Below are 55,313 nucleotides of genomic sequence, written 5' to 3' on the forward strand. Positions count from 1 at the left end.
CTTATGTGTTACCCAGTGTATTAACACAATTCTATTACTCCCATCTTATCCGCATCGAAATATTTATTAATTACGATAATAATTGCCAAAGCATAAACATTAGCAAGGGGCAAATGAATGTAGGAAACTAAAATATTGGCTGGCTGGCTGCCTGGCGGGCTGAAAGGCATGGCATTTAATTTCCTGTAGCTGACAATCAATAAAAAGTCAACTAAAATGGACTTATTTGGTGCCAATGTCTATGGAACATAAAACCCAAAGGGTCTGCGAAATGAACAAGCGCCAAAATAAAATCTTACCAAAAACCTTTAGCCAAGGATTTGCGGCAATGGCGATGAACTGATTAAATTGTTGACGGAAACGGAGTTGGGCTATGTCGCTGGGGGTTTATTTTTCTTTCTTTTTTTTTTTTTTTGACTGTGCGGCACATTGAAACTAATTCCGGCAGCGAAGTGCTGCCAATGGGTAGCAGCCGCACCCTACTCTCCTCTCCCAGTCGAACTTTATCGATAAGCGTTGAAGCGCGCTGCACAGCAGGAATGTCTATTTTCGGCACGTCGAAAATTTAATACACTTGTGGACAAGTGGCTTAGAAGTGGTCAAAACTTATTTCTACAGAGCTATATAATGTGCTAACCCGATGATGATATGATATGATTTTATGGCCCATATGTAAGGTGTATAGTAAACATTTTAAGTGCAAAAAGGACTCAAGAAATCTTGCAAAACAGAAATGTTTTCCATACCCCCAGTTTTCTGCCGATTTTTACTATACAGCTTTATGATTGCCTGCAACAGAAAAGGGGATCTATGCATAGTTTCATGACAATAGATTCATAACTGCGAGTCGCAATGCACAGAGAGGCAGGTCTATATCAACTGGGATATTGATACTTATTTGAATATATATAATTCAAAAATTCGGAGTGGCCCCTCCGGTGCGTTACACAATTCGTGACAAAATTATAATACCCTGTACAAGAGTGTCAAAAAGAAAAAAATAAACATGTTTGGGGAAATCTTTGCTGGCTAAAGGGAAATACATTTTTATGGACAATTTGGTTTTTATGTCAATTTTCTGTTGTTGCCCAGTGTAAATATGTACAAGACAATTCAAGCAGTTGCACAGCAAATTCCAATACCAATACCCAGACCCAAAATCCAAAACCAACGGCCAGACCCAGAGCCCGAGCTCCAGAGTTCCAGTCAAGTTGGCGCACATTAAAAATGGGCGTTGTGGGGCGCATCGCTCACTGTTTGCCTGATTGGTTGCCGCATTTTGTTGTACGCTTTTCGTTTGGGTATTATTGTTAGTGTGGCAGGATGGCAAGGACGATGACTGCGACACGATGTTGTGATAATTGCCAGCAGCACTGTCAAGCAAAGAATGGAATGTGCCTGCTCTCTTCGCCCCACACAGCCCAACCCCTGGCTGTGGCAACTGTGGCACGCTGAGACTTTAAAGATTTTCCCCGTGGCTTGCCGAAAGATTTCAGTTTTGTGGCAGCTGTAAACACACAGTCGGGGATTTGCTGCTAAGCCGCGCATAAAGCGTTGACTATGCTTCATACAATGCGCAACGTGCTGTAAAGTGGCAAGTCCTTTATGGTTCATAACTTACGAGTCTGCACAAAGCAGCAGCATATTATGAACCCAGTCAGAGATAAGCATTAAAGCAAAGCAATTCAATTGAATATTATGCTGTTCAGGAATATCAAATATTTTTTTCTGGAACAAAACTTTAAAGTCAGCGGTTTTACTTAGCAGGTGGCTGGAGCTATAAGCTAAGGGCGATGTAGTCTTAATTGTACAATTGTTTATTATTACACACTTATATATTCACAGCAATGCGTTTCCATTTTTAAGCGCACTTTGGCGACTATCTAAAAAAAAAAATTAATAGTCCAACAGAAATATGATCCTAAATAAAATATGCCCTTAAGAGTATGCTATATGATCTTCGATTCCAGCTATCCACTATTTGTTCTGGGCTGGAACTCCAACCCTCAACTCATGATCCAAATATTCTATAAAAACTTTGTTTCAATATTTATTCTCATAAAAAAAAAACTTTAAACGAAACTGCTGACAATTCGCAATCTTTTTTCGTAACAATCGACTTTTACTGTCGAGCTTGCGAATCTTCATTTTTTATACCCTGCTCACATGAAGTGTATGGTTTAGGCAGAAGAAATGCCTACTCTATAAAGTATAGTTCAACTTAGTCCATCCAACTTTGCCTGTCTGTCTGCACGAATGCTTCTCTCTTAGAGACTTCGAGTACTAAAATATAGGCTCTAGATCTCTGCTTATGCTTTCTATATTAATATATATATATAGACTTTCAATTCCGATTGATGGGCAGTAGCTATCTACCACCTGCCTAATTGAATAATTTAATTTAATACCTTGAGTCTTGACATATGCCTAATATTTTAATAACTTATGTTATGGAAAGTATGAGCTATAGGGTATTTAGTAATCGAGCTTCTTACTATCTTCTTTGTTTTCTTTTTTTATTGAGGTCGCATTTATAATTCATTTTGCGCTAATTTCGACTATATTGTTGCTGACCAACTCTGTTGGGCGGCCTGTGATTTTGCTGCAACTGCAGACGCACACGCACACACACACTGAAACCCACAGCCACGCACACACACGCGTACGCACACGTTCACACAGAGAGAGAAGCATGTGTGGCAGCAATTTCTCATTTTTATGCCTCGACATGTTGTAAAACCACATTAATGCGATGTAGTCCTTCAACAGAAACAATTACAATAACAACAACAAGAAACAACAGCTGCCGACAGGGGCGTGTTGCATGTGGCACTCATATGCCTCCCGTTCCCCGTACCCCGTCCCGCCATCATGCCGTCTACTATCTCTCGTTTGTCTAAGCTGAATTATGACTTCCTGGCAACACGTTTTTACATTTCCGTTTCCGTTGTCTGAAATTATTACCATAAAAGTAAGCAAAACTGCCGCAATAGCACCACAACACCACCCACCCCACATATAAACCACCCACTAAAGTGCACAATTACGCGCAGCAACTCATGGCGTGTTGGTTGGTTGCCCATTGGAATTTCAAAATAAATCTTTAACGATGCACTGGGGGCTCACGTGCTAGCCAACAGCTCGTCCTCTTCCTTGAGCTATATATGTTGTCATCGGTCGCTTGGATGGTCCGTTTGTCTGTCTGCCAGTATACTGAAGTGTTTGTATCTTTTTGCCCACACAATTCGCTCGCTAAGGCTGAAAGCACAACACAGCGACTGTAATAAAATGGGCCAAAGCACGTTCTCAAAAAAAAAAAAAAACGTGGCTTCAAGAAGAAGGACTCAAGGATGTGATATTTTGTTTTTTTGCTGGCAGCCATTTCTCATAATTTCATAAATAATTACATAATGCGTTGACAGCAGCGACAACAGCAACAACAACAAAATAAAAATATATAAATTAAAAACGTTTTTTGGCGCAAGCAGCAGAAAGAGTCACTTGATATATACATATATATGCGTATTACTTATGTATTTGAATACTTGTGCGTAATATTTAAGCATACTGTGTTGGCAGCCGAATGATCCATTGGGCACAGGGTCAGCTTTTATCAGATTTTCTTATCAATCAGCAAGAATTTGGATTTGGAGAGTAGGTTCTTGCTAAAAAAATGTGATAAGATTACATTTTTTTAAATAAGAATTTCAATATCCAATATAAATAAATTCGGAAAAAATCATTTTTCTTTAAAAAATTTAGTTTTTTATTTATATACTTATTAATCAAATCCCTATATGAACGAAATAAATAGAGAGTGGTTAAAGAGAAATTAAGTAAGAAAAAGAGGGAGGGGGAGATAAAGAGGGAGAGAGAAAAAGATACAGATAAAGAGATTGTCAAAACAAGTTGTCAATATATCACGTTTAATCAAAGCATGCAATCATTTTATGTCTTATTTAAGTTCATGAGAGTCGCATAGTAATTTAAAATACGTTATCTCACTGCATAAGATAACTTACATGCATATGATGAATATAATTAATGTTCTTATCCATATTTTTAGTTAAATTTGATGTTAAGCAAACTCAATTTTAATTAATTTCAAAATCAATATTAAAATGTAAATAAATACTTTTTATACGTGTTCTATTTTGATAATTGCCTATGCATATCTTTGCTTATCATGCCGTTTCTATCGCAAAAACTTTGTAGTTGCATTGTGGCAGCTGCTGCTGCTGATTGTCACATATTTTAATAAAGCACAATTTTCTGCACAATTTATGCAGTGCGATGCCTCCCCCGTTTTCAATCAGCAAAAAAAAAAAAATAATAAAAATGAATACAGAAAGGGAAACACTGCGAATCAAAATGCAGCCGCGCAAATGAAAATCCATTTCCCCCGAGCGAGCTCGAACTGTGCTGGGCAAATGGGAAGAAGAAAAATACTATAAAATACAGTAGATTCGTTTGCATGTTGCTGAAATCCTTTAATGTTAAGCGCACGCCTGAAATTGAAAAGCCAGACAAAAGGCATTGCTCGAATAACGGAAAATAACTGGAAAACATGAAAAACTACTCAACAGCTAAATTATATGGAGGCATAATATAATAATGGCCCGCCCCCAACCCGCCAGCTGCTCGCCAGCGATTATCCACTTACATTGTGTAGAATTGGCTGCAATGTATAATGTACATAGATTATGCACTTAATTATGCTTTTGATGTACTTGACGTCTGGCTAATGTTTTATAATTGCCTTTATTTTTCCCATGTACCCTGTAAATAAGGCTTGCATATTTTATAACGTATAAGTTCTGGATCAGTCAGATTTTAGACATTTTTGTTTTCATGAAAGATTTGAAATATTATATATATTTGGATCAACCAGTAAATATTATAATTTTTCTAAAATACATGGACAATATTTCAATTACATCGGTGTTACTAAGTTTCTGATAGTAGTTTGTTTTATCTGCTCGACGCCTTATTCATATGCCAAATAAAATTTCAAAATTAACAATTATTGTTTCGTCATTTTTAAAATATCTAGTCCAAGGCGAGGAAATCCAAGACTAAAGTTGTAAGAACAAAGGCTCAATATAAGTTCGATAGGATTAAAAAAAATTGTTTAAAAAATGCGTCGGAGATTTGTTAACAATCCATTCCCTTGATGGGAGAATTGAAGTTACAGATGGTATTAGGTATTATAAGTGTTGAGAGGTTAAAATCATATTCAAAACTTATTAACCCAATTGGCGATAGCTTTAAAGTGAAAGATACATGGTATATATATACTATTCAAGAAGCTACATTTCAAGTTTTAAAACTTAAAAACAGGATTTTCATATTGATTATTGGAGTTACCAGCACTAGTAGGATATACGTTGTAAACTTCAAATCTCTAGCTCTTATAGCTGTTATAGGGTCTCAGATCCTTACGGAACGGACAAACGTACAGACGGACAGACAGACGGATCTAGATCTGCTGGGCTATTAATGCTGATCAAGATTAGATATACTTTGAGAGGTCGGAGTTGCTTTCTTCTGCCTGTTACATACATTTGCACAAATGTATTATGCCCTTTTTACACATTTTCAATGAGTCCAGGGTATAAAAAATACTGGATAACCAGTCAACCACAATAAAATTGCTAGATGTATTTAATATTGTTTTTCGCTAGACATCTCAGCTTTCAGTCTACAAATCGGGGCATAGAAAACTGTGTTGGTTGTTTTTTTTTTTTGTTACTCGTTCATTTAAACAGCTGTCATCTAAGGAGGTCAGCACATTATAATTGAAATTGTGCGAAACTTTTTATTTTAATTCAGTTTAATGCACTTTTTAGCTGTCAAATAGCAAATAATTAAATTAGTTAACAGTAAAAGGCTGTTAATTTGTTGTCAGCGACACCCACACATACACACATGCACAAGCACACACACACACACACGCACAAAGCAAATAACTTTTACTTTGAGCAAAGCTCATTTCCCAGCTAAAATCTATTCTGAGGAACTCATTTCCGGTGCTCAAGGATTTACAAAAAATATGCCACGTCTCTCACCCAGTTGTTGATTCTTTGGGCGCGAAGTATATTGTATACCGTATACTCACCAAAATCGTGTGTAGCATATTCAAATTGTGACGAAAATTAATGATCAGTAAAATCAGCTGAATTATCTTCAATTATCATCAATCGTGTAATCATTAAACTGATTCAAAATAAGGCATATAAAAAACATATTTGATCAGTTTCGACAGATACGAATACATTTTAAGAAGTTCATATTGAAAGTCTAGATTTTACAAATACTTTGACAAAATACCTTTCATTGACTTCTCGATCAGTAATTTATACACGTTATGCGTTTGCAGACACATGCGTTAAACGTTTCAGAAAAAATTTGTAAGGCCCTCCACGAGAGTTTAAGAAAATGAAGTATTTAGATATATTTACCAATCTTAGCATTTATTATAATTTTCATAATAATACCAAATATTTTTACCATAGAACCACTATATTACATGGCTATCATAGGAACGATAAGTCGAAAGGTAGGTTCTCTTATGTTAACTTTTTTTTTAATTAAGATATTTTGACCAAACTTAGAATTTATTAGTTCTGTATATATGCAAAATCTTATCTTATCAACATATATTTATTAAACTCAGCTATTACGAGTTTTACTATTTTCACATATCTGCAAAAGGGAAATGTCTACACGGGCATTAAATCTTCGGTGTGCCAAAGATAGCCTACACGAAGCCCAAAACTCGCACTCTGTTTCGAGTTCCGAGCCTCAGTAGTGTCTGTTCTACTGCATACGCCATTTTCTGCAGCCCAATCTATAAGTCAGTTATCTTCCAGTGAAAACCACTCAACTGTCATTTTTCTGCTCATTTATTATGTAAATTGTCGAGCGAGAATAGTTATTTGTGTAGGCCAAGCTGCACGGCTGCAACTGCAGCCTCAGTGCCTGCATGAGTTATGAGTCGAGTTCAGCTGCGAGCTTCAGTTGCGCCACAGCTTGTTGCATTTAATTATGAAGGGACAAGTTTTGCAGTGGCCCTGCTGGCTGGGATGTGAGAATTTTGGGGTCAGCTAGAATCGCCGGCTGGCAGCTAATGAAATCAACAATGGTAACAAGTTTTCCAAACTGTCATCGAGTTGTTGCAAGTTCAGCGCAATCGTTATTTAACGCCCAACGCTATGCAAAGCCAATTTGCGGGATGGTGCGGCGAATGGCTAGCAACAGAGCTGGGAACGTCAGCAGATGTCCTGCTGCTAACCCATGCTCCTGTTGCTTGTGCGTTGCTGCTAGCTGTGGCACGTAGCTGCGCTACCATAAATCTGTTGCATAAACTTGGTTGCTGTGTGGCAAGCAGCAACAGCAGCAGCTGCCAGGCACATTAACGACATCGTTGTGGCACCCATGAAAGATGCATGAGACACAGGCGCGTGCAGCAACAATGCCGCACAAGCTGTTTAACTAACCTACCCCACAACCCTGGCCGCAATCAACGCTGGCCAGAAAACTTACCTCCCAGCACGGCAAATACTTTATGCGATTATAATAAAGTCAACTCTATAAAGTTGTCATATATTCAATTCCCCAACGCATGAAGCGGCATAAATTAGGCTTAGGCCGCAAGCAGCAAGCAGGTGGGGCACCTGGGCAAAGTTGGTTGGGGTGGGGGTGCGTTGATTGTATGTCATGAAAGTTGTCATGTTTCTCGCTGTTACTGCAGCTGCCTCATTGATCGATCGATTCGACATGAAAATGTCAGCACAATTAAGGCGCATTGGAATCATTTGGCCAGGACTTAGCTCAACCCTATAACGGATGCAGCACGCAATATTTGCCGAGCTGAGCGCACCAAGCCAAAAGCCTGGTGTTCACAGTCTAAGCCTTTAAGGCCTGCTAATTGAGTGCTTATCGATTAATGTGCGGCAGTCCAAAGTCCCTCCATTAATTATGTGAGCACGCAACGGTCTGTGGCAGATGGTGGGGGACCGGGCAGTGAAGTGTGTTTGGGGGGCGTGTAGCGTTTCCACACGGTCTGCCTTTTAATTTGTGTACTCAAAAATTCCGCTTGCAAACGCATAAAATATGGCGTATCATAAGATATATAGCACAAGCGTTCACGTTCCACACAGGATGCTGCGCAGCAGGATAACAGGATAAAATAAGCAAGAGTGCTTTAGTCGGGAGCGCCTGACTATGATATACCCTGTAAGCAGCTGTGAGTCTCCCCACAATGCTTTCACTTTTACAGATACAGCGAGAACTTTCCTAGCGGACCCTCCTGTTAGACGCAGACCTCTCTTGGGCGGACATTTTCTCTCAAGCCATTTTAAAACAAGCCACACCCTTTCCCCCTCCATTCCCTAAAAGTCTAAAAACAAAAAACTTCACCTAGAAATCGATATTTATCGACTTGGCCGAGACAAGCTTGATCTTTCCTGGGCAAACAGACAAATAGACAGATCAATTCGATCAATATACCCTTCTTTGTCCATTTGCAAATGGGTGCAGGGTATCAAGAGCAGCGGCATAGTTAATGTTGTTGACAACGGCAGCTGCGGCAAAACTTGCGCAAGGACAACGCAACTGCTCTCCATGATTAATGCCATTATTAATTTCGGACACGTTAATTGCGCAACCAAAAGAAAGGAGAGTAGACGAACGAAAATGTAAACAAGTTGCCTGCACATTGCACATACGCAACGTTGGCCCAGATACGCTGCCACGCAACATTCAATTAACAAGCAGCAGGCAGGCGGCTCGAGGCATGAGTCAAGCTATTCGAGTCGGTGGCATCATCAAAAACGCATCAGTGTCATTAGGGTCCGGGGTGGCAGGCATTTGCTCTGTCATTTTATGGCCATGGCGACTCTTTCTTGCCCAACCCCTCTGCTTCCATACTGCCATCCGGTGCCGCATGCCAGCCGTTTGTTTACTTTACCTTTTTTCGTTTCTCGTATGGCAATGACTACGTCAAACAGCAGCAGAACCTGAGCTTTGCAGCAACTGCGCCAAGCAATTTTCAGCTCGAATCGCGCCAAATGAGCGCAAATCGGCTTGCACGTGGGACGGGCGGCTGGGTGCGGGGCGATGGCTGGCAATTTGCAGCAAGTGTCGCCAACGCATTTTGCAGTTGTTGCACAAAAACAGTAGGCGGTGCCAAGTTTCATAGCATTATCATTGCCATAATCATAAAAGCGTATGGCAGAAGGCAGCAAATGAGCTCGGGGCGGAGCTGAACCTGTGCAAATCGAGTTATCCGGCTCGACAAGTGTCAACATGTGGCGCATATCCTTTTATTACAATCAGGTCCTTTACAATAAAAAAAGAAAGCAATTTCAAATTGAATACAATTGCTGGAAACAAAATGTATAATTAATTTGTTATGCTTTGCCAAAGACTTTTTATTTTTAAACGCACTAACCAAAAGTTGGTTTCAGTTTCTAATAAAAATGCGGTCAAGACAAGCGTCACATTATAAATAATATACATTTTATTATGTAAAAGCTCGCCGAGCTTCTTTGATATTGTTGTAGATAATCACTTTGTATCAGGCACAACAAATAAGCCGATATCCTGTACGGATGAGCTAAGCAAACGTCGTTAATTAAAAAAGGACTCGTTCAAGTAAATACGCCGACCATTGTCCTTTATGAGTATTCTTGTGTGTGTTACACATTTAGTGACAAAATTGTAATACCCTCAAGAAGGGTATAAAAACCGCTTAAAATGAGAAACTCGCTTTGTTGTCCGCGCAATTTGCACATTTAAGTGTCGTTGTGGCGGCATTTTGCATTTATGCGCTATCTTTCTGCCGGATATAAAACTAACAGCACACAAAGTTTGAGTGTAAGAGAGAGAGAGAGAGAGAGAGAGAGAGAAAGAAGGAGTATATATGTGTGTGTGGATGTTTGATGATGTTTGCCACAAAGACAACGACACGTGGCCTATGGGCGCAATTTTGCCATTGGCGCTCGTTAAATTTGCATGCGGAAGCGCGGTGTTGCCTATGTGTGTGTGTGTGTGTGTTTGTGTGTGTGTGGCAACAATGCTAAATGAGCGCAACAGTTACACACTCTGCCACTGCCACAACGGCAACGACAGCTTGTGGCTTCGGCACACGCGTCTTGGTGTGTCTTTCCGCAAGCCTAGGTTCATTTGGCATGCAAGAAACGTGCCAAGGACAAGTCAGCTGCAGCCACGCCCCCAAACGCAAGTGAACTCTATATGTATGCTGTTTGTCCAGGCGAAATTGAAATTGTCTGTGCCAGAGACAATTGGCATCATGGCAGCAGTCGAAAGGGACCGACGCGTCGTATGCGCAACATACGCTAGATGCTTGACTAAAAGCTGACTGAAACTGAGGAAAAGAACTAAAATTATTCATCACTTTGGCTGGGCGCTAATATTTATTTAAAATGTAGCTTTGATTAAAATGCAAACGCCGAAGCCAAGCCAACCAAGGCACTTCCTTGGAGAACAATCTAATGCCAGCCTTATGAATTAAACAGCAACGCACGACAACAACAGCAATAACAACAAGTTGAGCTACGAGAACAACTAAAAGAAGCCGAGTGACGCGTTTTGTAATTAAAACTTGCCAAGCGCACTTGCAAAAGTTTATTATGCGACCCACGCAACCCGCCCACAATCCAAAACCTGGCCAGATTCTAACCATATTCTGGTCGAGGCATGCGGCTGTCAAATTCATAATCTGTGGCATAGCTGGCGCTCGGCTGGCTTTGACCCAAAAGAATGGCCGCTGCTGTTGACAGTTTGACGCCCGCACTAAGCACAGGCTCCGGTGCAGCCAGTTGGTCTAAAAGAATGCGAAAAATGCTTTTGTTAGCCAGCTCTGATATACATATACCTGACGTGGCTGGCCGACTCTGTCAAAGCTGGCGTGGTTATTAGCGCATGATTGAAAACCGCAGGCTTGAGAGCTCTACAAACTGCACGGCCTGAAAATTAGGCGGGTGCTCAGAAAAGCCAAAAAAAAAAAACAAGTAAGAATGCTCCAGTCGAAAGTAATCGACTAGAAGATACCTTACATACAACAACGAGCTCCCGTTACAAACATTCTGCATGCCTTTAATACATAAACACATAGCACTGGTTCTTCTTCCACCATTATTCATTGTGTAAATCGTTCTTCATTACCTTTGGTCTGTAGAGTTCGATCTTTATGAAATTTCTAGGCCTTGAATATGCCATAGAAAAGGTTGTGTATATCAAAGTGTAAATATCGATACTTAACAGTCTCTCATTTATCTGTGTGCATATAGTTATGTCAAGCTTCAAGACTCATAAAGAAGAAAAATAATAGTTCAGAAAAAACGAACGTTGCACAGAACCAATATACTCTTCTGCAATTTGTGAACAGAGTGAAAAAAAAAAACAAACAAATCTCGCTCTGAGCCCTCATGCAGCTGGCTCAAAATCCAGCGCTTATCCGCCTCCGCCCATCAATTTGCGTTTGACAAGCGGCCGCATTGAGCTTTGACGCAGTTCCCCATTTTTTTTTTTTTTGCAGTACCAGGTGCTGCTCACCTGGCCAAACCCTTTTGTTATCGAAATTGCTTGCCTTTTGTTTGCTTGATTAAATTATTTTTCATTATTTGGCAAATAAAAGCAGCAGCAGCAGCAGCAGCAGCAGCGGGAAGACACACTCGAAGCAGCGCTACAGCGGCTGACTTACAAATTTAATAAGTTTATTATTAGCAAACAGCAAAAGGCAAAAGGCGACATAAAGCGCGCCGTTATGAATATGAAAAAAAAAAAAAAACGAAAAAAGGAAAATCTTATCTAAAGGATGGCTTAAATTGCGCAAAGGATTTGTCATTTTGAGTTGTGTCAACAGGCGCGGCACAGCTAAATTCATTTTCATGCCCAGCAAAAATGTATATAAGGGGTTGTTGAGTACATGCAGATGTCTCCTTTGTCTGGTAAAACATATAATTCTGTACATACCATATAATTTCCTTCCTTGCTATTTACCCAATGTGCTCAAAAAACAGGATTTCGATATCGATTTTTACTCATACTGCGCATGGATTAGGAGGAGCGACAGCTAAATTCAAGTCTCTAGCTCTTATAGACTCTGAGATCCTTGCGTTCATATATACGGATGGACGGACAGACGGACAGACAGACGGACACAGCCACATCGACTCGGCTGTTGATGCTGATCAAGAATATATGCACTTTATGTGGTCGGAGTTGCTTTCTTCTGCCTGTTACATATTTTTGCACAAACACTTTATACCCTTTTAGCCCATTTTCAATGGGTTCAATGTATGAAAATATATGCACACATTATTTTACACAATATATAATAAATGCAAACATAAATTATACATATATACATGCACACACACATGCATATATGCTTGCAAACATATATATTTTATTATATACATACATACATAATAAACATAAACAATTACACGCTTATGTTAAGCTTAAGGCCGGAAACACCTATTCATTATGTTCTTATGTAAGGCTTTAAGTAATTAGCCCATCGGACCAAACTTAAACTTAAAACCCAACAAAAATCTTTGAATCGAATTTTCCCCCAAGGAAGCTTCGAATGTGCGAAAAATGTGCAACACGTCTCAAACGAATTAATATAAAGATCCTTGAGGATGAATTTGAACTAAATCTGTGACCTCCATTTCCACCAAGCAGGAATGTATTTTCCGTAAAGTAACAAACGTTCATATAACCGTTTTTCAAGAATTTTTCATTTCGGGTGGAATTTCCCAGAAACCCGTCTAATTACAGTAAAAGTTTCAGACCTAGAAAGTCTTACGGTTTGGGCTGTCTTTCAGCAATCCAGTCTTATTGTTGGACTCACCCAAAGGAGCTGCACACTCGGCACCTTTTGATTTTGACATTAGCTGCATCTGCCTGCTCTGGACTGTGCTCTGTGCATGCCCACTCGTCGCTTAACATATTATATTATATTATTTAATTGGCACACTCTTAACTTAAGACTCACTCGAAAGGATTTCGTGGTGCAGCTCATGTTTGCATATAACTTAAAAAGCTGCTTTTGGGATTTTAAAGCAAATACCATGCAGGGCATTCATCAGCTTTTGTGGAGATCCGCTTGCGGTTAATTTGCGGGCAAAGCAAGCAAAACCACAAGGCCAACAAACGGTTTTGTGTCAAGGCGTTCCATGTACCTCCACAAAGGCAATTTGCTGCACATTAGTCTGTTGAATGGCAGGGATAACTCATATTACCTTAAAGTATAAGTAGGCGATAACTGTTAACGCCTTTTCACTTATTTACTAGCGGGCATAACCCGGCCTTGCCCGTGGCTCGAATAAAATAAATTTTATCAAAAAGCTTTCAAAATAGTTTTTAAACTTATCGGACGGTAAGCACATAACTTTCATACAATCGTTTTCCGCTAACAAAATATGAAAAAATAAACATTCGAAAATACATTCAATTTAACTGCAACACCTGAATGAAAGTGAATGTCAAGCCAAGATTCAAATACTATTTAGCATAAACATGCTTTAGCTCTGTCATAGCTGTGAAAGTTGAAAGCCTAAACAGAATATTTACCATAATAAATTGTAAATGTCCAATTCTTAAGTCAAAGGTGAGTTTTTCAATTCTTTTAGGCAACGGCTTTGACCCATTTCAATGTTGGGGCCAGCAATTTTGTGCAGCTGACAATCAAGGCGACTGAGCTCCACTTTTGATAGCACTCAATTACCATAGAAATTGGGTTTTGCAGCTTGATTGAGGCGCAACTGATTCAAGAAACACAAGTTTTTTAAGGATTGAAAGCCCGATTGTGTCGCCTCTCGGAATTTGGTCGGACACCAGTACGACATGCTGCATAGGATTACATAAACATGCCACAAAGGCCGAAATCAAAGGCCTAACTTTTAGAGTAAAGGCAAAATAAATGTTTTTAATTGATTTAAGTAATTGAATTTCCAGGCAACCAACAGGCCATAATAAGTCAAAGTAACACCAAAACAACAGTCATAACAAATTGACTTAGATACAAGTATGAGTGAACCAGTCGGGTATGCTCGACTGGAAGATAGCCAAAACCTAAACACTTCTCTGTGTTACTTCTTCTAAAATGAAGACAAAATATTATAAATACAACAAGATAGAGTTTAGAGAGATGGATCTATACTCGGAGAGATACAGCTCTTCACCAATAGTATATACAGTTTATGGTCTCGGAAATGCTTGCCGCTCTCTGCGACATACATTGGCACAAAAGCATTAAGCCCTTCTTGCGCCTTTTTAATGGATTCATGGTAAAAAAAAAAATATGTGTGCATGTTTGTGCATGAGTAATTTAATTTAGTTCCCGAGAAATTTGCCAAGACAAACTTATCGATTTGTTTGAAAATTATATTTGAAAACTTTGACTAACTCAATTTGATGTTGCAATTTGTAGTCCTGGGTAGTCCGGGTATCCGTGCACATTGGCAGCATCAAATGCAACAGTCTGCAGCGCAAAGTCAAGTCGCCGACAAAGTTCTGTCAGTTTCCTGAGAACACTTAGTTTTAAATAATAAATAGCATTAAATGGGAAAAGAAAAAAAACACACACAGAGAAAAATCAGTGCAGAGTAGAGCGGAGGCCACTCCAAAATCAAGTGGCATAGACGGCAAAAATCGTGCCACATCATAATGAGCACCAAGGACACCAGCAGCAGCAGCAGGATGCAAATGTCGCCGGCAAAATTGCATTCCCTGGCTGCATTTGGCTATGAGTTTGACTTCCTGCCCGTTTCCAGTTAACGGCCACAAAATTAGTTTAAACTTGGCGGAAGCAAACGCAAAGGCCAAGACAGCGGCAGCAGTAGCAAATGCCTAGGCAACTCCTTTAAATGATTTGTTGTTGTTATTGTTGTTGCCTCTGTTACAGATGCTGCGCACCTCCACCTGGCCAGAGACAAGGCCAGCCACACAGACGTCAGCCAGTACGATGGCCAACCACGAGTAGATGGACAGCGACAGCACCGAGGAGCAGAACCTGGAAATTAACATAAAGAAGTAGAACAACAACAACAACAACAACAGCAAATTGGAATAGAAGAAGAAGTTGAAAAAAGCACTCAAAATGCGTACTCTAGCCAAAACATCCGGCTTTAATGGCAGCGATGACTATCTAAATGGTCTGGATGCTGCGAATAGAACCGAATTTATATACACTATTAAGTCTAACTGGATTACGGAATGGTAAGAGCAATATAAAAATTAAAGAAATAAACCATTGTATCATTAATATTAGTAATTATTATTATTAATACTATTGTCATTACTAATTTTATTCTCTTCATTATTATAATTATTATTATGGTTATTCTTGCTATTATCATTATTATTTCAATTCTTTTCATCAATGTTTTTATTATTACTATTATCATTTATATTGTTATTCCTTTCATTATTATTATTATTACTGAATTTATTTTTATAATTATTATTATTATTATAGTTCTTTTTATTGTTATTATTTTCTTTATTATTATTGTTATTATTATAATTTATTTGATTATTATTATTATTAATATCATTATTTTTTTTTTGTTTTTATTTTTACTTTAATTATATTGAAGTAGTATATACGAGTTCGGAATCGAATTCAACCAAGTAATACTATTAAATAATTTTGTGTAACTTCTATTTCGTAGCTGAAATATGTTATACAAAATAGAACGAAGTTTTTGCATAGATCCACTCGATTTATAGCGCGTTTTCTTTTCAATATAATATGTATTTATGTTTATCTTATATTATCTTCGCTTGGTAGAGATCAGAAGGCATTGATCGATTACAGCGCAAAATAAAAATCAAGAAAAAAAAAAGATAACATCTGTTCTTTGTCCAAAATTTATGTTACGTTTAAATCTCTTTCTCCAGGCGCATACGGAAGGAGCGCGAGAATCTCTGCCGTGGCCTCTACAATAGGGTCATAGAGCACGCGGAGTGCAAACGCCTGTTGGAGGCGGCAAAGATCTATGGCGAGATTACGGACTTTAATGCTTGGTCACCTAATGAGCAGCTGCAATGGTATCGCAATTTCGGTTACAATTTGACCAACTTTGGCCGGAACAGCTCGACGGAGACAAGTGCCACGCCCGTGGAGGTTAGTGGGCCGGTGCCCGTGTTGCCGCCATTTGAGACCTGGCAGACAATTGCCATAGCATTGTGTTTGTTCTTGTGCATCATTCTGACGGTGGGTGGCAATATTCTCGTGCTGCTCGCCTTCATTGTGGATCGGAATATACGACAGCCCAGCAACTACTTTATAGCCTCACTAGCCGCAACGGATATGTTGATAGGTAGGCAAAAACTTGGACTCATCTCTACGCAAACATTTTATTTGACTGACGCTTAACTGAATGATTGACAGTATGATTCGCAGAATGATTAACTGAATGATTGAAGTTCTGCCTGATTTACCTATTGAATGATTTACTGACCGAATAACTAACTGATTGACTTTCTAACTGATTATCTGACTGATAAACTAACTGAATGATTGCCTGACTAATTGAGTGACAGACTGCCTAGTTGACTGTCTGAATGATAAAGTTACTGACTGACTGAACGACTGACTAATTGACAGATGGACCGACTGAATGACTGATTGATTGACAGACTAGCCAATTACCTGATAGATTAACTGAACGACTGATTAACTGCTGGACGGACTGACTAATTGACTAATTAACTGAATGATGGACTGACCGACTGACAGAATGACTGGGTGTTTGACCGACTGAGTGCCGGAATTATTAACTGTATGATTGATTGTTGGATAACCTGATTGACTGACATATTGATTGAATGATCGACTGACTAATAGACATATTAGTCGGTCCATCTGACTGACTGATTGACTGACTAGTCAGTTGATTGACTGAACGACTGACTGATTGAACTATTGATTGGCTTACTGCCTTATTGATGATTGACCGACTGAGTAACTAATTAACTGGTTGGTTGACTGACTGACAAGCAGATTAGCTAACTGATTGATTGATTGAACAGCTGGTTAGTTGAAGAATAGACCAACGGAGTGACTGACTGAATGTGTGATTAACAAACTGATTTACCGACTAATTAGTGTTCCCAGCCCTAACCTTATTTTTATGGGCAATACCTAAAATGTATGATCGCTTGGAATCAAACTTATTAACTCCAAAGCTTTACATTTCTATTTATTAAACAAGTTTTTTAAATGTTAAATAAAACCAAAATTGGGTACAAATTTAGTAAATATAACTTTGGATTTGATTACCGTATGATACACTAATATATACATATATTTGTGATAATCTCTTCAAGAAGGTCATATATATATGGGGAGACTTGACTAGACTAAACTCTAATTATATATTAATTGATACACACTTTTCTCTTTAGGAACTGTTTCCATGCCCTTCTATACCGTATATGTGCTAAAGGGCTATTGGGATCTGGGACCCTTACTCTGCGACTTGTGGCTATCTGTGGACTATACCGTTTGCCTGGTCTCCCAATACACCGTCTTGTTGATAACCATTGATCGCTATTGCTCGGTGAAAATCGCGGCAAAGTATCGCAGCTGGCGCACTCGGACACGGGTCATTTATATGGTCTCCATCACCTGGATCATACCGACGCTGCTGTTCTTCATCTCGATCTTTGGCTGGGAGCATTTTACGGGCAAACGCGACCTGTTGCCGGGCCAGTGCGCTGTGCAGTTTCTCAAGGACCCGGTCTTCAATACGGCATTGATCATTGGCTACTACTGGACCACGTTGATTGTGCTGTTCGTGCTGTATGCGGGCATCTATAAGACCGCCTACGACATGCAGAAGCGGAGCGAGGCCAAACAGCGCAAGATGCAGTCGATGGTGGCGCTGAGCGCTGGCGCCATGTCCGGCATGGCTGGTCATGCTGCGGGCATTGGTGTCATTGAGGAGAAGATACTAAAAACTAAGGTGCAGCTATCGGAGGTAGATAGCAGCGGCTGCAACACGGCTGTAAAGCGTCTGAGCGGCTCGGGCCAAGCCAATCCGCTGGCGCAGGCCACCGAAGCAGTTGCCATTGTGCAGATGACACCCGAAGAGCGACGCGCCTCCGAGGCCAAAATTGAGGAATCCAAGCGTGCAGCGGCCGAGGCAGAGAAGAGCGAACGCTCCAGTAGTCCAGCCTTTGATTCCGATGAGGAGTCCTCTGTCAACCAAACACAGCAGCTGCTCAATCAACAGAAGCTGACCAATCTGCGCAAGCGTTCGTCCATTGGCCTGGTGTTTGGTGCACAGGCGGCGCTGTTGGCGACACGCAGCAAAGGTAACTTGCAACAAAGCACCAGCAACTCCAAGTCAATTGAGGCCATGCACTCCATGGGCGCACGATCGCCACACCATCACCCAATTAACCAATCGAGCTTGCAGCGCGCCCAGAGCAAGGAGGAGGTGGGCATGGGTCTTTATCAGGCGCATACACCAATTGAGCGACCCAAGCGCACCTCCTGCTCCACTTTGTCCCAGATAGCCGAGCATGACCGTCTCATTGATATCCATCAACCCTCGATACCAGCCAAGCATGGCCCGCTCTCACCCGTGGATCTGGTGCCCATTGAGGTGCCGCGCGAGCAGGTGCAACAGTGTCTGGTGCAGGCCATATTGCCGCCGCCCGAAGCCTTTCAGTGCCCCACACCCCTGTCCGATTACTCGGATCGACCCTTTGGCAACAGCTCCGGCAATAGCGAACTGGCCATGAGCTACGATCTGATGACGAACAACTCGGAGATGCGCTACATGGATGAGAGCTCCGCCATGATGACCACCACCAATGATAATAGCATTAGCTGCTCTCAAAGCAGCGCACCACGCACCGCTCCACGTTCCGTGCCCGTTTCCACAGCACAGCGAAGTGCCATTCCACCACCGCCACCCGCACGCAAACAGCTCCAAAGATCCAGCTCCCCCATTGTTCCAGCGACTAAGCCCAGCCAGAGCCGGAGCGAGTGTCATGAGGAGAGCCAATCCCAGTCCCAGGAACAGGTAGCCATTGAAAAACGTCTTCTCGTATCATACACAGGCATCGAGGACTTTGCCAAGGGTCGGCGAGAGAGCTGCATTGAGGCCATTTGCCTGCTGGATGTGCCCGGGCATGGCAATGATCGTTTGCAGGCGGATTGTCCGCCGCGTCGCGCCTCCAGCCCCATGGAGACGAGCAGCAAGGATGCGGTGCTCTACTCTCCCATGCCACCGCCGCCGCTTAAACCGATGCCGGTCACAGGCAATGCTGCAGCAGGCGCAGCTGCTGGAACCGCTGCTACAGTGGCACCACCAGCACCGGCTGCTATTCAGCTGGAGCGCATTGATGAGCGCGAAGCGTCGGACTCAAACACCAACAAGATGCCCTCCACATCGGGCACCACCAGCAGCTCGGCTGGTCCGGCCGGCGGCATGAGAAAGGATGCCAAGGATCTCGATGAAGATGGCGGTGTCTCGCGTCGTGGCTCCAGCAAACGGCATTTCATGCACTCCATTGGCAAGCATTTCAAGAGCAAGAAGGCCCTGCCCCTGGTCATGGGCATGGGTGGCAGCCGGCAAAAGTCCAAGTCGGAGAATCGTGCACGCAAAGCGTTTCGCACTATCTCCTTCATTTTGGGCTGCTTTGTGGCCTGCTGGACGCCGTATCATGTGTTGGCCCTGGTCGAGGGCTTCTGCCGGAATCCGCCGTGCACCAATGAGCATCTATATATGTTCTCCTATTTCCTGTGCTATGCCAACAGTCCAATGAATCCATTCTGCTACGCATTGGCCAATCAGCAGTTCAAGAAGACATTTATGCGAATTCTCAAGGGTGATCTGCACATGACCTAAGCGAGCCTCCGAGCTAATGATGATGACGATGATGATGATGACGACGAGTTTTGGGATGAGATGAGATTGATCGCCGGATCCGGCTTTGGCATTGCATTTGTCAAGCGGTACACAGCATTTCCGAGAGCCCCGCGGAATGTTGAGACCCAATTTTATTCGAACTGTAGATTTTGGTTAAATGCTCCGCCAAATTGTGGATCCCGCTCCTCCCCCATCTGTGGAACACCAATTGAATTCAAAATTTGAACGGTGTTTTTGTAATTTAAGGTCAGCCAAAGGTGTGTGTTAGTTAGTGAAAGGAACTATTTGTTTAGCGACTAGTAGAAGCTATTAGAACGGAGTTGTAGTAAAAGTTGAGGCAAATGTTTTAGACAATAAATAAATTAATGTTTATATATATTATTAAGCTATGAGCCCAAAAAGTGGTAAATAGTATAATTAGTAAATAGTCTATGCAGCTACATAAATGTATACATAATAATGATAACAATAATAATGATAATGACTATATTCTCCCGATACATACCATATGCATTACATATCCCAAACTGAAGAATTTTTTCATTTATCATAGCAGATATATTGTATAACACGTATAATATATATTCCCAACTGTGAGATTGCAAATTATATGCAAATATTTACACAAATTGCATTCACAAAAAAATAAATAAATGAAAATAAATAAATAAATATTCTATATACAGAGGCATACGACCCATCTGACCCAACTGAACAATAAGTGTTAACCAGCAACAAAATAAGAAAATATATAAACAAAAACAAAAGATTGATGTAAAAAACAAATATCTAACAAATATACAAAGCCACAAAATAACGCTCTTATATGTAAATCTATATATGTTTAAAATAACAGTGTATAAATGTCAATTTCTATTTGAATATCGGGAACCGAGAACTACACAACTGCCCAACGGGGTAGTATCGTGCTCTATATAAATATATACACACACATACACACATATATATCTAAATATATTTGTATTATAAGTGGAAAAGAGTTATATATAGATATATATATTATATTTCGCGTCTATGCCGAGCTGCCTGAATTAGTTGACTTTGTTACACTTAACACATACGTATTAATTAATATATTATAAATTATATTATAATAAACTGTTATTTGTTTAAATATGTCTCGAAAAGTTTTCATATTGATTATTGTTACTTTAGTCCATGCCAAGCTGCCTAATTGGTTTGATTATTGTTTAAACTCTTCATTTACCTTCTCACATAATTAGTTACCTTAAGCATTTCGTTTGTCTTAGTCCCTAAGTGAAGCATGTTACAATAACTACAGCATTAAATAAATAAAGTATTTATGTCAGCAAAAAAACAATATAAAACTACATTTTCTTACAAATTTTGTATAAATGTTTACTCAAAAGTGAGGCGCTCTTCATATATCTTCTTGTACGTAAGTAAATAGTTCATCATGAAAAGTAAGTCCTAACCCCTTACACAATTTGAGGAAAAGATTTTAAATTATTTTCATATTTTATCATAAAAACTCTTTAATTTTTAAACCTTTTTTTATATTTATTTAAGACTCTACTAAAAGAAAAATATGAAAAGATTTTAAATTATTTTAAACGTTTTATCATAAAATGTGAGTTCCAAATTGTTAACCAAAGATTTAAAATTATTTACAAGTATGAAAAAAATATGATTTTCAGTCTAAAACAATTAATTACCGCTATATTAATAAAACCACACTCGAAAAATGGGTGGAAAAATGTTAACATATTTTTATCCGAGCAAATTTAATTTCTTTTTTATCGAAACCTGGTTCACAACTCAAATCCATTCTGCTGAGTACAAATGGGGCGTACGGAGTAGCAGATTTTAGCCAGAAAGTTTTTTAAGTCTTTCACGTGCGGAAAATAGGTTGAAAATGAATATTTAAAATCTCATAATAAAATCTTGACTAAGGCAAGGCCACTAATTACAGCTTTGTATGCCTGCAAAGCCTATAGCTGGGATTTTTCAAATAGCGCCTTCCTACGCGATTCTCATGAATCCATGTAAGACTTAAAGGTCCGTTGCACCTGAATTAGATGTATTATATAAACAAATTGATGTATGTATTTATATATTTGCATTGTGAATAAATGTATTTATATAAATATATATGTATTTAGGTACGCGTATATGCATTCCCCTTCATAGTTAAGACAGAAAATAATGAAATTGCGTATGCGTTATTTAATGCCTAACTAAATGTTGGTTTATTAACATAATTCCAAATTAAGATACATATAGATGAAATGGGCAAATAAAATGATTCTAGATTTTATCGCATTAAAAAGCAAAACGAAATTTGTTATCCAAATTTTGCTTTCCAGCCCTGGCTGTCATCAAAATTGTGGCAATTTGCAACACTTTTAAAACCTGACATCAAAATTCAATTGAAACTATCCGAGCTAATTAATTCGGAACTCGGGTGTCGGGGCAGCGCGTAGTCCGCTTTCAAACGCCAAAGTGTGCAGTAAACAACAAGTGGTGGCCAGTTGGATACCCATCGAGCAGCTCCAGAGCATAGCGAGCATTAGCAACAACGCGATATCCACTTCCAATTGTCGGAAGCTCAAAGTACGAAAAACAACGCATTTGAATTAGGCCCACCTGTTGACCCCGTCTGCGGTCGTTGAGCGTCACCGGAACTCACAATGGATTTATTCATACGTATCATGGGCTTGATTCTGACCTATCTGGGACTGTTAATAAATAAGCTACTCGAGTTTCTGATACTACGCAAGAAGCCCGATTATCCGCCCATCCGGAATCCCATACTCACAAAGGCGGTTGTGCAACTTGTGACGGATTTGCGACGTGGCCAGGTAATCGAAATCGTGAAATTGTGAAAAACCCAATTATGCAATCATTTCCGCATATATATAGCTCACCTCCGAGCAGCTGGTCCGGGCGTATATAGGGCGTGTGCGTGAGGTGAATCCCTCGCTGAATGCGGTCATTGAGGAGCGCTTCGACGAGGCGCTCCGTGAGGCCACGCATGCGGATACGCTCATCGCCAAGGCACCCTCGGAGTTTGATCGCGTGGCGCTTTATACACGATATCCCCTGCTGGGCATACCCTTCACCGTGAAGGAGTCCTGCGGGCTAAAAGGTAAGCTACGGGCTATTCAACTCATTTTTACCCCAAACCCATTGAAAATTAGCTAAGGGATATGCAAATGTATGCAATAGGCCGTTCCAGTCCATCCTTTGGCTTCGATCTCTGGAAAAAAAAGCTAGTGACATACGATTTGTAATATATACATATGTATTCTCATATACGAAATTCAGGATATGTTTAAAATTTCTTTTCGATATACTCTCCCATCTTCTGATTAGTCAAACATATGTTAGCTCAAAGAATACAAGAGCCAAAAAACTATACGTTTTATATGGGCTCTTGTTTAGCATAGGAATATTTCACTTTTTGGATACCTCCCCCAAGGAAATCATTTGTGAAGAAATAACCTTGCGCTTGGGTATATAGGGAAAATTGGGTAGCATATTGCGGCTCCAAAAGTTTGACAATAATCGGACTATAAACACCGAAGTTATTCAAGAACCCATTTCCTATAGAGTAGGACTAAAGTGCAAAAGAGCAGCATGCGTTCATGCGTGCGCGCGTTCGCTTATGCGTGCGTGCGTTAATGCGAGCGCGCGTTCATGCGAGCGCGCGTCATTGTGTGCATGCGTGAGTGCGTGTAATTATGTGTGCTTTTCTACAAGTATTGCAAGGTATCTGCTAGTCGAACACTCCTGACTAGACCACTGTAACTTGTTTAACAACAATTTGAACACCTTGATTTGTGGTATATTCCCTTTCAGGACTCTCCTATGCGGTGGGCAGCGTTGTGCGCAAGGGCATAAAAGCGCCCAAGGATGGAGATGTCGTGGAGCTGGTGCGCGCTGCTGGCGGCATACCGTTGCTGGTATCCGCCAATCCCGAGTTCTGCATGAGCTTCGAGACGAACACGGTGGCCAACGGACGCTGTGTGAACCCCTATGATCTGGCACGCACCTCAGCCGGCTCCTCTGGCGGCGAAGGAGCTTTGAATGGCGTCGGTGCCACCACTTTTGGTGTGGCCTCCGACATTAGCGGTTCCATACGGCTGCCGGCAATGTTTTGCGGCGTCTATGGCCATAAACCCACGGGTGGACTCACCTCTGTCAAGGGTCACTATCCCTACTCGCTGGTGGACAAGAATTTCCCAAGTTACCTACAAATAGGACCAATTACGCGATTCGCACGTGATTTGCCGCTGCTCCTGGAGATAATGGCGGGCGACAATAAGCACAAGCTGAAAATGCAGGAGCCGGTGCCGCTCAAGGAGATTAAAGTAAGATGCAGAGTCTAGAAATGTATACTCTGTTCACAAAAGGAAACAGGGCATATTAGCTATGTCCGTTTTGCTGTCAGTCAGTCAAGTTTAGGGCGAGTACTTCACGAGATTAAAGTAGGGTTCAAGCATACTCTGTTCACAAAAGGAAGCGGGGCATATTAGTTAATTGTAGTGTCCGTCTTGTTGTCATTCCTTCTGTCCGTCCGGCGGATATAGCGCGGCAGATCGTGCCAAGAGCAGGTACATCACGGGATCAAAGTAGGATATACTCTGTTCACAAAAGCAAATATGTATACCCTGTTCATAAAAGTATACAGGGCATATTAGTTATGTGCAATGTCCGTCTTGCTGTAATTCCAATCAGCCAAATAATCTTAGTATTCCTTTAAAGGAAAACTGATTCCAGCTCCTTAAAAAAAAAAAAGATATAAACTCCTGTGACACTGTGAACAGAGTATCGCTTAGTTGGCTACACCCGACTACAACGTTCTTCTGCTGAACTTGCCTTTGCAGATCTACTACGCCTACGGCTATTCGGGGCTTAACGGAATAACGCATCCGTATGTGGACACGGACATCAAATTGACAATTGTGCGTGCCATCAAATGCTTTGCCAAGGCTGGCATTCGGCCGCAACTGGTGGGTTCTAATACATGAGTAAAACCCAACATTGCGTAAGACATAATCCTTGATCAACTTATATAGCTGGATCTCAGTTTTCTGCGCAACTCCTTTGAGGTGGCGATCACGGCACTGGTCGACCTGAAGGGTCTGCCGAGCATTATAACGCAGCAATCGGATCGGCCGCCGCATATGAAGATGCTGCTCATGGAAATGCTGAACAGCACCTTTGGCCACTCGTTGTTCACCAAGGAGGCGCTTTTTCTGGAGCTCATGCAGCGCCTGAATGGCATGATGTCCGCCGAGAAGATGGAACAGTATCGCCAGGAGGTCGGCCCGCTGAAGGCGCATCTAACGGTAATGCATGGGCCGTATATATTTAAAAGACTATACTCGAGTTGTTTCTTTTGGCTTACAGGAATTACTTGGTGATCGCGGAGTGCTCTTCCTGCCCACATTCCACACGAGCGCGCTGTGTTTTCACACATCTTTGGTGAACATCACGGGCATTGATAATCTGCTGCTATTCAATGTGCTGGGCTTTCCGGCAACGCATGTGCCCATGGGCCTGAATGTGCGCGGCATGCCCGTGGGCTTTCAGGTGATAGCGGCGCCATATCAGGACAAACTCTGCCTGCAGATTGCTGCCGAGCTGGAGGTCGCCTTTCATGGCTGGGTGCCGCCCGTGCTACATCAGCTGGTCAGCCCGAGCTCGCAATAATCAATTTCCTAGACAATTAAGTATAATGGTTAGCTTAGGTAACGGGTCACAAAATAAATGAACAACTCGTCATTTAATTCGTAACGGCTGCGTGAGTGTGTATTTATTCTATCGATATGCCATATACCATATACTGTTACTTTCACAAAAATATTAGTGTTGGCTAACCCGCGAGTGAGTTAGGCTTAAATTAAACACACACTCTCTCGATTTACCTCTCTCTCTTTCTATCTCTGTCTCTCCCCCTTACAGTATCGCCAACGCACACTTACATTTCACGCTCGCTCTCGCCCACTCTCTCAGCTTTCAGCGCAGATCATTTAGTGACATACATACACAATATGAACATCCAATACGCAAGAGAGCCTTCAATAGCTGTGTGTGGGTGTGTGTGTTATCGATATCGCTTTTTAATACGAGATAGAAGAGCTTTGCTTAGTTGCTCTGTAAACACACACACACAAACACTTGGAGTGCACGCTCTCTATATCTCTCTCAATTGGCCTTGCACTATGTAAACAAGTCTTTGGAGCTTGTTCATCCATTTATTCCCACTCATATAATCAGTAAGCTGCCGGCATTGCAGGAAATAAGTTCGTTACGTGTTTTGCTCATTTTTTCATCGTTCTTTATGCGTTATGGAACTTTTACTACGTTTGCTATTAATATGCATTAAATTCGTCGCATTTATTGCGCACGCGCTGCAATATGTATTTATCTGGGCACGGGGACGTCAGATAAAGCAAAGTCTACCAGTTAACAGTAATCCTCTGCTGATGCTTAGCATTCAGGAGCTGCGCACGCGGCTGCGCAGCCGCCAGGTAAGCTACTTGAGAAGAAGAAGAGCAATAAAGAACAAGAAGAACAGTTATCCGGCAGGGCATCTGATGGACAGTTGGACATGTGTAGATTGACTTGACTCTTAAAGTCAACCAAGAATATATTCTTCATTGTTTCCACATTGTTTTTCTCCCATGAGTTACATGTTTCTCGACAAGATCATAATACCCCACTCTTGTGTTTTAGCTGACCTCCGTGGAGCTGGTGAGCGCCTATATCGAGCGCATCAAAGTGGTGAATATCCTGTTAAATGCCGTGGTGGAGCCGCGCTTCGAGGCGGCGCTACGTGAGGCAGCCGCTGCGGATGAGCTGATAGCCGCTGCCGGCGACGATGCGGATCAGCTGTTCGCTAAGCAGCCCCTGCTGGGTCTGCCTGTCACCGTGAAGGAGTCTTGTGCTCTGTCCGGCATGTCCTTTGCCGTAGGCAGCCTGGCGAGAAGTGAGCGGCGAGCGGATCAGGATGGTGTTGTGGTGGCTCGCATACGCGCCGCCGGTGCGATACCCTTGCTGGTCTCCGCCACGCCCGAGTACTGTTATTCCACGGATACGGATACGCTGCTAAATGGACGCTGCCGGAATCCGTTTGACTTCGAGCGCACGCCGGGCGGCAGCTCCGGCGGTGAGGTGGGTGGACGCAAGTACAAGATCCATTGCAATTGCTTAATCTTCGCTTAGGGTGCACTGAACGGCGCCGGCGCCTCGCTCTTTGGCATTGGTTCGGACATTGGCGGCTCCATACGCATTCCCAGCCTCTTTTGCGGCATCTTCGGGCACAAACCCACTGGGGGCGTGGTCAGCGTAGCGGGCCACTTTCCCAACTCCAGCGATGCAGATTTCCAGCAGTATTTGGTGCTGGGTCCGATGACCAGATTTGCCGTCGATCTCGCCCAGCTGCTGGAGCTGATGGCTGGGCCAGAGGCGGCGGCGCAGCTGCGTCTGCACGAGCTGCTGCCGCTGAGCCAGCTACAGGTGCACTACGCCCTGGGCTTCGAGGGTCTCAACGGAGGCATGCATCAAGCTGTCGAGGAGGATATCCAAACGGCCATACGCAAGGCTCTGGTGCATCTGCAGACACTGGGACTGCCCGTGCAGCGGGCAAAGCTGACGGGCTTTGGTGATTCCCTGGAGATTGCGTTAAGCGGCATTGCGCGTATGGGCCAAATGCCTTTTGTGCTGGACTCGGAATGCAGCCAAGTGGGGCAAACCGTGATGCAGCTCTTGCGCAGCCTGTGTGGTAAATCCCGTCATACAACCAACGCTCTGATTTTTGATCTAATGCGTCGCACCAACGCCTTTATGCCCAGCCAGCGGCTGGAAAGCTATCGCCGCGAAGCTCAGACTCTAGCTGGCCAGTTGACTGTGGGTATATCAAATTAAGAGCTGCTGCGCTTAACCCAAAGTCTCTCTCTAATCCTCCAGGAACTGCTCGGCACAACCGGCGTCCTGCTCTTTCCCACAATGCATGCGCCGGCCACAAGGCATGGCTGGACGCCCCTTCAGCTGTGGGGCGTGGATTATACGCTACTTTTCAATATACTGGGTCTGCCGGCTACGCATGTTCCCATGGGCCTCAATGGCCAGGGTTTGCCCATTGGTTTCTCTGTGATTGCGGCACCTTATCAGGATCGTTTGTGTCTGCGTGTGGCTGTAGAATTAGAGCGTGCCTTTGGTGGCTGGCAGCCACCAAATGCCACGAGATCTGGTTAGCTAATAATCTCTATCTTATTCAATGTGTACTCAAAGTGCTTAAATTGGAATTTTCAACTTTCACGTATTTTCATTTGAAACTGTTTGCTAGCGCCATCTGTCGTTATAATTAAGAACAGCAAATGCGTTTTGGTTTGAAATCTACAACAATGCACTAAAAAATCTCGAAAAAAACAACAAATATTCTATTCAATGCAAGTTATTTAATGCGATTTTATTATACTTTAATTTAGCTCTTATAACATTGAAAGCTTACCAAAATCCTTAAGCGTTAGTTTTCTGAGTTAAATAAGTATTGAATTATTCGCTGTGTTGTGCACCTACAACTGTTTAAATATTAATAGAAAGGTATGTATATAGTCTGGCAGCAGTTGGCAGCGTAATTTGTTTATTTATTCACCTTTACTAATAATTTTTATTAAATAAACTTATTTGGCGCCAGTTAGATTCATGTGCCGTTCATTTTTAGTGCATTTTTCTGTTTTTTTTTTTTGGTATTTTTTGTATTGCCGCTCACGAACAGATGTTGTCGCGCACCTCTCACTCACTCTCTCGCTTGCACACGCAACTTGCATCAGCTACTCGGTGTAGTAGTATTAGTAGTATTACTGAGCTCGCGTGTGTTTCGGTTTCGTATCAGCGTTACTTCTGTCGGGGTTCACTTCGTTTGTTGTCATAACGCGAGAGACTTTCATCGAGAACGGACGTATTTTTGTGTACGCCGAAACAAATTGACAATATTGTTGGAAAAATATTCCGCTGAAAATATATCGGAGACTATAGAGCATGGGCACTTAGCGGATAAGCATAGTAAATACGTGTCGCAATTTAGGCAGCAAAGTGATACGAAATTGCAAAAAGAAGAAGAAGAAGCATACAAAATCTGAAACGTGATCTTGTAGCGCAGTGTATCACATAACCAAGCTGCTGGTCCAGAAATTGCCTTTGCGCGTGTAATCGTCACTTAAGCAGAAATAGAAACGAGAACGTACAACATTTGTACAACAATTAAATAAATGTGCGCGTGTTCAAAATTTTGAAAACGCAACAACAAGTGGAAACACAACTACAACGGCAACAAGAACGGGAAGTGCTCGCGGCCGCTCAACAAGTGTAACAAATAAGCGCACTGGGATTATCTAATAAACCAATAACATATATATATATATATATATACAAGACTCGGGCTCGCACCTCCCCAAATAATAATAAAACAGATTATATACCAAATAGGCAGCATAAATATTAAATTTAAACCAGTCAAGTGTTTGAGAGCTCATTGCGTGTGTTTGTTTGTGTGTGTGTCGTGTGTATGAATGTATCTGCATGTGTGTGTGTGAAACGAGCAACAGCAGCTACAACTACAACAACAACAGCAACAATACGGCAACGTCAACAACACGCAATTGCTGTGAGCGCGACGGAGACAGCAACAGCGTGAGTCATAAAAGTGAAATGAAAATGCGGATAAAGAGAGAAGCGCCGTGTCTACTGCTATTTATGCCAATCCAAAATAACAACAACAACAACAATCGCATTGGTGGTAAGTCGCAGAGCAAAATACCAACCATACAAACAAAAATAAATATTTAGTTAATATTAGCTAGAATTACTCACAAGTATTTTGAGATTAAAAAACGAGGCAATTTTCCCGCTTGGAATGCCTGCTGTTTACTTTATAAACTTTGCGCGCTCAAGCGTAGACCGCTTGTGTGCAAAGGGGGCAGTGGCAGCGGCAGCGGTAGCACACACGTAAGCAGCAGCAGCAGCAGCAGCAGCAGTAGTAGTAAGCAGTGCTGCCATTTACGCTTTTTTCCGTCAAATCTGGCGTTCTTTTCTAAAGCAATGGGCAGCGGAAATTCCAGCTTGCATTTTGAATTCTGTTTTGCACAAATTTGTCAATTCATAAGCGTAAATTAATGTCTGCCAGTAAATTATCAATTCTTATCTGTGCACGGAAATCGCATAAGCTTTTCTTCCGCTTCTGTTAAATAAAATGTATTTGGGTTTTCACTAAGAACTAGCTATATTTTTCTGCTGAAATCCTGGCAGCACTGTTGTTTAGCGTAAGCGTCGTCAACGTTTGTCTGCCGTGCGGGCCAACGCCTGCCCCTGCGCCCTGTGCCCTACCGACAAAGCATTTTCAACGAGTCAGACTTGAAGTCAGAGGCAGCGGCAGCGGCAGCAACAGTGGCGTAGCGTCGGTTTCTACTTACTTCATACGTGACTCACATTCGCGTGTCTTTCAGAAATAAAAGCAAACGAAAAAAGAAGCTTTTTTTTTCGTTGAGAAAAAAAATGTAAAGCAAAGCAGGTTTGTGCGACAGACTGGCAACGCTGGCAACGAAACCCGCTTTGAAACGACCTTTCGAGTACGAATTCGTCGGCACAGCAACAACAACAACAACAATAAAAGCAACAGCCTCTGTCGGCAGCGGGCAGCAACAACTTTAAAACTTGGCGAAGTTTCAGTACACACACACACACATGCATGCATGCAAGCGTGTGTGGTTGTGTGTGTAGTAGTGTGTGTGTGTGTGTGTGTGTGTGTGTGTGCAGTGCATTGGCATGCGATTTGACTTGTTTCTGTTAGCCACAGCAACAACAACGGCCACCACAACATTTCCTGCCGCGAGTGAAAACTTTTTTGTTGGTTTTTGGCTTTTGAGGCTTTGAGGTCGCTCGACACTGATAAGCGAAGTTTCTGCTCTATACAAATTGTTGCTCGTTTCTGTTTTTTTTTTTTTCTGCTTGGACAGCATAAAAGCCACAGCCACTAGAAACTGTTTATGCGGCTGCGACTGATAAGGCTTCTACTCCATACACACAGACACTAACACACTAACACACATGCGTTTGCCTATTCCCTGCCATTCATTCCAATGATAAGCGCTTTCCAAGCTCTTGTGCCCTTTTTTTTGTCGTAAAGCTTTGCATTGGGCCTCGCTTTGGTTACGTTTTTGCCTCGCTCTGCCGCTGCGTTGTGCGCTAATCAAGCTGCGTGCCGAAATAAATGTCTTACGTCAGTTTGTCAAACAGCAGCAGCGAATATTTGCGGTTGTTTTCATTTTTTTTTTTTTTTGTGTTTATTTGATGTGAATGTATGTATTCATGTATTCATGTGAGTTGGCGCGACAAGTTTTTAGGTATTGGTTCACATCGAAAGCTGACGTCATTTGATCGCAGCAAAACCAAAATAAAATTAAACAAATCTTAATACAATGTATTTGCTCTGCATTGCAGCTAATCACAAGGACTATCCCAACAACAAACGGTCCAGGGAAAATCTGGCATGTGACGAACAGCAGCTGACGGCGACGTCGACGTCAACGGCAGCAATGAATGTTGGCAGCAATGGCGGCCGAACGCCGCCGCTCATGCGCAGCTGCTCCAGTCCGGCGGTATACGGTGAGCAAATAACTGTTTCCAAATATGATTATATAGATAGATAAATTGTAGTTAGTTTATATTCCGCTGCAAGTGTTTAGCACATTTTATATAAACCAGTTTCGGTGCCAGTTGCAGTTACAGTTTCAATTCCACTTCCACTTCCCAGTTATCTATTTAAACTGTCCATCTATCAGCTGTCAAATCTGTTATCTGCATATTTGCATGTACGCTGTTTGTGCTTTTCATTGCATTTCATTTCCTCGTCCCAGCCTAGCTTAGAGAGACCTTCTCCAACACTACACATACATATGTATGTATGTGTGTACATAGTTTTCGCTCTTGGCCGCACTCTCTCGCTCGCACGCGCTGTGTAAAGCTCTGCTTAACATCATAAACAAACAATGTTGTTATTGTTTTAGCACGTGCTGCCAGATAAACATGACATTTTTGCTCTCGTTCAGATTGTTTTATTCATTTTGCACGTTATGAAATACAACATATGCACACAACCTGCAAAACATGCACAACAATAATAACAATAATTGCACTTGACAAAAGCAGCGACAGCAAAAAAACACAAAAACAAAAAGAAAAGAGAAGAGAAGAGAAGAGAAGAGAGCAAAATGCTCTATGTCGGACTTTTGGCAGCTGTGTTGCCAAATGCAATAAATTACACATTACGCTACACTCTTTGCTGCTTGCCGAGCTTTCTGAACAGTGTAAAGTGTGTGCTAAGCCTTTAAGCTCAGCCCTAAATCTAATTGCTGTATGTGCGGCGGGGTAAGGGGGTAAGGGGGGCCTCTCCTGCTGCTGCTGTTGTTGCTGTTGCTGTCACTGGTCGGGCATGTGATCGCGCTATGATGCAAATAGATTTCAATGTCGCACTGCTGTTATGACAACAGCGCTCAGATGTGTTATTGCAGCTAACACTGCTGCCCTCCCGCTCAGACCCACAGAGGCTTGCGCGTTTTGCGCTAGCTTTCACGCACAGGTCATTCGAGTTGTTGTTGTTCTCTTTTGCAATGCATTTTCTATTCCTGTTTACGTCACAAACGCTTTGAGTCATAAATTGTTCGTGTTTGTTTCTGTAACTTAATTGCATTTACTTAGTTTTTTGCACTTACTGTTAATATGTTTATTATCAGTAGATAATTATAGAAAATACCCCGCATTTCATATCATGAGAAATCACATATTTTTGGGGCTACTTGTGCATGTGTGTGTGTGTGTGTGTGAGAGAATTTTTATAGGTCTCACCCCGAAGGTGTATGACTAATGCAATTGATTTCCATGCCACACTGTGACCCACAAACGTAATTACATGTACTAAATACAGCTGTACATGTGTGTGAGTGTGTGTGTGTGTGTGTGTGTTTCTGTGTGCTTGGGTGCATGGGCCTGAAACATTGGGCCAGTTGTTGCCTTGGCTATCAATTAACACGCGAGCGACAGAAATAATCGATGAATTGGAAACAGCCAGCAGCATAATGCGCAGCCAGCATACAACTAGGCATAGAGCCACAATAGATACATAGATACAGATACATAGATACACAGCTATAAACTGAACGATTGTGCGCCTCATTGAAAGTGCTACGAACCCAACAAACGACGCAAAATATTGTGAGATGGTAAAGCAACCACAACGGGCGGGGGCAGCACCTCCACCCCCAAAAGACCCACCCAGCTAGCCAGCCGCCACCCTGCTTGGCCCGCAGCCGCCCACAGCAACTGCCAATAAAACTAAACTGTGCGATTGCTGCCATGACTCATGCAACAACAACAGCAACAACAACAACAACAGCAACAAAATCAAGCGAAAGGAAGGCGCAGCAACAACAAAAATAAACAATTTGTTGTAGAAAACGTAGACGCTATTGTAAACACACACAGATACACCCGCACACACACACACACACACACACACACACACACACCACACACAATAATAGATACACAACGCTGATCATCATGAACATCATTTGAAGCAACGGCTCTTTTGTTGCATGACATCGCAATTGGCAGACCGAACGCGAACCCCTAGAAATAGCTAGAGATACACTCGAAAAAAAAAGTACAAAGTGCAACAACTTTTCCATTTAAAGGAAACATAATTTCACTTAATATAGAAAATTAGTTTATTAAAACCAAGAGAGAAAACTTGAATTTCGAAAATCTACAAAGTTGAAAAGTCGAAAAGTTTGCTACAATTAGAAGAAATTGGAAAAATTATTTCCATGAGCAGAGGAAACTTAAATGGTAAAAAGAAATTAACTTTCTATAAATTAGAAATCAAAAGTTTTTGTATGTAATATACTTAATTATTAATTAGTAAAATATTTTATATATTTTACATATTCTAGGAACTGTAGAATTTTTACAAAAGTAAAAGGATCTAATGTGCTTAGAGTTTTCTTTAAGTGTAGAGATCTAGAAACAAAGATCTAGAGCTAGATTTCCTGGGCTAGAGATGTGCGTATCTTTCGCCTAGGCTAGTTTCTATTTGTTCTACTATTGCATATATTTTAGATATATAATTAATGTATATGTATATGTTATTGATTATTTATTTTTTAGATATCGAAACACATCCCGCCTCGCCAGTATTCCCACATCTGCTGCTGGGCAATGGCCGCGATGCGGACGATCCCAGCAGCGTGGGCGCCAATTGTGTCCTAAATGTTACCTGCCAAAGTCCCAGCGAGAGTCATCTGCAGGGCCTCAAGTATATGCAAATACCTGCCAGCGATACGCCCCATCAAAATATCAAGCAATATTTTCAGGAGGCATTCGATTTCATAGGTAAGTTCACAAACAAACAATCCAAAGCCAGCTATCGCCGGGCTTATATTGCGCCTAGTCATCCAAGGCTGATAAAACGTGACTGGCCGAAAGGGCATTATTAGGCTCTGGGCTGTGGAGAGGGTATGGTAGGGGGGGGGGGGGGGGGGGGGGTCGAATGTTTTGCGTAACGGTTTTTGCTGTGGCTACCACTTGGAAAATTCGTTTGCCTTTGTTTAGTATTTCATTTTTATACCACGCACCCACTGAGACGGGTAAAAAGGGTATATTGGTTTTCTGCAAAAGTTTGTTACAGACAGAAGCCATAAAGTGTATACCTTCTCCGGATCAGGAAGAAGAAAACTAGAAACTTGAGATTTCATATAGACATTTTCCTATAAACAGAACGAGCTTATTCAATTCTAACGACATTTCCTTCCATATCGATAAATATCGAAATGTAGAGATGTTTTTTAAAGCCTAACTCGAACATTGTGAGAGCTTTTATGTATAATATTTGCTGTTGTATGGTTTTATATAACATACAGAGTACATATATTTCAGTCTGTGATAAAAAAACCTGCATTTTTAAAGACAGAGTCTTAGGATTTGTTACTATGTATACACACTTTTTCTGGATTTTTTAAAGTTCATAAAAATCGGACTGCAAACACCGAAGCTAAGTCAAGTAAATTAAGCTGAGATTTGGGTATTTTCTAGTCGGATACTCCCGACTTGAGTACTCTTACTTGTTTTCTGCTGCCACAGGCAGTTTTTTTATTTCCCTCTTTTTGCAAGGCATATTCAAAGAAGCCCGTATATATTTAGTTAATTTAAAGTGTTATACGGATGTCTATACGTATATATATATACCAACAAATATATTTATATATATGTTTCTTTTGTCTGTGCATAGTATCCATAGCCATCGAATATTTTGCTGACGTCAATCGCATTTTTCCATTTTCGTTTTTCTCGCGGGCAAAAGTTGTGTTCTACGCTTTCCTACATTTATAATTTTTTTTAGTATTTTAATTTATTATTTTATGTTTTTTCTTTTTGTTGTATTAGTCTCTTTTATGGCTTAACAAGTCTCGGCACGTGTGCGCACGAGCTTGGCATTTTCTTGTTTGTTTTATTATAAACATATTTTAGTTTATAACAATTGACAAATGCTCCGTGACAAGTTTGATTGACTTTTGAAAATCGCGTGCAGCTTATTGAGAAAAGAAATTATGATATATTTTTGGAGATTGTGAAGACTAGCATATAAATATTACAAATAAAATCTTATTTATTTTGAAAACTACTTGAAAAATCAGCTAAGTTCCATATGGAAATTCCTTAAAAGGATTCTATAATATAAACTGCACTTTCTGAGAATACATAGTCAGTATTTGCAGTATTTTAACTTAAGACTTGTCGATATATATATACGAATATGATAATGCCCTTCTTCTTTAATCTGACATACCGGACATACACAACTTTTCTACTTCCAAAAATTTCCTAAACACATCCGTAATATTATGGGGAATGCAGCTGTAAATTGTTTCTAAAAATATAAAAATCTATCATAAAAAGGATTTACTTAAATATGAATGTGGATATGCCCTTTTATTTCACAATCTCAAATCACAGGGTATACAACAATTTGTCTGCCTGATTTCAAAAGGGTGGCAAGCGTAACTGTTGAAGGGCTCGCCGCCGCCACCTACTTCTCACATCCTCTGAGCGCCTGCCAGCTCCTACGCTTTCCACTCCATTCGTCGGCAAAGCGACGTCATTGTTGTTGTTTTTGTTGCGTGTTGGCGTTGGCAGACAGCATGGCGGCTGCGACGGCGTCGCCGTCGTCATTGTTTGTCGTCGTTGTTGCGACTCGGCTGCGACTACGACTTTGACTTCGACGGCGACTGTGCTGCTCCTGTGTTTTGGTTTTTGTTTGCTTTTTGCATAATGGGCGATGACGCTGGCGTCCAGCACAGAGTTACACATTTACGCCATTACGCAGATATCTATGGATGTGTGTGCGTGGAAATTTTATGCAAATTAGGAGCGGCGACAACCGCAAACGTCCTTTCTGATAAGGGTTGTCACCCTGCCCGAGTGCCCTTTCTCTTCATGTTCTTGTAGCTGCCGCTACTGTTGGTGTCTATGTTTTTTTAGCCGCCACTGTTACCATGTCGCATGACTCATCGTTCGGCATGGCGCACAGTGCAATGTGGAACAGCGCACACACACACACCGGGGGCACACTCCTTGTAGCATTCAGCCATCCGCATCGATTTTCTCGTCTTATTGTTGCTATTTATTGCCGCCACCGCCGCCGCCAGCGGTACTTCACCCCCGTTTGCTGCCGCTGCCCGCCGCGCTGCTGCGTCGCTGCTTTTGCTCTTTGGCATATGTTCTATTTTTAAGTACACGTCGTAGTTCAGGACGACGCCGATGTTCGTTTATTGTTGTAGTTGTTGTTGTTGTTTTGCGCTCGGCCGTCGTCGTTTAGTTCCTGTTTATGAGTCATCGCGGCTCGCTTTTGTTGGCATTATCCTTGATGCGTGGCCTCGACAATGCGCTGACGTTGACGTCACAGCCGGCTGCCGCTGCCGCTGCCACTGCTGTTGCCGTTGTTTGTCAGGTGCGTGTGCAGCAACAGCTGTTGCTTTAGCTTCATCTTCTCCATTAACATTTGTCTGGCTGTTTCAGGAAGAAATGAACACCCACACACCCCCACCTCCTGCCGCTTAGCTCTCAAAGCCAAAAACATGTTCAAGTATGCATTATTTTTGTAACTGTTCTGTTCGGCGCTCTCTCGCCACCATGCTCTCGTGCTCTCCCCACACTCACTCACTCATTTGCTTGCTTGCTTGCTGGCTCTGTGTGTGTGTGTGTGTGTGTGTGTGCTGCCAAAACACATTAGTACTCAGGCACGAAATAAAAGAAGAAAAAAAATATTGTGAACGAGTGCTATGAGTCATGATTTTGCCTCTGCCGCCGCTTTTGCCACCACCCGCCCGAACGCCTGGCCACTGCCACTGCCTGCCTTTTGCGCATTCGTTTTCTGTCATTGTTGTTGGCTCCGTCGTCACCTTATGCTTATTATTATTATTACTCTTATGATTGTCTGTATTTCTTACACTACTTATGATTTCTCATTGTTGCCCGTTGTTGCTGCTGCGTTTCATTCATCATAATATAACAGCACTTGGCGTGCATGTATGCGTGTGCGAGTGCAAGCGAGAAGGGGCCAAGCACCGCTAAGTGTTGCTTGAAAGCTTCGTCTCATTAGAGTGAATTGTCGTGTTGCTCATGCTTGGACTCTCATTATGCTTGGACTCGGACTGTTGTCATTAACACTAGCCGAGCATAAATAGGTAAATGAGCTTTTCAGCACTAGCCACTTGGCCTAGAAACCAATCAAAGCAACAACGACCCACGGCACACGATAAGCGCCAACAAAGCCGAACCAATCAATTTTGAAAGTAACGCCAGCCTGTCTGATTAGACTGTACCTTAATAACGCACTATACATGTATGTATGTATATGTATATGTACAGTTTGTACACGGCAGCAGCTCGCTAATTAAAACACTTCGACTTCACAGGTGATTCCAATTTGCGTTATATTGTTATATCTGAAAGCCCTATTTTTCCATACAAAATATCAAAAATCAATATCAATTCATATAATGTATTATTATTCTAATAAACTAGTTCTAATTCTTGGGTTATCTAAAGTATTTCTAAAAATTTTACTTCTCGAGCGTTTACTGTACATGTCGTAGGCTTTAGGCTTAAATAACTGTACACACACATGTGTGTGTGTATATAGTATTTGTGCAGTTTTCTTATCAAACTTGACTATCTGGCCGCCAACAGAGGCCTCTTTTGAGGCGTACTAACAACTAGCCGAGGCATTTAAAAGTTGACGCACAGCTAAACAAACTCGAAACGGAGCCCGAACCATTTGTTTATCTTTCAGCTCATATATGTATATAGTATCTCTATTTGATATTAACACAAGCGCAAACACACTACTAAAATGCTGACTGAAGTTTTATCAGACAGGTCTGACGAGCAAATAGATTAGATAGCGAGCCAAGTTTACATGCACCCTACATACGGCCGTACTAGCAGCTATTTTCGAGATACATTTCGACCAATCCAAAGTTTCCCAGTAATCCTGCACGGCTGTGTTGCGATCCCGGGGCTCGCTGGCTCGCTCGCCGCCGGGTGACTAACGCGGCCTCGGGGCGACATTTCTGTTGGCCCCGTGCACATAATTTCAATATTCGTCAGCGAGCTATTTATAAAAACAAAAAACAAAAACAAAAAAACAAAAACAAAACCAAAAGCGAAAACAACAACAAAAACAAATCTCTCTGTGTGCAGGAATTTTTTTGAAATTTTTCAGTCTGTGCCGGGCGCAAGAAAATTTATAAAAACACTTCATCATACACTGTATTTATTACAAGAAAGGCATACCTAACACGCCCGCGCCCCCGCCCCCGCCCGCTCCCTCTGACTCTTACTCAGAGCTATCGGGGAGCTGCCCGCGCAATTCTCGAATTTGTTTATGAAAACTTTTCGCGTATTATGAATCACAATATCACGAGCCGGTCACATATACACATACTTATACATATCCATATACAAGCCCACCTACCCGCTGCCCCCTCCCTCTCACCCACTTATTATTGGGTTGAAGGCAACATCAAAGTGCAGCCAGGCAGGCAAGGCAAGGCAAATCTCCAAGTCGGACTTGGAGCCGCTTTGTTTCCGTATGACTCGTCGTTTGTCAAGTTGAAGGTCAGCGCTGAGCGGCGCTTCATCAGCTGCTTGACGGAATGATTCATGATCGGGCGATCCTGAGAAGCACCTGCCGCGTTTGCCACACGGTGAACGGTATTTGGTGATCGCTGAGTAAGCGTTGCGTCTAGCTTGGGCCTGCCCGACTATAAGGTACACAACTACACACACACCCACAGCTACACCTCAGATCTTTCCTCAGCTTCACACTTCGGAAATTACAGACTCTTGGGTTTGTTGCCCGATTGTTATGAAACTTTCAGGTCTTGAAGTTGGCCTTTGAGTGTGTGTATCTCCAAGGGTATCCAAAAACATGCTAAGATTGAATGATTCCTGATTCTCTAAACTGAAGATCGATATTAATCGATTTTAGAGTAACCAAGAGAGTTGCATTTGGTTGAAAGTATTATTGTTGCTATATGGTCAACAAAACTGGTTCGATATCAGTGAAACGGTATTTGTTGCCAGACAGGCATACAGCCAGATGAACCCGACTGATCCTCCCTCAGTGTTGCCACCTACTGATTATGCCCCATTTTCAGACCAATTTTAATGGCTACAGGGTATTGACAGCATTGACTCGAAAGTAATTAAATATTTTAAAACAAACAAACTACTTGTTGCCCGGCGAGACACAGACATCACACACACACACACACACACACACACACACACAGATACAGACCCAGACACATACTTAGGAACAGTCATATAGCGATATCATGTTGCCGGGCTCTGGTCTGGTGGTTGTTTCACTCTTGCTGCGTTTCGGTTTCTGTGTGTTTCTGGCCATGACTCACAGGAGTTGCGATGTGTGTTGCAAGGTAACCCGAACAGCAATCAGTGCGACCCTTGCGCCTTGGCTTAATCATCATGAACATCATCGCCAAAAGTGAGAATGATTTGAGGAATGGGCACAACAACATTGTCCGCACATAGGCCCGTCTGTTGGCCCAGTTCTCTCTGTGACGCACAGCCCGGGGCCAAATAACGCCGCCGGCTGCTGTTGCACTTAATCATCGGCGCACGGTCGGACGGTCGCGCGGGCTACTTTGGCTACCCAAAGTTGGCATTACGCATCAGCCGCATCGCCGCCCCAAAAATGGAGTCACGACGACGTCGCTGTCGCAGCCCTATGAATGGCCGGGGACGGCGCCTTAATAGACACGATTCGAGCCACTCATCGCCGGGCTATGCGCGGCACAGTGTTTAGTCATAAGTGTTGCACCGTAATTGATGATTACTAATCACTCCCCCCCCACCTCAGCGCTCTCATCACACCATACACAATATCGCATGAACAATATGCATATGGCCAACCTATCGACAATTACCACCTAAACGCCTTTTCCGATAAATCCCTCGTTAACAACAGACGGTTTCCCCAATCTCAAGCTAGAGTCCGAGTTCCGTTTTATATGATGATGACTACATAGCTTCCGTTGAAGATATGTCTTGGAATTTTCGTAATGTCCCGTCTCGTCTAGTAGGAATGTGTTCGTCTTGCAACAGTTTTTTGGAATAGTATCATATTTTTATCGAAATTATAAATGCCCTAAATGTGCGATCTTTCGCAGATTGGAACATTCCGATTCCAAGTTGCCTAGAAGAAGCTAAGAGCTTATTTTTAAGATTATTATAAAACTATGCAAGAGGAAGAATAATGCAATTCTCAGGTTAAATAGCTGAATGGACCTATGAAATATGTATTATATAATTCTCGAAAAATAGAATTCTTGTTTTTCCATAGGAAATCACATTATTGATCGCTTGTTTCCATGAGGTCTCTATATGACAAAGTCAACGTCGTAACCAAGATCCATTTTTGATCAAAATTTTTGACAATTGATGAAAAACTTATGACTATAAAACACATAGTATGTTTAAAATCTATAAAATTTATATTTCATATGATCCAATTTTAAGGGATTTTTAAAATTCTTTAGTTTAAAATTTAGAGTATGCATAAATATTTAAAAAATAATAACATTATTTTAAATACCTGCAATGCATGAAAAATGACAATTATATATATTTCAGTTCTTATTTCCATTACTGTACCCAACCACAAAATCAAGTTCCTTGTCATATAATTTAGGTATATTTTATATAACATATTAGTCAGTGCTGGAGATTAAAGATATTGCTATATATGTATATGTATTGCATAATAAAATATGAAAGCACAAACAAGGATCTTTCAGTCTTATCTATAAAGCTTGCGTCATAGAGCTTATGACTATACCATTGCTTAATCCAAATAAAATCTAATCTCAAGATTAGCCTAGACAAATTCCCGGAATGACAGTACAATTCATTTTAACTCGTATTTCAAAGTCAAATTGTGTCATAGGACAACAAAATGTAACGAGAAAAAATCTTTTTCAAGAAATCTGAACCATATGTCTATATCATATAGATCCTATAGAAACATTAACTATTACATTCTTCTTAAATTATTTCCTTGCTCATTCGATCTGTTATATTATGCATATTTCTTGAGATTTCCTTCATCTAAAGTTTCCACTATCCTTATCAATTGATGCTTGAGCTGTTCTATTACTCAACTGTGATTTATGAGTTAATTCCGAGTTCCGCTTAAAATGATCTCACAGTAGAGCTAAAACATCAAGTTGCTTGGCAAGTTCTTCCCCCTCTTCGAGTGTTGCCTGTTTCGCTGCGTAAATCTTTAGGCTAGTCCAAGACGGGCTAATACTTCTTGGCCCACTGTCTGAGGCCTCTCTCTCACTCACTCTCTCTCTCTCTCTCTCTCTCTCTCTCTCGCTCTCTTTCGAGTGTCTGTGGCCAATGCCTGGCAAATGAGTCACTTGGGGCAGGCGCGTTTTATGCGCGTTTTTAACTGTCTGAGCGACGGGGTCATTAACTAAGAGGATTTATGAGCACCATGAGCACGGTGACCAGTTGTCTGCTGACGACAAAAGACACACACGCATACACACGCACACACACACGTGTGTGTATATCTGTGATGAGTGTGTTTATTTTTGGCTAGCCTAAAATAGCGAATTTATAGACACCATCGAAGGCCCAAAAGAGGCAGCTGATGTACTCGAGAGCTGCTTTTGTAACTAGGCACTTGTATTATTCATTATCATTGTCATTATTATTAGCATTATCATTATTATTATCATTGATTTATTACAGTGAAACTCTAATAGCGAACAACTATAGGGGGACAACTCCCATTACCCACAAATTAGACTAAACTCATTTGAAAAGTTAGAGCCCCAAAAACTTCTCGAAGAACGGACTTTAAACAACGAAGTTACTTAAGAACATTTTATTCGAATTAAGGGAGGGGGGGATGGAGAAGGTAAGACGACGTACTATCTTGAGGAACATTTCAGGTGTTCACTGTACCTAGCTTGCGATTATCATTATTATATTATTTATGACTCTTATTATTTATTGTGGGTTTTCCACCCTTACAACTCATAATTGCAATATCATCGTTGTTTGCCCAGTCGCTTGCCAATTCGATCAATTTTTTTACGGTTATCATTGCTTAGTGCTGATAAGCGTTAACTAACTTGATTTGATTTTTCCGGGCCGTACTTGAAACCCCAATGGAATGAAAGGCAGCTTTTTTATTTTGTTCGATGTTGCTTTTAATACCGTTACTCGTAGTACGTACAGCAACAGCAAACAGTCAAGCTCGTTTCTTATCAGTCCAACACTTTGCACTCATTCATTGATAGATCGAATGTGCCTCTGTGTGTGTGTGTGTGTGTGCGTACTGCGCTTGTATTCTGGTAAATTGACTTTGCGAACCACTCGAAATTTCCAGGCGCAATTGCTGGCGGATTTACACGCGATGTGTAGCTTCCCAAAACGCTTATCACTGATAACAATTATTGGTTGTTTTCTTTTTGTGTGTGGTGTAAAAAGGGGGCAGGGTGGGCGTAGTGTAAATAACGGCTGGACGGTCCACAGGGGCGCCAGCCTGGTGAAGTGTCCGCTGACGACAAGCGATGACTAATTACGATTGACTGACTGCAAGGCTCAAAATGCAGCTTATCAGCTGCGCTGCGTGTTTGGAAATCAGACAAGTGTGTACACACATGTTTATATATACAAATGCATATGCATGTGTGTGTGTGTATACAAGTGTGTCTGTATGAGTAATCATTGATTAGCAACTGCAAGGCCTGTGCTCGCGCCCCCCTATTGCGATTAGATAGCCGGCCACACAGGCATAAATGTTGCGCTGCGTAGGGTGGTTGCTATTTCAGCAAGCACCACCCCAAAAAACAGCTCGAAGCTGCGTACGCTGCCTTGCTGGCTCGACTGGCTTATCTTGCCCAAAAATAACAACGTAAATTATGAGTTAATGTGCGCGCGCGTGTGTGTGTGTCTGTAAATATTCTCGATTGCTGTGTTTGTCAATAAAGCAGCAGCGCTTTGCGTCTGCATGACTCATCCATTGCACAGCAAACAGTTCACACACACACACACACACACACACACACACACACACACACACACACACACACACACACACACACACACACACACACACACACACACACACACACACACACACACACACACACACACACACACACACACACACACACACACACACACACACACACACACACACACACAGACACACACGCGCACGCTAGCGTGAGAGCAATATACGCATACAATTACAAATTATTGACAGCACTGAGCGAGCACCAATATCAGCAACAGCAACATCATCAAAGCTTAAAAGCCCGCGGCAACAACAAGTTTCTCCCAACTCAATACATGCGCAAGTTTGTGAGCGGCACAGCCTGCGTGTATGTGTGTGTGTGTGTGTGTGTGTGTGTGTGTTTGTAGAGGAAGAGAGAGCGCGAGAGCAGCGAGAGCAGTGCGTAGGTTGGCAGCAATCATTTTGCGTTGTCGATAAATTTTTCGAGCTGCTGCTGCTGAACCACAGTTCTTATTTATTTATTTATTTTTTGCATGGCGCAACTAATTGGCATTTGTTGATGCAAATCGTGGCGCCTTATCAGCTGATAAGAAAGTAATTTTCATAAAAAAATGAAGAAAAAAAATGCTAAACAATTACTCCTTCGCTCTCTTTCTTGCAGAGGATGCACGCAAAACAGGTTCGCGCGTCTTGTTGCATTGTCACGCGGGCATCTCGCGCAGCGCCACCATCGCCATTGCCTACGTCATGCGGTACAAGTCGCTCTCGCTGCTGGAGGCCTACAAGCTGGTGAAAGTGGCCCGGCCCATCATTTCGCCCAATCTAAACTTTATGGGCCAACTGCTCGAGCTGGAGCAGAGTCTGCGCAAGAGCGGCGTCCTGGCGCCGCTGCCCGTAACACCCGTTGCCAGCAGTCAAACGCCGCAAGCCCCGTTAGCGGCCACAACTAGTCAGCTCGTGGAGCAGCCCGAGCAGGAGGCGGCAGCTACTGTGGCACATCTGGCGCCAACGTCGCGCCCGCTGCACAGTAAATCCAAATCGGATAGCGAGGCCATGGATGAGGATGTCTATGATTATGATGATGTGGATAGCGGTGCCGGCAGCTTTGCCGGCAGCAATTGCTCATCGCGCCTAACCTCACCGCCCATCACACCGGACGAGACGCCCTGCACTTCGGCAGCTGCGGCTGCCACCGAACTGGATTCACCCTGTTCCAATAGCAGCAGCGGCATCTACTCCATGTCATCGTCGCGGCCCTTTAGTGCGCCCAATAGTTATGCTGCTGCTACGCCCGCACCCGCCGCTACTCCGGCAGCGCCGGCGCTGCTGTCGCCCTCGCGGCCGCTGGCGCTCTTCAAGCGTAACTCGCCCGTCAAGCTTAGGCTCAATCTGGAGTCCAACTATACGCCAAACATACCAAAATCCATATCCTGCATATCCATACACAATGCCAGCTTGCGCAGTCCGCTGCAGCGGGAGGCGCCAGCCACGCCCAGCTGCGAAGCGGCGCCCACTACGCCCGGCGACAACAACTGCAGCAGCAGCAGCAGCAACAACAACAACCTGGTGGCGGCCACGTCGAGTGATTGATCCATCAGGCGGAGGCGCCACCGCCGGCCCTTAGCTGTGAATAAAATAAAACTTATGTGTACATTTAAGTGATGCGAAATTTGTATGTTTGTATACAGAACAATGGATTGATTGAAAGGATTGATTGATTGATTGAACGATTGATTGATTGATTGACTATTTGATGTGAGCGTGTATATTTTGTACCTAAATATGTTTTCCCATTCGAAACTGGGGCAAAATTCATTGAGCATAAAACGGAATATATAGTCTAATATGTAATTTGTAAATCTTTTGTAATGTATCTTAGACCACAGCAAAAGAGAAAAACAAAACAGAACGGAAAAAAAGAAACCAAGAAAAATAGAAAACTTGAAACTAAAAGCATCCAACCTTTTAAATCTTGTGCTGCTATTATAAATTGTTTAAAAACCTCGTAATGTTTAATTTAGTATAATTTATGATAAGCCAATCTTAACTATACATATTGTAAACAGAATAATCATATGCATAACAAAAATTACAATGAACTTTACAATCGCACTGCAAATATTTCTGCTCACTTGCCACAGAACGAAATACCCTGTACCGAAAATTTAGATATCCAAATCACCAATTATAAAGATGCGTACTATCTACTATATTGTCAAAACTGTTCTAAGTTTTATGCGACTACTGTTCCCAGACACACACACACACACACACACACTCAGTCACACTTTTTAAACTTATTATTGCATGTATGTACTGTAAATTTTAACTTTTTAAAGTGAGCAAGCAACATTGTTTGGTTTGTGTTTGTGTTTTACTAGTTTTAGTTATTTATAAAAACAGATGATCGAGAGAGAGCGAGAAAGAGAGGGAGCGAGAGAGTTGTATGCAATCTGAATTCATTTGGTTTAGTTTTTAAGCATATTTTAATTTAAGGCTCTACACCCAAAAAGTGTAACTCGTTAAGTAAATAGAAAACATAAAAAAGTAACCAAAAAATATCAAATGATTTTTATTCAAATTTATATTTTGGCGCTTAAATGATTGTTACACAGGTCTGTTATATATCCGTGAGCAACTCTGCTCGCATACAACCCTGCTTACGATACAGCCCTGGCAAATTCTCGTGTTCATTGCGAGCGCCTGTTTGATTTGTATTGCCGACTTTGCCTTGCTGTAAATTGTGTGTGTAATATGTATCAAAGGTATTTATTTTTAATAAATAAATTTGTTATTTACAGCCCAGCTACATTTAACATATTACTGTTACTCAAGCTGACTGTGGCGATACGCTTATTGCGTTTTAGACTTTGCGTTACGCTTACAACGCCATTTTGGCTGCTGTACCAAAGGGAATTTACCGTTTTAACGCTGACCTTGCAAGTACTCGAATTTAACATATTCGCAACAGCGAGGATTTAAATAACGTAAAAATAAAGTAAAAGGCAGCTCCAATTGCAAAATGTCTGAATTGGATTGGGATGATCCAAACTACGTGGAGCCGCCCGCAAAATACTCGCAATCAACATATAACGAGAATTACAAAGATGATTATTCTCGGGGTCGGCGCAGCGGCGGCAGATATGACAGCCACAATAAACGCGACAGAGAGCATCGCGAGATTTACAGTAACAAGCGTCGCGATAATTACGAAAGAGATGGAAACAGCCACGTGAAGATCGCTGCCGAGCACGCTTTCAGCGAATCGCTAAAAATCTCCACGGATATGGTGGGCCGAGTCATTGGACGCGGTGGTTCGAATATAGCGCGCATTCAGAATGAGTTCACAGTGCGCATCAATGTAGATAAAGTCGATCTTCTGGTTAAGGTCTCTGGTAATTTTCAACTAAATGTCAGCGATGCTGTGAATGAGATACGCAAGCACATCAGCGGCAAGGGAGGAGGAGGAGGAGGAGCGGGCTACGGCCGTTCCAACGAAGGAGGCTATGGCCAGTCTGATGGAGGCGGCGGCGGCTATGGGCGTTCCCATGGTGCAGGCTATGGTCGCTTCGACGAAGGAGTCGATGACTATGGTCATTCCAACCATAAGAGCAATGGCGGCGGACAAAGCAATTATGAGTTTACAGCGTCGGCAGCACGACCAGAAACTGCAGCCGATGGCGACTTGACGGGCACCATCGACTGGGAAGGCCTAAACAAGGCATCAGTAAGTCACTGCTAAACGAAGAGTAGCCATCAACTAATCATGCCATTGTTAACAGAAAATAGCTGAGGCCGCACGCTGGGCCAAATGCCCGAAATTGATAAAGGACTTCTACAAAGAGTTGCCGGAGGTGGCCAATCTGTCCGAGGCAGAGGTGGCACGCATACGCATGGAGAACAACAATATTAGTGTTTCGCATGTCTTTGAAGCGAAGGAGGGCGAAAGCCCAACGCCCATACCCAATCCTGTATGGACTTTCGAGCAGTGCTTTGCCGAATATCCCGATTTGCTGGGCGAAATACAGAAGCAGGGCTTTGCGCATCCATCGCCCATACAGTCGCAAGCTTGGCCCATTCTGCTCAAGGGTCATGACATGATTGGCATCGCTCAAACGGGCACAGGCAAAACGCTCGCCTTTCTGTTGCCCGGCATGATACACACCGAATACCAGAGCACGCCACGTGGCACACGCGGTGGCGCCAATGTCCTGGTCTTGGCGCCCACACGTGAGCTGGCGCTCCAGATCGAAATGGAGGTGAAGAAGTATTCCTTCCGCCAAATGAAAGCGTGAGTGTTGCGTTTCATCTTTTTCTTTCAATGCTTGTAAACATTTTGTTTTTGCCCTTGCAAAGCGTATTGAGATTGTGTTTGAATATGTGTTGCGCTTAGAAACAGGAATATCTATAGATTGTTGTCTTCATTCTTAACAGTGTTTGCATCTACGGCGGCGGCAACCGTAATATGCAAATTTCGGATGTGGAACGTGGCGCTGAGATTATAATCTGTACGCCGGGTCGTCTAAATGATTTGGTGCAGGCCGGCGTTGTCAATGTGTCGTCAATAACCTATCTGGTGCTGGACGAAGCGGATCGCATGCTGGACATGGGCTTTGAGCCGCAGATACGCAAAGTTCTGCTCGACATACGGCCGGACAGGCAGACCATAATGACATCGGCCACCTGGCCGCCAGGTGTGCGCCGTTTGGCACAAAGCTATATGAAGGATCCCATACAGGTGTGCGTCGGCTCACTGGATCTGGCCGCTACGCATTCCGTGAAGCAGGTCATTGAACTTCTGGAGGATGACAGGGATAAGTTCCATGCGCTTAAATCGTTTGTTAAGAACATGTCCAAGACGGACAAGATAATTGTGTTCTGTGGCCGCAAGGCTCGCGCCGATGATGTCTCCAGTGATTTATCCCTGGATGGTTTCGCCACACAATGCATTCACGGCAACCGGGATCAGAGCGATCGTGAACAGGCTATTGCAGATATTAAATCGGGCATAGTACGCATTTTAATTGCCACCGATGTGGCATCGCGTGGTCTGGACATTGAGGACATAACGTGGGTGAGCCACAAGTATATTATATCTATAACTGTTAATCCTGCTGTCCGCTTTTAGCCATGTCATCAACTACGATTTCCCACGTAACATTGAGGAGTATGTGCATCGTGTGGGTCGCACGGGCAGAGCCGGACGCCTTGGCACGTCCATTAGCTTTATTACACGCGACGACTGGGGCATTGCCAAGGAGCTGATTACCATATTGGAAGAGGCTGCCCAGGAAGTGCCCGAGGAGTTGCGTCACATGTCCAAACGTTTTGCGGCCATGAAACAACGTCGTGCAGCCGAAGGTGGAGCTGTTGGTGGACGTGCCGGCGGGCGCGGTGGCGGCCGTCGTGATCGTTACTAAATCTGACGAAATTTGTATTCTGCTCTAAAGCAACAAGACAATTATTGTTTTGAAAACAAAACAAGACAACGCATTGAAGCGCTCGAATTTATAGTTTTAAATATGTACTTAACCAGCATATGCAATCAGTTCCTAGATTTCCAGTGTATAAAATATACATTAAACAAAGTGTAGGAAATGTATTATAAAAATCTAATTAATTTGCAACTCCTGCGTATTTTTGTAATAGCTCCTGTTTGCGCTTTCGCAGCAGCGCCTCCTGCACATCCTGTTGTGTGGGCACAGGTACATGGGCAGTGAAACGTGGCGCCAGCAGACCGAGCGGATCATTTTCTGCCGCACGTGTTTTGGCATCTTCGGCAGCTTCGCGTGCTGGCCCTGAGAGCGGATAGATTTCTTCGTCATCCTCCTCCTCGTCAATAATGCGGCCATCGCGAGCCATTTTGTCGCGCCACTCCTGCACCGCCTTTTGCAGGGCGACTCGCTCAATCTTCTCCTCCAGCGGTATCAGGACTCCGTCCTCGTCGTCGCGGTAACCATAGTATTCGGCGTCAATGTCTTTCATCAGTTCGGCGCGCGTTTTGCGCGGCGGAGGCGGTGGATCCTGTTCGAAGAGCTCACGTACACCGGGCAAATCTTTGGCCGCGCCAAAGTACTTGTAGCCACGATTGCCCGGCACCTCACGGCCCTCGGCATCAAACATTTTGGGGCCATAGCGACGGTAATGTGGACCGCCGAGCGCTGATATTTGATTCTCCCAGTGGCGCTTCTCGCGCAGCAGCTTGTTGATCTCATCGTTAAGGTCGCGTATGCGGAACTCGCCCAAGCCAGCTGCAAACTGGATGTTAGTTTAAAGATTCCACATAGACAATATAACCATCACTTGCCATTTTGAATCTGTGCTACTTTCTTGGATATTTCACGTATAATCTCCAGGCGAAACTTCTCACATTTGGGCAGGCTGTGACATTCCGAAGCCAAGTAAGGACGTCGTTCCTTTTCACCCGATTCAACTTCCTTGGCGGCTCGCCAACGCGCCAACGTTGTCCTGCCGGCAGCAAAATAGGTAAGAGTGAAATGCAGGTGCTTCTCCTAATATACAGCATACTTACATTGCCTTTTCCGCATTTCTTGCCTGAAATGAAACAGTTCTTATGGAATATTATAATAATTTGATTAATTAAACGTTTACTTACCATTTTTAATTATTGTTTATGTTCCAGATTGTGGTTGTTGGTCGATAATTGATAGAATTATAACGTGAACTGCCATTCTCCACGAAATACAAGATTTCTATTCGATTATTTACATCGATTATTGTACTGCTGTTAAATAACAGCTGGCTCTGTTGTGGACTTTGACTGTTCGCAGCTGTTAAGTTCAGTTCGTGGCTGAACGCCTGCTTGAAACACATTTTTATATCGTTGTCTAGCAGTTAAGTGCATTCATTTTCGAAAAATATTGTGTACTATTGTGTAAAGTGAGAATGCAACATCTATAGCAGAAAACAGTGACAAAGTTGGAGAACGAAATATTTGTAGCGAACTAGATGAACGAACAATATTGTCAATCGTTCATTTGATTCAGTAGTTCGATTAAACGTGTTCCGATACAACTCTACTGCTGTTTCGCCTACGCCATTTATTTGCAAGGAAAAAATAAATTAACAAAACAGAAGAATCATGCTGGCGCTTATCAACAGAATCCTGGACTGGTTTAAGAGCATCTTCTGGAAAGAGGAGATGGAACTGACGCTGGTCGGCCTGCAATTCTCAGGCAAAACGACGTTCGTCAATGTTATTGCAGTGAGTATGCTTTTTTCTTTTTGCAAATAGTGTGTGTGTGTGGGGCGGCGGCTGTTCTTTGCGGGCGGGGGCTCAGCAGAGCAGTGTGCCGCAGGCTATGACAAATTGTCATTGACAATGCAATGGCCATAGAAAGAAACCAATAAACCAAATGCCTCGGTCAGAAGGAGAAGCGCGGGGCGCCAGGCGCAAATTGTGACAAATCGAGCGTTGTTGTTGTTTGGCCGTTTTCTATTGATTTGCCTTTGTTTCAAAATACGTCACGCAGTTATCAACTTTTTGTGCTGTTGATTTTCACAGAGTTAACAATTGACGCTATGCTAACTTCTTTTAGCACTCATATTTATTGTGTCTGGCGTTAATCAATACATGGCATACACATATTTGCATAAATGACGACATTATCAGCTCCCAGCACATGCTCTGCCAAGCTCTTAAGCTCTATTTACTGATAAGCTCAGATTCGGACCTAAAACCTGGCATCTAAGCTGCACACAAAACAAATAATATGCGTACGCCTTTGTTGTGAGTCATGTGCCTGCAGCTCTATAGAATGTTTAAGTTAATTAAACTCCCACAGCCAATAACTGTACTATTATAGTAATTGTACAGTGTTACCTCTAGAGACGAACCAGCTAACGCCGAAGTTGTAATTGTGTTAGGTACAGCATATTGTTTCTAAACTTTTTTTTCTTAAAATAATGTTTTGTACAAAAACTATTCCTGGAGCAGATACAATCAATTTGCAGATACAATTAATTTGTTGAGCTTCGATTTGTTACATCTTATAAAAATCGGAATTTAGAAAAGTTTTTAAGCATTGGGACCATACATTTATAATAAATTGAATAATTGTGCTGATGACAAATGTTAGAAATCTAAGAACCCCAAATCATGATATGGAAAACAAGACTAAACAAACGAATCTTAAGACGAGGCAAGGGCTCCAGCTGTGAACCCCACATCAAACATTTTGGTTGGCATAAGTTCTGTATTTTTGTGATAAGATATCTCTTAAGCCTTAGCAGGGTATGAATTTAACTTATCCATGTCTCTTTCACCCGCAGTCCGGTCAGTTCGCAGAGGATATGATACCCACAGTTGGTTTCAATATGCGCAAAATCACCAAAGGCAACGTGACCATCAAGGTCTGGGATATAGGGGGCCAACCACGTTTTCGTTCCATGTGGGAACGCTACTGTCGCGGCGTGAATGCAATTGTGTAAGAAACTCAGCTTTATCTAAGTTTTGTGTACACTCACATTACCCGCCTTATCTTTTATGTATTTTAGTTATATGGTCGATGCGGCCGATTTGGACAAATTGGAAGCGTCACGCAATGAGCTGCACTCGCTGCTAGACAAGCCGCAGCTAAATGGCATTCCAGTGCTCGTCCTGGGCAATAAACGTGATCTTCCAGGCGCTCTTGACGAGACCGGACTCATTGAGCGAATGTGAGTGGCTGCTATATACCATATATATATACATATATATATATCTTTAATTTCTTGCTTTCAGGAATCTGTCCAGCATACAGGATCGGGAAATTTGTTGTTATAGTATTTCGTGTAAGGAAAAGGACAACATCGACATAACGCTGCAGTGGTTAATTCAGCATTCGAAAAGCCAAAGTCGTTAGATTATAGCCTAACACAAAAAACACACAAACACACACACACACATTCAGATATACACAAATTTATGCACTCTCTCGCATACACACTGAACAACTAACTTAATTTGCAGTATATTAATTTAAAGTAGACTGTTAATTGATGTATGAGAATGATTCTATGAGCAAAAGTTATTGCAATGGCTCGTTATGATTGTTGGCACGTGTGTTTGTATGATAAATTGTAGATCGTGTTCAGAGTGTTGATGGTGCAGTGCATAGAATTCGCGTTAGGTGGGCGGGAGTTACTCGTCGTTAGGACCAAAAATCTCGAATTGTAATTCACAAATGACAAAGGACTAATGAAAAATAGCCAACGGATTCTGTATAAAAATGAATATAAAAACGCAAGCATACACACATACCCACACACGCACACACACACAAATATATACCCTTGACTTATACAATCACATTGTACACAGCGAGAAATCGCAAAGTATTTTGCATAATGATGTGCTTTCACCTCATACAGCCGTTGAATTTGGTGTCTATCAATTTGTTGCTTGTATGAACAATAGTTAGGCTTATGTTTAGTGTTTTATTGGTGTGATTATAAACTATTAATTTTTTTATCATTTTATATATATATATAGAGATATACAAATACAAATACAAATTATGATTTATATATGTAATAAATATGCAAATATTTATATTTATAGTTTACATTTTTGCTTAGCGAAAATTTTTTAAAAAAAGAAATAACTTTGAAAATATATACAAAGTACATACTTGCAACACAAATCAATTAATAGAATGTTTGCAAGCTTAAAGGCCATTGCTAAAGAAAAAAGTATAATTATCAAAAATTAATATTTAATAATAATTGATTCCCGTGTAAGATACGTGCATATACCTATTGTTCTGTTTCTGTATCAGCGAATTTTGTGAGCGTTAACTTTAAATGCAAGCGCCGGCACGCTTTATGTATGACATCTCTTTCACACACACAAACACATACGGTCAAATCAAGCTTATGTACTATAATTTATATTTTAATAACCAATTCCAATTATTAACAACATTATCTAACTGACAAAGAACACGCCCAAGAAGCGAACAAAGCATAACTAATAAAGACTATTATAAAAGAACAGCTAAAACATAGAGAATCCTATTAAGACAATGATATTCGTATGTGAGATGCGCTGCAATTATTTCATCAATAAATATGTATGTATGTGTTTTGAACTAAGCCCTAAAGTATGCAAGCAAAAGACAAAAGTATGCTATAAGACGAACAGATAAGATACTTTTGGCAAAGATAAGCCAAAACTATTTTTATTGATCTTAATTCCTTTTTATGCAGACAGGCAATCTTATGGCAATTTAAAAGATCACATGGACTTTTGCAATAAAATGGAAGTTGTTTCACACTTTGCAATATTTCTAATTAGGATACATGCTCATAGGGAAAACATCTCAAATTGTCTAAGGCTTAAAGTTCGGCGATAAGATATTTAATTGACGTGTATTAATGTTCGGCCGAAAATGATAACTGGGCTTTCCTATTTCATTAGCTGCCTTGAATCTATATTGTCTATTTTTGAGTCATATGTTTTATGATCTGTTTTTACAAAAATTTGAACAAAATGTATTTCATTGATTAAATTTAAACTATTGTTATGTGCGTTAATTGTTTAAAATGGAATGTGAAGAAATTTCATTTTTGTGAGAGAGTCTTAGTCGACTTTTAGCATTAGTTTGTGTTATATATGCATATATATGAGGGAAAAGGAAGGAACGTATTCTAATATCGCCGATTTCTACTGTCAAAAGTCAGGATAAGCGCTTCAAGGAGTCGAGAACGAGGCATAAGGAACGAAAATAAAACAGGTATGATTATTTTAAATTTTGTTTTTCTTAGGATAGCATACTAAGCTTGACTTGGGAGAATCTCTATATAAAACTGACTGACCGACTGACTTACTTCGTAATGAAGCTTTCTTCTGGGTAAAAAGTGAGCACTGATACGGGGTTGGGGTAATTTCGATCTCATTGTGGGAGAGGGGAAAAAATTATGAAAGTAAAAGTATAAAAACGCAGACAAATATTGCGCGAACGTGAGCCAGTAGCAGGTCGTTGGTTCGAATTCAACACAAATTTTAAATTATTAATAATTTCTCATTTACTATGTTATTATTCAGAAAGAAAAAAGCTAAACTAATACATTTAAATTGTGCGAATATTTGAAGTTAACGCGAATTTACACATATGCTACATCCAACCCGTACGATGTCCGGCAATATCTGTATATTTATCGCATTTAAAAAACACTTTGTGGTATAGGTATAAGTGCACATTATTATATATTTTCCAAGCGCATTCGTGATGGTTCCAGTGTGATAAGAGCACTGCACACAGTTCTCAGACCCATGAATCACGACAAGTGACAACATATTTTGTTAGCCTAGGCCCTGAAAAGGGTCATCAGCTATTCCGAGCGTATATTGAACATAATTTATAGCCGCATTTGAGGCGCTGCACAAGACTGGTAGTTGGCCACCCAGTTGTCGGAGCAAGTCAACAATTGATCGATGCCACAAATGCGAACGAATCTGAACGCATAAATACTCCTAACTGCTCGAATCCGAAACCCAGCACAGACCAGAGCCCTTTGGCAGCAGCAACGAACGCCTGGCTGGCTAATTAGAAATTCTGTGTGCAGAGGCCGTGTTCCAGGAATACGTGTCAAGTGCCTGGGCCCAAGTGCACTGACTGCGGCTACGGGAGGAGCCAACTGTGCGACACGAGCCGTGTGACTCATAAGCAAATATTCTCATGCCTGCGATGTTGGTTTCCTGCTTCCTTTTCGGCCGCAGC

The 55,313-nt window shown here is 41.9% G+C and overlaps 7 protein-coding genes across 8 annotated transcripts; 6 read left to right on the forward strand and 1 right to left on the reverse strand.

Moving 5' to 3' along the window:
• The first annotated feature begins 15,136 nt into the window (after window positions 1-15,136).
• On the forward strand, window positions 15,137-20,263 carry LOC115771929 (muscarinic acetylcholine receptor gar-2). Of its 2 annotated transcripts, XM_030717828.1 has the most exons (4): window positions 15,137-15,255; window positions 15,940-16,361; window positions 17,449-18,360; window positions 19,114-20,263. In XM_030717828.1, exons 1-4 carry the CDS (start codon window positions 15,137-15,139, stop codon window positions 19,902-19,904), a joined length of 2,244 nt encoding a protein of 747 aa, XP_030573688.1. In that variant the 3' UTR covers window positions 19,905-20,263. The 2 variants fall into 2 exon arrangements, with proteins under 2 accessions (XP_030573688.1, XP_030573687.1); XM_030717827.1 differs by having other exon boundaries at window positions 17,449-20,263.
• A 2,069-nt stretch (window positions 20,264-22,332) lies between these two features.
• LOC115772038 (fatty-acid amide hydrolase 2-B) lies at window positions 22,333-25,714 on the forward strand. Its single transcript, XM_030717976.1, has 6 exons — window positions 22,333-22,768; window positions 22,830-23,055; window positions 23,769-24,280; window positions 24,797-24,922; window positions 24,989-25,261; window positions 25,323-25,714. The coding sequence occupies exons 1-6, from the start codon at window positions 22,598-22,600 to the stop codon at window positions 25,623-25,625; spliced, it is 1,611 nt and encodes a 536-aa protein (XP_030573836.1). The 5' UTR covers window positions 22,333-22,597; the 3' UTR covers window positions 25,626-25,714.
• A 500-nt stretch (window positions 25,715-26,214) lies between these two features.
• On the forward strand, window positions 26,215-28,346 carry LOC115771798 (fatty-acid amide hydrolase 2-A). The gene is made up of 4 exons (XM_030717667.1): window positions 26,215-26,446; window positions 26,652-27,089; window positions 27,141-27,824; window positions 27,885-28,346. The coding sequence occupies exons 1-4, from the start codon at window positions 26,264-26,266 to the stop codon at window positions 28,170-28,172; spliced, it is 1,593 nt and encodes a 530-aa protein (XP_030573527.1). The 5' UTR covers window positions 26,215-26,263; the 3' UTR covers window positions 28,173-28,346.
• Window positions 28,347-28,924: 578 nt separating this feature from the next.
• Window positions 28,925-46,127, forward strand: LOC115771799 (dual specificity protein phosphatase 8). The gene is made up of 4 exons (XM_030717668.1): window positions 28,925-29,715; window positions 31,416-31,580; window positions 34,140-34,364; window positions 44,252-46,127. The coding sequence occupies exons 1-4, from the start codon at window positions 29,499-29,501 to the stop codon at window positions 45,178-45,180; spliced, it is 1,536 nt and encodes a 511-aa protein (XP_030573528.1). The 5' UTR covers window positions 28,925-29,498; the 3' UTR covers window positions 45,181-46,127.
• Window positions 46,128-46,299: 172 nt separating this feature from the next.
• On the forward strand, window positions 46,300-49,023 carry LOC115771788 (probable ATP-dependent RNA helicase DDX43). The gene is made up of 5 exons (XM_030717659.1): window positions 46,300-46,333; window positions 46,392-47,317; window positions 47,373-47,881; window positions 48,025-48,660; window positions 48,719-49,023. The coding sequence occupies exons 2-5, from the start codon at window positions 46,613-46,615 to the stop codon at window positions 49,008-49,010; spliced, it is 2,142 nt and encodes a 713-aa protein (XP_030573519.1). The 5' UTR covers window positions 46,300-46,333; window positions 46,392-46,612; the 3' UTR covers window positions 49,011-49,023.
• Window positions 49,024-49,185: 162 nt separating this feature from the next.
• LOC115771790 (pre-mRNA-splicing factor ISY1 homolog) lies at window positions 49,186-50,338 on the reverse strand. The gene is made up of 4 exons (XM_030717660.1): window positions 50,207-50,338; window positions 50,123-50,145; window positions 49,898-50,058; window positions 49,186-49,841 (listed from the first exon to the last, which is right to left on the reverse strand). The coding sequence occupies exons 1-4, from the start codon at window positions 50,207-50,209 to the stop codon at window positions 49,207-49,209; spliced, it is 822 nt and encodes a 273-aa protein (XP_030573520.1). The 5' UTR covers window positions 50,210-50,338; the 3' UTR covers window positions 49,186-49,206.
• Window positions 50,339-50,568: 230 nt separating this feature from the next.
• LOC115771791 (ADP-ribosylation factor-like protein 8) lies at window positions 50,569-53,101 on the forward strand. The gene is made up of 4 exons (XM_030717661.1): window positions 50,569-50,815; window positions 51,883-52,037; window positions 52,108-52,269; window positions 52,334-53,101. Exons 1-4 carry the CDS (start codon window positions 50,693-50,695, stop codon window positions 52,452-52,454), a joined length of 561 nt encoding a protein of 186 aa, XP_030573521.1. The 5' UTR covers window positions 50,569-50,692; the 3' UTR covers window positions 52,455-53,101.
• Window positions 53,102-55,313: the final 2,212 nt, after the last annotated feature.

Source organism: Drosophila novamexicana, unplaced genomic scaffold (assembly GCF_003285875.2).
Source record: "Drosophila novamexicana strain 15010-1031.04,08,12 unplaced genomic scaffold, DnovRS2.1 tig00000108-arrow-pilon, whole genome shotgun sequence".
NCBI lineage: Eukaryota > Metazoa > Arthropoda > Insecta > Diptera > Drosophilidae > Drosophila > Drosophila novamexicana.

Coding starts and splice junctions, on each gene's coding strand:
- LOC115771788 (XM_030717659.1), top strand. CDS start 46,613: ATGTCTGAATTGGATTGGGATGATCCAAACTACGTGGAGCCGCCCGCA. Junction 47,882..48,024: donor TCCTTCCGCCAAATGAAAGC/GTGAGTGTTGCG, acceptor CATTCTTAACAG/TGTTTGCATCTACGGCGGCG. Junction 48,661..48,718: donor CTGGACATTGAGGACATAAC/GTGGGTGAGCCA, acceptor GTCCGCTTTTAG/CCATGTCATCAACTACGATT.
- LOC115772038 (XM_030717976.1), top strand. CDS start 22,598: ATGGATTTATTCATACGTATCATGGGCTTGATTCTGACCTATCTGGGA. Junction 24,923..24,988: donor CTGGCATTCGGCCGCAACTG/GTGGGTTCTAAT, acceptor CAACTTATATAG/CTGGATCTCAGTTTTCTGCG. Junction 25,262..25,322: donor CGCTGAAGGCGCATCTAACG/GTAATGCATGGG, acceptor TTTGGCTTACAG/GAATTACTTGGTGATCGCGG.
- LOC115771798 (XM_030717667.1), top strand. CDS start 26,264: ATGGAACTTTTACTACGTTTGCTATTAATATGCATTAAATTCGTCGCA. Junction 26,447..26,651: donor CGCGGCTGCGCAGCCGCCAG/GTAAGCTACTTG, acceptor CTTGTGTTTTAG/CTGACCTCCGTGGAGCTGGT. Junction 27,090..27,140: donor GCGGCAGCTCCGGCGGTGAG/GTGGGTGGACGC, acceptor ATCTTCGCTTAG/GGTGCACTGAACGGCGCCGG.
- LOC115771790 (XM_030717660.1), bottom strand. Junction 50,059..50,122: donor AGAAATGCGGAAAAGGCAAT/GTAAGTATGCTG, acceptor TGCTGCCGGCAG/GACAACGTTGGCGCGTTGGC. Junction 49,842..49,897: donor AGTAGCACAGATTCAAAATG/GCAAGTGATGGT, acceptor TCCAGTTTGCAG/CTGGCTTGGGCGAGTTCCGC.
- LOC115771791 (XM_030717661.1), top strand. CDS start 50,693: ATGCTGGCGCTTATCAACAGAATCCTGGACTGGTTTAAGAGCATCTTC. Junction 50,816..51,882: donor CGTTCGTCAATGTTATTGCA/GTGAGTATGCTT, acceptor TTTCACCCGCAG/TCCGGTCAGTTCGCAGAGGA. Junction 52,270..52,333: donor ACCGGACTCATTGAGCGAAT/GTGAGTGGCTGC, acceptor TCTTGCTTTCAG/GAATCTGTCCAGCATACAGG.
- LOC115771799 (XM_030717668.1), top strand. CDS start 29,499: ATGTGTGTGTGTGAAACGAGCAACAGCAGCTACAACTACAACAACAAC. Junction 29,716..31,415: donor CAACAACAATCGCATTGGTG/GTAAGTCGCAGA, acceptor TCTGCATTGCAG/CTAATCACAAGGACTATCCC. Junction 34,365..44,251: donor GGAGGCATTCGATTTCATAG/GTAAGTTCACAA, acceptor TCTTTCTTGCAG/AGGATGCACGCAAAACAGGT.
- LOC115771929 (XM_030717827.1), top strand. CDS start 15,137: ATGCGTACTCTAGCCAAAACATCCGGCTTTAATGGCAGCGATGACTAT. Junction 15,256..15,939: donor TCTAACTGGATTACGGAATG/GTAAGAGCAATA, acceptor CTCTTTCTCCAG/GCGCATACGGAAGGAGCGCG. Junction 16,362..17,448: donor CGCAACGGATATGTTGATAG/GTAGGCAAAAAC, acceptor TTTTCTCTTTAG/GAACTGTTTCCATGCCCTTC.